The sequence below is a fragment of the Gastrolobium bilobum genome, unplaced genomic scaffold (genome assembly GCF_033153095.1).
Source record: "Gastrolobium bilobum isolate Gb01-03AN ecotype WA unplaced genomic scaffold, APGP_CSIRO_Gbil_v1 utg6878, whole genome shotgun sequence".
Lineage (NCBI taxonomy): Eukaryota > Viridiplantae > Streptophyta > Magnoliopsida > Fabales > Fabaceae > Gastrolobium > Gastrolobium bilobum.
This window is the reverse complement of record NW_026897879.1, coordinates 109,667-179,976: the sequence shown is the minus strand read 5'-3', so window position 1 is coordinate 179,976 and position 70,310 is coordinate 109,667. Positions and strand designations below refer to the sequence as shown.

Below are 70,310 nucleotides of genomic sequence, written 5' to 3'. Positions count from 1 at the left end.
TGCTGCAAAGTTTTTATCATCCACGTCAGCAGTGGTTGGGTCCATAAGACTGAGTTCATTGGACCATTGTAATAAGTTGGGCTTTGGTTGTAACTTGGACTGCATATCTGGTGTTAAAAATAATAATGATAATGATAATGTTGAAGACGATGGAACGGATAAATGAGGCAAGTGAGCAAGGTTGTGAAGTGTCAACCACAGTATCTTCAATTAGAATAATGCTACTTATAAATACTTTACAGATATTACTTCACACTATCTTGATTAACTAACAATCTATTTATACTTATACTAAATTTGTGCCAATTTGATTGTCAATTTTTTTATTGACTCAATTACATTATTTGTGTATATTAAATTAATAAAAAATGACACATTTATTTTAAATATGAAATCATCATTCAATATATTAATTTATTTTCAGATATTTTTTTAGTATATAAAACATTTTATTTATTTAATAATTTTTTAATTAATTTAATCTACTCAAATTGCTTTAGACTTTTTAGAGTAAATCTAATTAAAAATTTCTCCTTTTGAGCTGTTCCACGTGTGTCTCTAGGTAAGCCACACTATAATTGCATTTATTTGACCTAATAAGTCAGTCTATTTTGTTGTTGTTGCATTTATGAATAGTTATGGGAAACAAACAGCCGAAAGAAAGTCCACTGTCCATAGAAGGAAGCTTTCTGTAACGACGATATGCTTAGCTGTGGATCTATCTCTGGGATGAGCGAAGCATCATGGGGCATGCTCGTCTCAATAATCAGAGAATTTCTTAGATATAAAATTTTATGCACATCATAACAACATAACACCCCACATATCATATCAATATAATGATTATTGTTATTTGATCATATAAAGAAAAAATTTGACTTTTTAACCTACAGAAAACTATCTTCGTAAAATGACGCATGAAGAATTAGAAATGTACCTAGTAAGCTTACTTTTTGTCCGTAACTATTCTTGTAAATATCAATTAATACTAAATAGCGCTGCCGTTTAATTTAACTTGTATAGTTAAGAAATGCTATCACATCAAGTATATATCAAAGAAATTCTCCTCTCATAAACTTTCCTTCTTGATTGTTCATTCGTGTCGCCATCATCGTCATCAACATCCTTAGATTCCGAGGTGTACAAACAACACAGTTTAAACCGTGCCCACTATACTTCAATGGGTATGGTTGAATTTACGTAGCAATTCAAATCCAAGAATTTAAACAAACGAAAGTGGGAAAACTTCCCTTCGAGGCTTCGTCTATATATGCTTTAATCACCAAAAAACTCTTCAGCCTTCGCTCCCACTCCCAGATTTTATTTTATTTTTCCTCACTCTATTCTAAATATTTATTTATTATTTAATAATGCCACTACTAATTTTCCAAATTAATTAAGATGACTATGCATAATTACACACAACCCTTTTTCAATTCATCCTTGAATTCAATGTTCAAAATCAATAATTAACAAAATAGCAAATAATTTGATTAATATGAAACAAAGTATATTCAAATAGTATCTTACGAAAAGCAAAATCGCGTTTTATGCATCGTCGTCGAGTGCTAAAGTGGTTATCTCGTAATTTCCTCAAAATAAAGGGGTAGCTTTGCTAATTCTTCTTTTTTCATTTGTCACCCCTCCTTCCCTTTATCCTTACAAAAACCCCTTCGCGCTCCACGTTAAATGGAGTTCAGTTCTGCACAGTGTGCAAATAAACAAAGACCACAGTTATGTGGCCGCCGACGAACACTCGGCGGAGCTCCGGCGAAGCCTCCGATTGGATCTCCGAGGTAATCAATGGCGGTTCTCTACGCCACGTTGACCTTCACTCCGGAACCAACGGCTGGACCTCACCGCCCGGAGACGTCTTCTCTCTTCGCTCCAACGACTACTTCACAAAACGACAAAAATCCCCCGCCGGCGAGTACCTGCTATCGCCGGCCGGCATGGACTGGCTCAAGTCCAGTGCCAAGCTGGATAACGTGCTTGCACGCGCCGACAACCGCGTGTCGCACGCGCTCCGCAAAGCGCAAGCCGAAGGTCGTTCTCTGAAGAGCTTCGTGTTCGCCGTGAACCTCCAGATTCCTGGCGGGAAGGAGCACCACAGCGCGGTGTTCTATTTCGCGACGGAGGAACCGGTCCAGGCCGGTTCGCTGCTTTACCGGTTCGTGAACGGCGACGACGGGTTCAGGAACCAGCGGTTCAAGTTGGTGAACCGGATCGTGAAGGGACCGTGGATCGTAAAGAAAGCGGTGGGGAATCACAGCGCGTGCTTGTTGGGGAAGGCGTTGACGTGCAATTACCATAGAGGACCCAACTATTTGGAGATTGACGTTGATATTGGGAGCAGTGCCATCGCCAATGCGATTCTTCACCTTGCGTTGGGGTACGTGACCACCGTCACCATCGATATGGGGTTCCTTGTGGAGGCGCAAACGGATGACGAGTTGCCTGAACGCTTGATCGGTGCCGTTAGGGTTTGCCAGATGGAGATGTCTTCCACCACCGTCGTCGACTCGTTACACGCGCCGCCTATGGCGCGTGGCCATGGATTGGCCAAGGTGAATCACCACAAATCTGCGGAGTCGTAAAAAAAAAAAATCAATTTTTTTGTTTTTTTGGAAAAAATTTCAGCAAATAATCGTTTTCCTTGAATTATAATTACTCATTTGTCAAATATAATTGGAAAATCATTCTTGTTTACTAAAATTTTACACCGAATCTTAATGTTTAATTATTAGTTATTAATGTGTATGATTTAATTAATAAATTAGTAATGTATCCAAATTTAAATTTGTTAATTAATTTATAAAATTATTTATCAATACTCGAACCTTTATTCTTCAATAAAGAACGGTGTAAAATTGTTTTTTTTTCAAAAAAAAAAGTGTGAAATCTTGGTGAACAAATAAGACAAGTGAAAGTAATTATATCTTTATTTCACTTGATCTCCAAAAAGTAAAAAATAAAGTTATTTAAGCATCTTTTTACGTTAAGGCATTGGTAAAATTTGAAAAAGATTGGAGTAGTCAACTTTACCAGTAAACTAGCATTTTACTGTTTATGGCCTAATGGGATTGTGATTAAAGGAGTTTATAGCATTATTTATGAGCCGAAGAAGGGAAGGGAACATGGTAGGTGAAGTTTGGGATGGGGAGAGAGTAGATGAAGTGCGTCTCCGTGGTGCTTGGAATCACAGTTGTTGAGGACAAGAAGCATAAAACGCAAGGCATGCGAATGTGATGCAAGTTGGACATTCCTTTCTTTAAATGACAGGGGATTCTTTTGTTGTTGATAATAATAATAATAATAATGGATTATAAAGTTTGTTAACCAAAATATTTTTCCCTTTTTTTATTTTGAGATTAAGCAAATTTGGTTTCTGACGAATCAATAATAATGCAAATGTACAACACAGATGTAGTGGTTTGATTCTTCCAGCGTGGGATTTAGGGTATAATCGTGGACAAAATAAAGGTTGTTCATTTTTTATTAAAACCATTATTATTTAGTATTAGATTTTTAGGGAGCGTTTGGTTGAAGAGAAATTTTTTGAATACTATGGAAATGTAATTACTAGAGAAATGGTTGGAAAGTGAGTTTAGTAGAAAAATGTAAAAAAAATTGTTTGGTTGGAAAAAAAATTACCGAAAAAATTTAGCAACCCGAGGGTATTTTGGTTTGGGTTAACTTTCACTTTTTGCCATTTGCCCATCTAACTAAGGAAAACCACGTCCAAGGAAGCTTTCTAAACAGTGACAATTGCTCCATTTCCATGGCCAAATCTGAATAGCTATGCAACATGAATAGATGGAAAAATTTTAAGAAACTCTCTACCAAACAAGAAAATCAACAATTGCCAACTTGATTTGGATGAAAAATTTTTAAGAAACACCCGACCAAACAGCACCTTAGAAGTTAACTGAACGTACTTCTTTCCTTGCGTAAGACTTCAATCATGTCATGACCATTGTTGTTGACCATGAACTTTGAGGGATATCGATGGTGACATTACGAGGACAATGCGACTTACGAGCAACGTTGTTAAACTCGACCTGCGCATCGATCCGGTGGGGATACTGAGTTACTGGGTCACTGGTTGGACTGGTGGATCACTGGTCGAACCGGTTGACCCGGATATATATAGATATATAAAAATATATATAAATATGAACATATAAATTCAATTATATTCTTCATATTTAAAATGAATTAAACAAGGTTCACTAAATAAGTTCAAAAATATGAAGCATAAATAAATAAAAATGCATACTATTACTATATCAATTTAAATTGCAACTCAAAATTCTCATAAACATATCTCTCAATGACATTGAACTCATATTTTTCAAATTCAACTACACTAAAATGACATATGTCACATTCTCTAATTTATTATTCCACAAATTGCTTCAGTATTGGAAACTAAGAGGTCATTGTAGAAGAGTATATTAACAAATAAAATTACAAAAAGTTTTTAAAATGAGTTTTGCATTTTTTTATAAGATGAAACAATTTTTTTTTAAATGCATGACCCGACCTGGTCAATTGGTCACCGGGTTTGGCCGATTTTGTTCGAATTTTGACTGGATTTGACTAGGTCGATGCATGACCGATCCAATGCTTGACCCAAACTGATCTGATGACCGGTTCACTGGGTCCCGGGTCGACCCGGCCGAGATTTACAAGAGTGCTTACGAGTTTATTACTTAGTCCTTTTCTTCTTTTTAAAAATAAATCTATGCGGAGCTAGATGCCAAATTGGGCAAGCTAGCTTTTAGTCACTAAATAATGCTGCTTGGTATATGTGTAATTTCTTTTTGGGCAACGTTTGACAGAGGAGAAAAAAATTTTTACTAGGAAAATATAATTACTGAGGAAATGATAGAAAAATAAATTTGATAGAAAAATTTAAAAAAAATTGTTTGGTTGACCGAAATATTACTGAAAAAATTTATTTAAATTTGCAAAGTCTATGTTTTGTTGAATGTAAATAATAATGAAAAAATAGGTTAAATTGACGAAAATACTCCCGTTATAAAATTTGCATGTGGAAGTGAAGTCACTCACTATGAGGGTCAATTTGGTTCATAACTTTTTCTCCATTTTTCACTTTCCCATCTATTCCAAAATATCATATCTCAAATAGTTTTTTAGAATAGTAAAAATCAACACAAAAAGAGTTTCCTATGCTTCCTAATCTCCTAGTATTTTTTTATTTTTTTTTGCAAACTTGTACCAAACGTGATATTTCTCAATACCCATTTTCACTTCCCCATCAAACTCAAAATAAAACATATACCAAACACATCCTTGGTGTGTAGCACAGACTGCAGGAGGAGATAAAGCTCAAGATCAACAATGATGAGTTGCCATTTTTTATTCTGGAATCAATTCTTTTTTGAGAAATAGTTTTTTTATGTTGTAGAAAAAATTTTCTCTCATGTAGTAGATACAAAATTATAAGTGGGACTCACAAATAATAGGAGAAAGAAAAAATAGAGATGAGATCTACCTCTCTTTTGTGTGTGTAAAAAATTAACTTCTCTTATGTAACATGAAATAAATATAACTTTTTTTTTAAGTGCGGGGGCTATGCCCGGAATCAAATAGCCCAATTCCAACCAGGATCAGGTTGGTTGACCTCAAATATTCCGATGGGAATTTTAATAATCAAAATAAATGATAATATATATGATGTGGGTCAACTGGAAGAATAATCCAATTCATGTTTATTAAGCTTCATAATTTTTTTTTTCACATTCATTCGGTTTCATAAATTCATGGAAGGCGCACCTTGGCACATGGGAGGACTGGAATTGGCGGTCGACCCTTCTTAAATTTTGATTTTTTTTATTAATGTAAAAAAGTAATTTTTAAATAATAATAGATTATTGACGATAGTTATTCGCTCTTTCATAAACATATGTAATATGTAGCCCATTCTATTAATCTTAATAGCATTTGTAACTTTACTATATTTTTTTGCCCCCATTATAAAAATCCTTGGATCTGCCACTGTCTCCGCAGACATTTTAGCTTGATGCGAACTTGTCAACTTGTCAAAATGGATTAGTCATATGAGTGAGGATTTTGTTACTTATGTTGATAATGGATTAGTCATATGAATCTCGAAGATTTTGGAGTATAATCTTAGCTCGTTCCTTTGGCTTAATATTCTATCCCAACATTGAAAGTTGAGAATGTAGAGATGTCATTGTTACTGTAAATAGTATAGAAATCTCACATTGTGTATATGTCGTTGTATTTCTTATTTGGTTTAATATATAAACGAAATCTCCTTCGTGTAGTTGACACAAGGATTACAATGAATACCTCTTGTCTCTTATATTTAACATGGTATCTAGAACCTAACAAGAGGAATCCTAATACGCATTTTTTCGGTGGACCACTGTCCGCTGCGTAATATATATATTTTTTCCGGAAACCGTCATATCTGTCAGTTTTCGTCTTCCCTATTTTTTTCTGACCATGTCTCAGCACTGCCGCTGTCCAGAACGATTGTTGACCGCCGCCCGCCACCGTTGACCGCCGCCCGCCACCGTTTCCAGCGACTTTTCTGGCGAAACTCCCATCGATCTGACCGCCACAACAAGGCGGTCCTGTCTGTCCAGCACCCATCTCCAACAACTCAGCGACGCGCCCACACGCGCGGGAGGAAGCTACTGCCGTCCGCTCCATTGCAGCAGCGCGTGAAGCTCTGGCTGGACCTCTGACCACCACGGTTCAACTCGTCTTCTCCTTGCGCACCTAGATTTGTCCTCACTTTGTTGTTCCGACTTCGTTTCGGCTTCCGACAGTGTCTCTTTCTCTTGCTGGTCACTATTCACACGTGTTTCTTTGCTTTTGGTTGCTGTTCATTTTTGTTTCAGGTGATCTATGGCTGATAAGTCACCCACGATGCATCCAAGGGTACTCAAAAGGCTGACACGCCTGTTTTTTCTAATTATGTTAATGTTCCGTTGCACGTCGACAAGTTGGATGGCTCCAATTACGATTCTTGGGCTTCTGATCTCCGACTTTGGCTTGATGGACATGATTATACTGACCATCTCATTACTAAGGCTGAGTCCATCTCAGTCGATGTACGTCCTCATTGGAATAAGGTTGATGCTCAGTTATGTAGCATCATCAAGTCTACCATCACTCGTCGTTGAAGCAAATTTTTCGTGCTCACGTCACTTGTGAATCTGTTTGGTGTCAGGCCAAGTCACTTTATACCAATAACACTCAGCGACTCTATGGTGTTTGTCAAAATTTGATTACTACTATTGCTGCTCAACAACTTGATGTCTCCATGTCTGTTTACTTGGGAAAAGTTCAGGGCCTCCTTCATGATTTCAATGAACTATTGCCGCCTGCTGCAGATCCTGCTAAAGAACTTGAGCAATGCAGAATGTTCTTCATGCTCATGTCTCTTTACGGTTTGCCCCTGGAATACTCTGTCAACCGGGATCAGATCTTGGGCTCTACTACTGTTCCATCGCTGGACTCTGTTTGGTCTACGTTGCTTCACATTCCACCTAAGACTGCTATGGAGCCTGCAGTATCTGCTCCCTCTTCAATTGACTCATCTGCCCTTGTCTCCAAGGGTTATGCACGTGGACGCAAACCCTCTACGAGACGCTTTCTCTGCACTCATTGCAACAAGTCGGGCCATACTATTGATCGTTGTTGGGATCTTCACGGTCGCCCTCCTCGCTCCGCTCATTTTGCTCAGACTATTGTTCCTGCCTCGTACTCTGCTTTGATTGCTGGATCACAGCCACCTCCGTCTGTTCTCACTGACTTCTTGCAATGGTATGAAGGGAAGCATCCTCCTGGTACCACTGCCTCTGGTGCACACACGGGTAATTCCTGGTGTTTTTCACTCGCCCTATCTTGGTCCATGGATTCTCGATTCTGGTGCATCTGACCATATTTCTGGTAATAAGTCTTTATTTACCTCTCTCTATACGTCTGGTCCCCTGCCCAGCATCACTATGGCTAATGGGTCAGTGGTTCAGTCCCAAGGGATTTGCATTGTTCTCCTTTTTCCTTCTATTCCCATTGAGAATGTGCTTTATGTTCCTCATTCTCCTTTCAACCTTATTTCCATTAGTCATTTGACTCAATCCCTTGACTGTATTATTTCTTTCACTAAAGAGTCTGTCATTTTGCAGGATCGGAGCTCGAGGAGGACACTTGGCGTCGGATCTGAGTCCAATGGCCTTTATCAGCTTTCCACTTTTGTTCCAGTGTGCTCTGTTGTGGATTCTCCGCTTACTATCCACGCTCAGTTGGGTCATCCAAATCTTGCTAAGCTCCAAAAGATGGTCCTACGTTTCTCAAATTTATCTAGTTTGTCTTGTGAGTCGTGTCAGTTAGGGAAGCACACTCGTAGTTCGTTTCCCGATCGTGTCAGTCGTCGGTCTTCGTCTCTTTTTGCTTAAGTTCATTCAGATATTTGGGGTCCTAGTCGTACCGTTTCCTCTATGGGGTACATATATTTTGTAACTTTCATTGATGATTATTCTCGATGTACTTGGTTATTTTTAATGAAAAATCGGTCTGAATTGTTTTCTATTTTTAACAAGTTCTTTAATGAAATCCTTACTCAATTTGGTGTTTCGATTCACATTTTTTGAAGTGATAATGCTCGTGAATATTTGTCTCATCAGTTTCAAACCTTTTTTGCATCTCACGGCATCCTTCACCAGACATCATGTTCACACACTCCTCAACAAAATGGGGTTGCTGAACGCAAGAACCGTCACCTAATTGAGACTACTCGGACACTTTTGTTACATGGTCATATCTCATTCCAGTATTGGGGCGATGCTGTCCTCACAGCTTGTTATCTCATTAATCGGATGTCTTCCTCCGTACTTAATAACTAGGTACCACATTCTGTGTTGTTTCCCCATCAACCTTTGTACCCACTCACTCCTCACATCTTTGGTTCTACTTGTTTTGTCCACAATCTCAGTCCTGATCTTGACAAGTTATCTGCTAAGTCACATAAGTGTATTTTCCTGGGTTACCCTCGCTCACAAAAGGGTTATCGTTGTTATTCTCCCAGTCTTCGTCGTTACTTTGTCTCGACGGATGTTACATTCTTTGAGTCTATCCCATTCTTTGACTCTTCATCCTTTCCCAGTGATTCTGTGGCTCCTCAGCTACCTTTACCCCATATTTCAGTTCAATATATACCTTCACCATCTCCTTCTTTAGATGTCCCTGTCCCTGTTACCGCCCATGTTCCCCCGTCCAGGTCTACCATCGTCGGCACCGTCCACCTGTTCCCCAGGACCTGCCCCCCCAAGACCCTGCCCCTATTGTTACTAAGGCTCCTATGGACTCACTTCTTTCATCATCTCCTCCGACAGCTGCGATCCTTCCGTCTGACATTGATGTACCCATTGCACTCCGAAAAGGTACTCGTGATTCTCGTCCCCCTCCCAGGTATTTAATAAATTTTAGTTATCATCGTCTTTCACCATCCCATTTTGCTTGTCTCTCTTCTCTTTCTTCTGTATATGTTCCTAAGACTACAGGTGAGGCGTTATCACATTCTGGATGGCGATAGGCCATGATTGATGAGATGAGTGCACTTCAGAGCAGTGGTAACTGGGATCTGGTTCCCCTTCCCTCTGGGAAGTCTGTTGTTGGCTGTCGATGGATATACACGGTTAAAGTTGGTCCTGATGGTCAGGTAGACCGTCTCAAGGCCCGCTTGGTGGCTAAATGTTATACTCAGATATTTGGCCTTGACTATAGTGACACATTTTCTCCCGTGGCAAAATAACTTCTGTTCGCCTCTTTATTATTATGGCAGCCATTCATCACTGGCCTATGTATCAGCTGGACATCAAGAATGCTTTGCTCCATGGTGATCTGCGGGAAGAGGTTTATATGGAGCAACCTCCTGGGTTTGTTGCTCAGGGGGAGTCTAACCTAGTTTGTCGTCTCCGAAAATCCTTGTATGGTCTCAAGCAGTCTCCCCGGGCTTGGTTTGGAAGGTTTAGCACTGTTGTACAACAATTTGGCATGACTCGAAGTGAAGTTGATCACTCAGTCTTTTATAGACACTCTGATTCAGGTTCTATTTATTTGGTAGTATATGTTGATGATATCGTCATTACAGGTAATGATACTCATGGCATAACTCAGATAAAATAACATTTGTGCCATCATTTTCAAACAAAGGACCTTGGAAGACTCCGATATTTCTTAGGGATAGAAGTGGCTCAATCCAAAGATGACATTGTACTATCACAGAGAAAATATGCTATGGATATTCTTGAGGAGACAACACTGTTGAATGCTAAGCCCGTCGATACTCCTATGGTTCCAAATGTCAAGCTTTTGCCAAATCAGGGGGAGCTATTTTTTGATCCAGAATGGTATAGAAGATTGGTTGGGAAACTGAACTATCTCACAGTTACTCGACCAGACATTTCCTTTGCAGTCAGTGTAGTAAGTCAGTTCTTGAATTCTCCCTGTGAAGATCACTGGAATGCAGTAATCCGTGTCCTCAAGTACATCAAAAATGCTCCTGGCAAAGGTCTTCTCTATGAAAACAAGGGTCATACCAGAGTTGTAGGATACTCATATGCTGATTGGGCAGGTTCTCCTATTGATAGAAGATCTACCTCTGAGTATTATGTATTTGTTGGAGATAACTTGATTTCCTGGAGAAGTAAGAAACAAAGTGTAGTTGCTAGATCAAGTGCTGAAGCAGAATATCGCTCCATGGCCACAGCTACATGTGAACTCATCTGGTTAAAACAACTACTGAAAGAACTCTAGTTTGGAGACACTGGCCCAGTATCTCTCATTTGTGATAATCAAGCTGCTTTGCATATTGCTTCAAATCCAGTGTTTCATGAAAGGACTAAGCACATTGAGATAGATTGTCATTTTCTTAGAGAAAAGGTTCTCTCAGGAGATATAGTCACTCGTTTTGTCAACTCCAATGATCAATTAGCTGATGTATTCACTAAGTCTTTGAGAGGACCTAGGATAGACCAGATATGTAACAAGCTTGGTGCATATGATCTATATGCTCCAGCTTGAGGGGGAGTGTTACTGTAAATAGTATAGAAGTCTCACATTGTGTATATGTCGTTGTATTTCTTATTTGGTTTAATATATAAATGAAATCTCATTTGAGTAGTTGACACAAGGATTACAATGAATACCTCTTGTCTCTTGATAATTAACATTCATAATATTGATGTGTTACTGATGTAGATTCAAACATCTGAATTGTGTAAAGCTTACTTTTTCAAAAATATTTTGTTGTAAAGTGACTTGGCTGCGTATAGTTTTGTAAGATGATCCTATATCTCCTTGTCTATTTTATTTTTCTCAATACCTAATAATATGTCATACGAAAGGGACATATACAAATTAGAAATGAATAATTCATCATTCTTTTTTTCATTTCTCGTCATCTATGATTTTCACCGGCCAGGTACTGATGATCTCTAAGCAATTATCTTTGATCAATAATGCCATCATTTTCAATTTTCACAATATCCACCTTTGTTGCCATGGTTCTATCACGAACTGTTTTTGCTGCAAAATAGCTCCCATTGTTTCACTTGGTCTTGGGCTCCTTCAACCAGTATTTGATCAAATTATATAGTGCACTACGAAAGTTTCTAGGAAAGACGGGTCATTAATGGTCCCGCTTAAAATCCACGTCACATTAGACCTTTTATTGTCTATGTAACAAAACTTTTCTAGACATGTACTTGATTATCTAAAATACTTCTCCATAAGAAGGCATTGTAGTGCACAATAACTATATGTAGTAATATAACCTCTGTATAATATCTACAATACCTCAGCATAGATTAATAATAAGATTTTCTCTAATGTGATATGTTAGTTGAAACTGCAATCGTAAAGCATACTTTAGAAACTCTCACTGTCAGGTAATTGAATCCTATAAGACAAAACAATAAATGAAATGCAGAACTTTAACGTGAAAAAGCCTCAAACAAATCAATAGGAAAAAACCACTAGATAAGAATAGCATAGCTTTATTATGAGAAACACCAAAATTACAACCTCTCTCTCTCTTTTTGGTATAACTTGGAGCTATCTCCATTCAACCCCCTCCGATCATCTTGTCCTCGGAGTACGGCCTGAAGACTACCCCTCATTGGAACAGCGGGTGCATTGAGCATCGCTATCGGAGGAAGGATGAGAGTAATCCCCCATTCGAGGAGAGAGGCACGTCTTCTGGACCTCAAAAATTTTCCAAAAATTTATTTAAGATAGAATTTGAAGAAAGAAAGAACAACTTTATTCCTCTCTTGAATTAAAAGAATTTCTCACAAAACTCACTTAAAAAGATATATCGAAGAAGGGAGAAGTTTTGGTGTACAAAGAAGGATGGAGGGGCTTTTATTTATGGCCCATCACCCTTTCCTTTTCCAGTGTTCCATTGATGTGGAACTTGGAGTTCTAACATATTCGTGTCTGCCCACTACGGCTTGACAACCCACGTCTTGGTCTCTTCTTGACTATCACACTACTCACAATTAGCAAATGTGAAATTCTAGCTTTGGATCACCTTTTAGACTGTCAACTTCCACTAAGCTTCTATAAAAGAGCAATTACGATGATTTGAAAACATTTATTTACTCTTTTAAGCGTAGAGCTTGCATTGCAATCCAGAGCATAAGTGTAAACTCGCGGGAAAATTTTTTAGTGATTATGTCCTCGTGTGCTTCTTCTATCGAGAGATTGACACTTGTATAATTTTTTTTTTTACTCTCTACTCTCTTCTTCTCCTGATTAGTTGTCACATTTCTTTTGATTTGGATCAATTAAAATTTGATGTCTCTGGAGCACCAAAACTCTTCTCCAACTCGCGAGATGTACACGCACCCCTATTTTAACTATCGAATAATTGGTTGGAGGTTTTGATTTAATTTTTTTGTTCGGGCGGGTTTAAGATTAAGATTTTAAATCTCTCTAAAAGATAATAGGATTGAAACTCTCTTCTCTTTAGCTTCAATGCCCCAGTTCATCTTTTATCAGACATCTCTGCCACCTTAAGTAGATAAAAATATCCATTCTCATTGGCCGAACATTTGCCGTTCAACCCAAACGCAAAACCAAATCACTTCATAAATAAAACGATCTTTAATGGATTAAATAATTTAAACTAATCAAACTCAAATTTTATTCAATTCGACCAATTTTCTTTTGTATGAATTATCCCTAATATATATTTAAAGAACAAACTATTAGATATAGACCCTATATATATCGCCACAAAGAGGCAGAAACTAATGTTTTAAATCATCTCTTCCATTCCACGGTCTTCAATTTTTCTCTTTCTTCCACATTATCCAAAACGACAAGCCAACTGGTCGTTCTGGTCAAGGGCGATAGCGTCGTAGTAGTCGTCGAGTCTGACAAGGCCGACATGGAAGTTGAGACCTTCTACGACGTCGTCCAGGAATGCGGCGTTCGATCTCCCATCGCCTTCCTTGAGGACGAGATTGCTGACTCATCTTCTTCATCCTCACCTGCACCCGAAACCTAACCCGAACCCGCATTTGAATCTCAACCGGAGAAGGTTGTCGATAATGTGGGTTCTGAAACTTCCCCGTGAAGTTATTGTTATGTATCTAGAAATTGGATGACGATAGTAAAAGCGCGAGAGACTAGAGTGATTGCAATTCTTCTATTTAATAAGAGATATGAAAAAAGTTTTTCATTGGAATTTTAGGACCATTAGGACTTTCTGTTAGGAATTAGGATTCTGTTTGAAATTGTTAATCGTCAGCTTTATTTTTTTTAATCTGATTCGTAAATAGGATTGGATTGTATGATTCAAAAAATTAATCAAGTATATCATCATGTAAATGATGTATTAAATACCAAGGAGGTTATACTTAAAAATATAGTGTTTAATATAAAAATAATAATAATATAAAATAAATATTTTTTAATTAATCTCAAATTGATTTGTCTTTTATTAAAAATACAAATGTATAATAATAAATAAAGATAATTTATTCTAAGTACTTTTTTTGTTTCATGCCTATTATGCCTACCAATTTTTAATATCGTTAGAACATATAGGAGAGAAAAATAATAAAAGTTAATTGAGATTCTCATCTAACAGTATAGGAAAGTGATAGACAAGACAAACATGTAAACAAAATAAGTAAAATGATATATCCTAAATAAATAAATAATATGGTAAGAATATTTAAAAATTGGACAGAAAATAAATTTAAACATGACAAAATTAATTTAAAATTTTAAATCAATCTCAAATGAATTTGATATTTATCTAAATATCAATCTATAATAACAAATGAAATGAGATAATAAGAATAATTAGGATTTAAAAATTGAATAAAAAGTGGATTTGAATATAAAAAAGTTAGTTATCAAACATTGTTTTTACCGTGTCCCTGCTCTTTTCATATGACGATTTAAAAAAACACGCTCGCGAAGTCTCCAAAATGTTTTTTTACGGGAAAAAAAAAATATTAGTGCATAAATTCCCACCGCACAATAGTATATTCTCACAAAAAAAATACTAAATAAGTATTGAAAGGGTTATATTTATATTTATTTTTTTTATAAATTACACTATATATTAAAAGTAATACATTATGTACTGAAATATACTATCCTTAGTTTATACTGTAATTTGTAAAATTTTGTAAATATAACTTTCTCTATTAAATTACTTTAACCCATTAGGCATTCAATTTGTAGGACATTTCAATTATATGTTTCTTATTTAATTTAATTTTTAACCTATGTGAAATTTAATTACTTATAGAGTAAATACCCTTTTTCGTCCCTGGAAATTTTTGCGAAGCACAATTTAGTCCCTCGGTTTAAAAAAGTCACATTTCAGTGTCTGATTTTTGAAAAAAAGGGACACGTTTATCTTTCTGTTAAGTGGAAAGTGACGGCCCTGTTGACAGACGCCACCTGGAACGTTAAGTGGCTGAGTCACTAACGCCCTGCCCACGTGGAGAGAAAACGACGTCGTTTAGATAGGCCCCTTGTGTCTAGTTGGATGTTTGGACATGTGACTGTTGCATGAAAGGGTGAGTGACCCAATATAGTCCCTGTCAAATTAGAAACCCTAAATCAGCCTAAGAATAAAACAACCCCCAAAACATAATTTGTTGAAGATTGAAAATAGTGTCAAGTAGAAGGTGTTTACTGGCTATTTTTTGGTGCGTAGAAGAAGATGAGTATGTCATCTGGCTTGGGGGGATGAAGTGGGACTACGTGTTTTGGGTGTCAGATGTTGGTGAGCAAGAACTGAGTATGAATGAAGTGGGACTACGTTCTTGTCACTAACTGATTCTTACTTTCTTGAACAACCTGACGGAATGGAGGTCGAAGGTGCAAGATGTTGGTGAGCAAGAACTGAGTATGAATGTGCAGGAAAGAATGCTGTGATGATTGCAAGTGTTGTAACAATGAAATGTTATGTACGAAATGTAGTTTTTCTTCAATGAAATTGAATGACTTGTTGAGAAGATGCAATGTAGTTCTGTTATTTGGGCTATAAAATGTGTTTATGTGTATAATGCTAACTTCATGCTTCAATACAGTAAATGTCAAATTTGTTGGTGCAAATGGGAATTTGAGAACTGGATATTGGAACGTAATGATTTAAACTAGACCCCAACTTAGTCCCTGGAATAATGTATCTAGGGCCAAATAGGTCCTTGAAAAATGTTATCGGGGCACGTTTTGGTCCATGACAGTTAAAAATTGGACATGACCTGTTTAGACTAAATTGGACACAAGCTGCAACTTAAAAGCTGCATTTTAAAACCTGTATTTTAATCCATGACACATTGGATTGCAGCATAAGCCAGATTGCAGCAAATGGCAGTACAGAATTGAATTCAAGAAAGGAACTTGCAGTAAAAAATGCAGCAAAAGAAACTTGTAGTCAATGAAGATATGAGACAGTACAGAGACATAATGCAGCAAAAATTGGACATGAACATATTGCATTGAATTGTATCCAAACAGCAACGACCAAAACCCAAACATCAACCACCTGCATTGTAGGCAGAATGAAAAAGACTGATACACAAATTCAAAAATAACCATACAGATACATATCGCAGCAAAGAGAAAAAACTGATATAAAAAAGAAACTTGTAGTCATTTATAATGGAACTTGTAGTCAGTTACAATTCAAAACTCTTCCATCATAATTAAAGGCCTGCCAGAAGTTATGGTCCACATAAACCATTGTAAACCATCCTTCAAACTATTCCCCTGTTGTTTTTTTTTTGCTTCAAAATACTCCCAGACAGAGACATATTGTGATTCAAAAAAAAAGCATACACTTCAGTTAAATGTCTTAAATACAAAAAAAGTGGGGGTACCAAAAATTACAGTCATGAACATTGTTGCCTATACAACAAAAAAGTGAACCCCTATACAAAAAAACTGTATCCAGATTTCATTCAAGCTGGTCTTGGTGGTCTAAACCCAGGTGTGGCCATGAATGCCATAAGCCTGCTCCTTGTGCCACTGCTTGTTGCATTGACAGTTTCAGTTGACAATTGTTCTGCTGGTGGTGTGGCTGTAGGTGGTGGGCTATTGCCCCTAATGGCTTCATCAGGTGCCTGGGACTGCCTTGAAGGTCCTCCTTGACTCAGAGGGATCTCCTCTTGATGTGGAGCTGCTATGTTGACATTAACTGCATGTGAAGGTGCTGCTGCTATCCTCCCTCTCTTGCTTGTAGGTGGTCCCTTACAGGTCTTGGCATAATGACCAGATTGCCCACATTTACCACAAACTGCAGCACGTGCCCTCTTTAATTTTTTTGTTTTGCTCACTTGCTCCTCAGGTTCATCCTTCTTCCTATGCTTTTTGGGACGGCCAATAGGCCTTTTCAGTGGTGGAGGAATGAGTTTAGGCTCAGATGAAGCAGACCAATATTGTTCCGAATTTACAGGGTTCAAGGTATGTGCATAAGTGGCATGCAAAGCATCCACTGTCAGCCATTGATGGACATAAAGCTCTGCTGGTTCATTCTTGTGGCATATTGCAGCAATTGCATGCTCACATGGCATTCCTGTGAGCTGCCAGACATTACATGCACAAGTCTTGTAGGTAAGATTGACACCAACCCTTTCACCCTTTGCAGTCACTTCATATAAGTCTTGCTCCAAGTTCCCTGTCCAAGTTGGTGTCCAGGAGTTGCTTAACACCTTCAATTGATCCAGCTTTTTCTGTTGAGCTGGGGCAATTTTACCCCTAACAGTACCCAGAATTCGTTGATGGGCAGCCATTCTCCTCATGATATAGCATCTCAGTTCTTCACATAGGCTGACAATGGGCTTGGACCTGTATGCAACAATTTTTGCATTCCACATCTCAGCCATGTTTTTGGTTATATTGTCACACTTGGGCCAGTGACTAAAATATGCCTTAACCCAGCATGAGGGGTGAATCTTGTTGAGGTATGCCCAAGCATCTTCATTCAACTCCTTCAATTTATCCATTGTTCTTTGGAATTGGGGCACAGTTGTGCATCGTGCAGCCTCCCATACTATTCCTCTAATGGCTTTGTCCTTCCATTGCTTAATAAAATTCTTCCACACGTGCTGCACACAGAACCTATGATGGGCACCAGGCATGACCTCCTGTAATGCTGGTATCAAACCCTGCATCCATATATCAAGCAACAACAAAAATGATCACACATGGCTAGTTATGAACAGCTTTTAAAAAAGGAAAAAACCTTTGAAAAAAACATACCTTTTGCTGATCATTTATGAAGTTCCATCCATGCACTACACAACTGCCAATGTCTTCTTGTAGCAAGGTCAGAAACCACTTCCAATTTTCTTTGGTCTCACTGTCAACAACTGCAAAAGCAATGACATAAAAGCTCTTGTTTGCATCCTTTCCCACTGCACTCAATAGCTGTCCCCCATAGTAACCTTTCAAGAAACATCCATCCAGTCCAATCAAAGGTCTACAACCAGCTTTGAATCCTTTCTTGCAGGCATCAAGGCAGACATACAGTTTGTTAAAAATTGGTGAGCTGTTAGGGACTGGTTGTGGAATTACTTGCATCTGGCAAGTGGAGCCAGGGTTGCTCTTCAAAAGCTCAGCTAGGTAGTCCCTTAGCTTGCCATACTGTTCCTTCTCACTTCCTTCTATGTTTTGTTTGGCCTTGTGTAGTGCCTTCCCTAATTTCTTCAGATGAACATGGACCTTGTACTCTTCCTTTAAATGCTCATAAGCCTCAGCTCTTGTCATATTGGGCTGTGTGACCAGCCTTTTCTCCAACTTTGCAGCAACCCAATCCCTGGTGGCCCTTTTATTTTTGAAAATTCTGCAGCAGGTATGGTTGTCATTGAATGTCTTGACTTGGAAACAATTGAATTTGTTGCTCCAAGAACAATATATCATCCACTCACAGTCAGCATTTGAGCACTTGGCTCTTGATCTTACCTTGTCATTCTTAAGCCATACAAACTGCCTCCCAAGACTTATATTGTAGTCTTTGACACCCTGTTTAAAGTGCTCCAAACTGGCAAACTCCATTCCAAGCTCGAGCTGTACTAAACCAAAGGGTTGATCCTCATTAAACTTAGGAAACACTTCCCTTTCAACCTCCTCATCCCCACTTGAAGGTGGAGTCTTCAATTCTTCAGAATTGTAACCATAGCCTTGATCTTCAAATGACATATTCTGCTCATCCTCAGAATTGTTAACTGTCTTTTTTTCCTTCTTTCCTTTCACCTTCTTTTTCAATGCAATAATTGGTTCATCATCTGTATCGTCTTCAACACCCGGTGGCGGAGGCTTATAAGGCTCGTCTTCTACACTGTTATATGAATCACTTGACAATCCATTGCCCTCCCCCTCTTCATATTCATCATCATGAGTCATATGGGAGTCAGACAAACTGTCAACTGAATCACCTAATACCCCCTCCTCATCAGCACTTTCAGGAGGAGTTGGATCTGCAGCCCCACCCAAAATCTCAGGAATTGCAATGCAACCATCAAAATATATGTCTATTTTGTTCCCATTACTTAAGGCAGCCTTGACCATTTGCAAAATATCAAAATCCTTTTCAAGAAGATGCAACCCAACCTCTAAATCACTCTCACCAGGCTTCAACCACCACATCCGCCTACATTTGTGGTAACCATACCCCTTGAACAGAGCTTCAAGGTCACGAAGGTTTACATAGTCTCCATCCATTTCTGGTAAATCATCCACTCTCTCATTCACATAATTCAGCTTCCCTTCATCATTCCTAACCAACACACCCCCATGATGATATCTCATGACTATATACTGATCCATCTGCATATAAAACAGAACATAATCATTTTTTACACTACCATCATATTAATTTACAATATCATACAAGTAATCACTACTTAACAATATGGCTTTGGGGCTTTTTTAATGGCTGCATAAAACTAATTCCACGACACTGTCATAAATAAATTTGGGGCTTTTTTGGTAATCACTACACACACCAACTTAAAATAACAAATGGGGGACCACATGCAACAAGTTCCAAAAAGATTCAACCAAAGGGGACCACATTAAAAAAAACCCTAACTTTGTCATTCCTTAACCACACATGGGGGACCACATTAAGCAAAAACACCATTTTAAATACGAAAGAGGGACCGCAGATAATAAACAAAGAAACGAATTTCACGTACCTTGCACGACAGTAACCAGAGTCACAACCGTTTAACGATCTCTTCAACCTAAACCACACTACTTCCACAAGCTTCCAACTGCAGAAGCCACGTACAGCAACAAACCACCGTGGGTCACCAACCTTCACCGCAACTGAAGCTCACGAGCTGAGGAAATGGGGGAGGAAATGCCGGGTATGGACGACTTGTGTGACTGTGTCAACTGAGTCAACAACAGGTGTAGGTCAACTCACATGCCATTCCTCAAACGACGTCGTTCCCTTTCTGAAATATCTGATACAACCTTCCAATGTAAAACGACGTCGTTCCTTTCTCTCCACGTGGGCAGGGCGTTAGTGACTCAGCCACTTAACGTTCCAGGTGGCGTTCGTCAACAGGGCCGTCACTTTCCACTTAACAGAAGGATAAACGTGTCCCTTTTTTTTCAAAAATCAGACATTGAAATGTGACTTTTTTAAACCGAGGGACTAAATTGTGCTTCGCAAAAATTTCCAGGGACTAAAAAGGTATTCACTCTAACTTATAAATTGAACTTCCACCTCAAGGGAACTTTTCCGAATTTGGGGCAATGTACAACCCAATTAGAAGCACTGACTAATTAAGTAATGTGGTAAGAGTTGGAACTTGGAAGCACTGAAATGAAGAGGAACTAATCTCAATGCAAAAATAAATTTAAAAAAAGGGCATCTGAAGTCCTGTTTCTTTTTTGGAATGGAACTATATTTATATAGGATAGTTTCAATATATGTTATGCTACACCAATACAAAAGAAACACAGATCATACAACAACAAAGAATTGAGAAATCAGCAGATCAACACAATAAAATCGTCTGCATGAAGATGTTCATTTTTTACATAGTATAATTTTTTTTTAAAGTGGCATTTATTTTCCATTATGCTTAGAGAACCTTGGTTCTCATGCATTAGTTGCTGAACAAGAAAGTCGAATTTCACCCTCATCACCTGTTTTGACTCCAACACTAGTGAGCTTCAAGAAAGACTGGCCCCAATTTTCAAAGAAAAGGTCTTGATCATTTGCTAAGTCCTCCACTAGTTTCCTTGTTCTATCATCAATTAACAAAACAGAATCAGACTGGAACAACCCCTTGTTGTTTAGAAGATTTCTGTAGTACTGGTTGTCAAAGACCATAGATGTTTCAGGATCATTGTTTACTGTTACAAATGGGCTTGCACTTATGGGACACTTTTTCATTAGCTCATCAGCATAGCTACTGTCAAGGGTTTTGTCAATGAGTGTAACCTTTCCCTTGGAATCTTCTTGGAACCTACCCCTGAATGAGCTACAATGAGCTGTTCCTATTGTGTGTGCTCCTGCAAAGCCAAATCATCTTCTCATTTTGAATATCCAAAATTTTAGATAGAAAAATGGTCACTAAAATATAGTACAATTTTTTTTTATAATGAAAGAGACTATTTTCTGAATTCAAACTCGTGATTTATAAGTCACTTAAAAATAATTTTACCACTACTTGAGCTGCGTCATCTTTTACCAATTACAAAGTAGCAATTCTAATAAATGTAGTGAGTAGATTGTCATCTACACAGCATCAATAATTCAATTCTTTGTACCTAACAGAATGTCATGTCTTGCTTTGTGGGATTTTATCTCAAATATAATGAAACTCAAGGTCATTTACCCTTTTAAGAATAAAGGCAGCGGAAGAGACTGAAAATCAAAGGAATGATACTTTTTAAAGAGAAGCATGCCAATTATTATGATCATTCCCTTGGAAGAATATGCACCTGAAAGGATGACAAGATCAGCTAAAGACAATCCTTTAGTGGAGAAGCGGTTAATCATATCATCCATGGGAAAACTAGTGTCCACAATGTTGGGTCTGACATTTGAAGCAAGTGAAACCATCCCATCTCTCCTACCTGTGGAAATTGGAATCATAGGACCACCAACCTGTTCTCAAGTGCCCCTCAATAAGTAACCATAACAAAAGCGATATCAATATACTATTGAAGAATATGAATCTAAAGAATTAATTCAACCCAAAAGTTAAGCTGGTGGATGAGGCTATATTAATGGTTTTTATATATCTCTAACAGTTTTATATATCTCTAACACGCCCCCTTACATGAGAGCTCACTGGGCTTGAAGGATGGACAATACACATGCTCACCTACCTGTGCTAAGAAATTCCACAAGAGAAAATAGAGAGTGGTGAAAATCGAACCCGTAACACAAGTCTCTTGTTGAGATATTCAAGTGTGATGAGTCCCATATTGGTTGGTAATGGGCTAAGTGAAGAGTATATAAGTGGAAGGACCTATAAACCCAATGCCTTAAGGTTTTGGGTAGAGATGTGGTGTCGGACCCACTTGGTGTACTTGGAGTACTTGGAGTAACATTGGTATCAGAGCTGATACCATGTAAAGAACCAATTTAACCCAAAAGCTTAAGTTGATGCGCTTAAGCTTTTGAGTTGAATTGGTTCTTTACAGTAAGCAATGCAAGGAGAATAACTTACAATTTCAACAGCATCTCTAGCAGCCAAAGCAATTATGTCTGCACAAGAAACTGTTCCAGGACAAAAGGTTTCAAGGACTCTTTTTGCTGATTCTATAACTGAAAATCCTCCAACAGACCTATTTGCTGGATCACTTTGCTCTGTATTATTCCCTTGTAGCATCAAAGATGCATCACATCCCTGCAGATCATGAAATAACTGATCGTTACATCAAGGAAAATATGGGTGGCCAAAGCAAGTCATAATTGAATCTCAGCTTCAAACCCATTTGAATTTTCAATCACACAAAGGCAAGAACAAGCACATTCCTCGGAAGATTCTTTCCCAAACAACCAAGAACATCATCTTAGTGTACAAAAACCAGTGTAGGACTAATACTAACCTCCACAAAGCAATCATGAAAAACCAAACGAAGGAGCTTTCCAGGAATTGAAGGATCAGAAGAAGAGGATGAACTGACTGTGTTTCTTACAATAAGCTCTGCTGTTGGGCATGAAGCTGCATAGAAGTCGAAAACGAGGCTAGCTGAAACAGATGCACCAAAAAAGAAGATGAAAAGAGAAGACACCGCCACTGGAAAAAGAAAAAACACTGCTCTTTTCTCCATAGAACCAATTTTTTAGTCCTTTTTGGAGTACAAGCGCAGTGTTTGCAGTGTGCCATGTCTCTCACTTGATAATGAGAGATAACACAATAAAGATACAGCTAAGGTGATCAGAAGATTGACCCAATTCAAAGCTACATTTATGAGGTTGGATGAGGTATTGAATAAATATTAAGAGGTTATGGTCATGCATTTTCCCTCACGCCTATCATTGGTTTGAGCATTTAAGTCTTAAGATGCTTCCTGGTAACTCTAGATAGTAAATACTTTTCAGTAATAGAAATAGTTATCTCAAGTTTTCAACCATGTCTTTCTGACAAGCATACATTTACACCAGGTGTAGATAAAAATCTCTCTGCGGAGGAAAGGTGCTGGAATTATCAGTGAACGGAACCTGTACTTGCACATAAACAGTGAACTGTTTGTGTAATGGTAATAGATTTGTTTCCCTCAGAGGGATAAAGTCTATCAATATAACAGTGATCTTATTATGTAGCAGAGATATGAACCTGAACTCAATAAAAGAGTCACCACAAGTGGATGATATCAGGTGAGAATTGAGAATTAGGAGAAGTGTAGGACACGTTGGTTTTGTGTGATAGTATTTCTGCAAAGGAACAATATGAGAATGAGTATGCAAAAGATGTCTTTTCAATGACAAAACAGAGGTATTTTTAAAGGGAAAAGTGTGTCATTTCAAATGACGAGAGAAAGAGATAAATTATGAGGGAGAGAAAGTGAATAAAAAAAATAAAAAATGTAAATTCTACTTTTTCGTGAGAATAAAATAACACAAGTTGCGTGAACAAACACTTTTCCCATTTCTAAACGAAGAAGATTCTCCAACTATGAAAAAGAGGGAGCCGTAACCGTTGGGCTCTTATGGACCTCACTAAAAGCCTCACCTGATGCATAGGTATGTGCGCATGAAAAATAAGGGTGTAATTGTGTCACTTTAGAAATGAAGGGATATACATTCTCCAAAAAGAAGAGAGAGAATGAGATGTAGGGATATATGGTTTAGTCAGGCACATGAGAGTTGAGTATACGACGGTAAAAATATATCTTCGATTCTTTTCGGTATTATTTTTAGAATAAGTTTAGAATCTCAACATTGGACAAAATTACCTCTCGTAAAGAGAAATTTCTTCGGTAGTACGGTAGTACCGAACTTGGTACTTCCTTTTATTAAAAAAGATTTTTTTTATTTTAACTCATTTTTTTGTATAATTCCTTTTAAGTTCCAAAACCCTTTTTCATTTTAGTATGGATGTACATACATCTATTGCAGCAAAGATTTTCTTTTCGTAAAAGATACATATGATTTATAAAAAAAAAAATATAAGGATATAAACTTTTTTATGAATATGAGAAGCCGGCCTAGTAGAATGGGCATGTGTGACCGGACTAGAGCACAATAAGTTGCTTGACAAATAGAGTATAAGTTAAGTAAATTATATGTATATTTTCAAACTCTAAAGTAAAAAACTAAAGAGTATAAGTTGCAATTTACTTAATATATAAATAACATCATTAAAGTACTCACAAATTTACTTTAAAAAATAATAATAATTAGCACTTCATAATATAAAAAAACAAATATGAAGTTTTGCATGAATAATTCACTATTGTTAGGTGACCAGTGTCCAGATTGTTTTGTTTGTGTGGCCAGAGATGGCACAAGAGTCCTCCAAGTAACACCCACCTAATGATGACAAGTTGACTTCTCCCTTTTTAAGTTCCCTTGCCTACGTTTCTCAAAGCTTCCATTTCATGGTTTGCTTCATCAGGTGGCATCTATTTCTTATGTACACTACTCCACATACAATAAAATATCTCTATTTTCACCACCCTTTTCATTTCCATTTTCGAACCAAACCACAACACAGTACTAGTCATGGCTTTAGTCAACCCACCATTTCTCTCCCTCACCCCATCTTCTTATGCTTTTCCATCCAAGCACAAGTCTCCACTAGTGCTACTTTCAACTCTCTCTTCACAACCATTGTCATTTTCATGCAGGAGGAACCAGCATCACAGGTGTGGCGCCCTCAAAGCTGCACCTTTGCTTGATTACAAAGATGGGGAGGATCACAAGGTTCTTGTTGGTACTTCCATTGAGGATGAACAGAAAGATGAGAAGGTAGTTGCAGATTATGATTGGACACAAGAATGGTACCCTTTGTACCTGACTCAAGATGTGCCAGATGATGCACCCCTTGGTCTCCGAGTGTTTGACAAGCAGCTGGTGTTATTCAGAGATGGCAATGGCGAGTTTCGCTGTTATGAAGATCGGTGCCCTCATAGGTAAGTGGTTTTTTGAAGATGACCTTGTTCTTGGTTTCTGCCTCTTGTAGTTTCCAAGCTCCAATATTTTAATTGCAGTTACAAGAGGAATCTATAATTTAATTGAGCTAAAGTCACGTGCAGTTTGATTGAATGAAAGTAAAGTTGATTCTGTGCTCAATTTTTCTTAATTGGTGAAGTTTTATAGCTTAATTGCATGAATTAGTGCTCCTTTTAGGAGAGAAGAGACGGTGAATGTTGGGAATTTGCTTGGCAAGAATAAGGACTACACTGTTATTGTTGTTGTTATTGCAGACATAAGGACTTTACTGTTCTTTTCTTATCGTCCATGTCAATACAATTCATAATAAGAAGCTATTAAGAATTATAATAAATAGGAATTTTAGTCAAATCCCAAAATGAAGTGGGATGTGTTTGGCGCATTGCTTATGTGGAATTAAGGTCAGCCTGAGCCTGTTCAGGCTTAAAAACAGGTTAGAATTGATAGTTAGGAAGTGGATGTTACTCCTAATATTTGAGAAGTGTCACTTTTATCAACTTCTGTTGTTAATTTCTGCGAGGGAAGTGGCCTTGCATTTTTATTTTTATTTTAATATATCCACCAGTTCATGGATTACCCGACTAATTGACAAAATGATTGATTTAGATGCCAAATAAGATAAAAACTGTTATTAGATAAACTTAAATGTACGGTTTTTAGATTAATGGGTCTCTAGAAGTTTTATGTTTAGGAATTAATGTTGGTTAAGTGTTATGGGGGTTTGGTTTTGATATTTGTTAAATGGCTGTAAGTTTTCTACGGTTTATGTTTTATTGCGTTTAATAGCTTTTAATAGGTGTTTAAGTTATTTTTTAGCAAGCTACCATATAAGGAGATGTAATCGTCATAGAAAGTACAGAGCAAGAAAAGAGAGTTTGATAATAAAGAAAAACTTTCGTAGATTATTCGTTTGGTTGTCTCTTGCATCTGTGTGTTGATACCTTAACAAATTGGTATCAGAGCTATGGAAAGGGGGAGTGATATGGCACTACCTAAGTTGACGAAGGAGAACTACGAGAATTGGTGCATCCAGATGAAGGCTCTTCTCGGATCCCAGGACGCTTGGGAGAATGTTCAAGCAGGTTTTGTAGAACCACAGGACACTGGAGGCTATTCGGCGGCTCAAACTAAAACGTTGAAAGAGACGCGTGCAAAGGACAAGCTGGCGTTATTCATGCTCTTCCGAGCTGTGGACGAATCCGGGTTCGAGAAGATAGCAAATTGTGAGACCTCAAAGGCAGCCTGGGACACCTTGGCAAATGTCTATAGAGGAGCTGACCGGGTTAAACAAGTCCGGCTTCAAACCCTTCGTGCCGAGTTGGAGGGAATAAAGATGAAGGACACGGAAGGAGTATCCGGGTTCGTTGCCCGGGTTCAGGGAGTTGTGAACCAGTTGAAACGGAATGGAGAAGTTATACCTGACACCAGAGTGGTGGAGAAAATCCTGAGATCTTTGACAGACCAGTTCGAAAACGTGGTTTGTGCGATAGAGGAGTCCAAGGATCTGTCTACACTCACTATTGATGAGTTGGCGGGTTCTCTTGAAGCGCATGAACAAAGAAAGAAGAAGAAGGAGGAGACTCTTGAACAAGCGCTTCAGACCAAAGCAACAATTAAAGATGAGAAAGTTCTCTATTCTCAAAACTTTCGAGGTAGAGGACGTGGCCGCGGTGGACGAGGTACTAGCCGTGGTGGTAGGGGCCGAGGCCGAAGTCAAGAAGGTTGTAATGATGAGGTAGGACAATCAAGTCAACAGAACTGGCGTGGAAGAGGACGGGGTCGTCGAGGAGGTCGGTCACATTATTCAAACATTGAATGCTACAAGTGTGGCAAGTATGGTCACTATTCAAAAGATTGTAACTCGGACAAATGTTACAATTGTGGCAAGGTTGGACATTTTGCAAGAAAATGCAGAGAAGAGAAAAGGGTGGAGGAGACATCTAACCTAGCCACAGAAGGCGAGATGAAGGATGGTGTCTTGTTAATGACACACAGTGAAGGAAGGTCAGACGATGACATGGAGTGGTATCTTGACACGGGTGCGAGCAACCACATGTGCGGACATAAGCACTTATTCAAGGAGATGAGAAAGGTGGAAACCGGACATGTTTCATTCGGGGATGCCTCGAAGGTTGAGGTAAAAGGCCGAGGTACGATCTGTTTTTTACAAAAGGACGGGTTAATTGGCTCAATTCGAGATGTGTACTATGTACCCGACCTAAAAAGCAATATTTTAAGCATGGGTCAATTGATGGAGAAAGGTTACTCGGTTATTATGAAAGACCGGGTATTGTATTTGAAAGATGAGCGAGGTCGGGTGATAGTCCGAGTTCAAATGGGTAAGAATCGTATGTATAAACTGAATTTGAAATGTGTACAGGTTGAATGTTTACAAGCCGAGGTAGAAGATAAGGCGTCACTGTGGCATCTCCGGTTTGGTCACCTACATTATGGTGGTCTAACCGAGTTGGCAAAGAAAAAGATGGTGGACGGGTTACCTGACATAAACTTTGAAGGAAAATTTTGTGAGAGTTGTGTACTTGGCAAGCATGCCAGGACTACGTTTCAGAAGATGGCAAGGTTTCGGGCTAAGCAACCTCTGGAATTAATACATACCGACTTGTGTGGACCCATCAATCCGGGTTCTTTTAGCGGTAAGAAGTATTTTCTCTCTTTTATTGATGATTTCTCACGGAAAACTTGGGTCTATTTTCTGAAGGAGAAGTCTGAGGTGTTTGATGTGTTCAAAAAGTTCAAGGTGATGATTGAGAAGGCAACAGGAAGCTATATCAAATCGGTGCGTTCTGACCGAGGTGGGGAATATACCTCGACAGAATTTCTGACATTTTGTGAGGAACAGGGGATAAGGAGGTTTCTAACAGCACCATACTCACCACAACAGAACGGTGTGGCTGAAAGGAAGAACCGAACTATTCTTGACATGGTTCGGTCAATGCTCAAAAACAAGAAGATGCCGAAGGAGTTTTGGGCGGAAGCTGTGCAGTGTGCTGTGTATGTGCAGAACCGATGTCCACATTCGAGTTTAGATGACAAAACACCACAAGAAGCTTGGAGCGGTCAAAAGCCATCAGTGGAACATCTTAGAGTATTTGGTAGTGTGGCCTATGCACACGTACCAGACCAGCTCAGAACTAAGCTCGAGGACAAAAGCAGGAAATATGTTTTTGTGGGATATGATGGAAAAACAAAGGGGTATAAGCTGTTTGACCCCGTCAACGAGAAGGTTGTAGTGAGCCGAGATGTAAGGTTTAATGAAGCAAATGAGTGGGACTGGAGCAATTCATCCGAGGTGAATTTTGAAGGCAGAATCTCAACACAAATTATCAACCCGGCAAGCCCTGAAGTTTCTGATGATGAAGACGAGGTACGACAACCCAGGATGCGGAGCATACAGGACATATATGAGTCAACAAGTGAGGTACATTTTGTTTGTCTTCTTGCAGACTCTGAAAACATAAGTTTTGAAGAAGCCATCCGAGATAAGAAATGGCAAGATGCCATGGATGAGGAGATAGAAGCCATTGACCGAAATAACACATGGGAGTTAGCCGAGCTACCAAACGGAAGTCGGCCCATTGGAGTGAAGTGGGTGTTCAAGAAGAAGATGAATGCTAAAGGGGAGATAGAACGAAATAAAGCTCGGCTAGTTGCAAAAGGTTGTAAGCAGAAGGCTGGAATTGACTATGACGAGGTGTTTGCCCCTGTTACAAGGATGGAGACAATTCGGCTACTCATCTCACAGGCTGCTCAATACAGGTGGCCAATACATCAAATGGATGTAAAGTCGGCATTTCTGAATGGTGTTCTTGAAGAAGAAGTCTATGTGGAACAACCGCCGGGCTACATGAAGGCAGGAGAAGAGAAGAAGGTGCTGAGATTGAAGAAAGCACTTTACGGGTTGAAGCAAGCACCACGGGCATGGAATGCTCGTATTGACAAATATTTCAAGGAGAATGGACTTGAACAATGTCCATATGAACACGCTGTTTATGTTAAGAAAAATAGAGGAGACTTGTTAATTGTAGCTCTTTATGTTGACGATCTCATTTTTATGGGAAACAATGCCAAGATGATACAAGAGTTCAAGAGCACAATGACAAGAGAATTCGAAATGACAGATCTTGGTCTGATGAAATATTTTCTTGGTCTGGAAGTCAGACAAGACAACTCGGGTATCTTTGTCTCTCAAGAGGCATATGCAAAGGAGATTCTCAAAAGATTTAAGATGGCAGATTGCAAGCCGGTTTCAACTCCTATGGAACCCGGTTCAAAACTCTCAAAGTATGATGGTGGAGATCTAGTTGATGCAAGCAAATACAGAAGCTTGGTGGGAAGCCTACGCTATCTCACATCCACGAGGCCGGATATCTCGTTGAGTGTCGGCATAGTAAGTCGGTTCGTGGAGGAGCCAAGATACACACATTGGAAGGCGGTAAAGAGAATTTTGAGGTATGTTCAAGGTACAATTTCACACGGGTTACACTACCCGAGTTCAGCAAAACACAAGTTGATTGGATACTCTGACAGTGATTGGTGTGGAGACGTAGATGATCGAAAGAGCACGGCTGGTTATGTGTTTTTCATGGGCAACACGGCATTCACTTGGATTTCGAAGAAGCAACCCATTGTAACCTTGTCTACCTGTGAAGCTGAATATGTAGCAGCATCTTGGTGTGTTTGTCATGCAGTATGGCTTAGGAATTTACTAAGCAAGTTGGAGGAAAAACAAGTCGGCCCAACCGAGATTCGAGTTGATAACAAGTCGGCTATAGAGTTAGCCAAGAACCCGGTGAATCATGAGAGAAGCAAGCATATTGACGTCCGATTTCACTTCATCCGGGATCAAGTAAAGGAAGGAAATGTGGAGTTAACACACGTGACCAGTCAAGAGCAAGTCGGGGACATTTTCACAAAGCCACTGCCGACGTTGCTGCTCAACAATTGCAAGAAGATGCTTGGGATGAAAGATGGAAGAAGCATTTAAGTTTATGGAGGAGTGTTATTAGATAAACTTAAATGTACGGTTTTTAGATTAATGGGTCTCTAGAAGTTTTATGTTTAGGAATTAATGTTGGTTAAGTGTTATGGGGGTTTGGTTTTGATATTTGTTAAATGGCTGTAAGTTTTCTACGGTTTATGTTTTATTGCGTTTAATAGCTTTTAATAGGTGTTTAAGTTATTTTTTAGCAAGCTACCATATAAGGAGATGTAATCGTCATAGAAAGTACAGAGCAAGAAAAGAGAGTTTGATAATAAAGAAAAACTTTCGTAGATTATTCGTTTGGTTGTCTCTTGCATCTGTGTGTTGATACCTTAACAAAAACACCCTGCAATTTTGCTATTTGTTAAATACTGATTCCATATTTGTCATGATGCTGGACCTTATCTTTTGTTTGATTCAGGTTAGCAAAATTATCAGAAGGCCAGTTGATTGATGGAAGGCTTGAGTGCCTATACCATGGATGGCAATTCGAAGGCGAGGGCAAATGTGTGAAGATACCTCAGGTTGGTTACAGAATGTCCTTGGCTAAATCAATGCATATATAATTGCTTCTTAGATTAATGCAAGACTATGTTAATCATTATTTTTCTGTTTCCTAAAGCTTCCAACTGATGCCAAAATTCCTAGATCAGCCTGTGTTAAAACATATGAGGTGAGGGACTCCCAAGGAGTTGTTTGGGTATGGATGTCTCCAAAGACAACTCCAAATGTTAATAAACTACCTTGGTTTGAGAACTTTGCAAGGCCAGGGTTCCAAGATGTTTCAACAATTCATGAACTCCCATATGATCACTCTATTCTTCTGGAAAACCTGATGGATCCTGCTCATCTCCCAATCTCACATGATAGAACAGATTGGAGTGCAAGAAGGGAGGATGCACAGCCACTTTGTTTTGAGGTGACTGAACGAACTGATAGAGGTTTTGCTGGTTTGTGGGGCAGAGAGAAAGATGACTCTATGCCTAACTTCTTACGGTTTGAAGCTCCTTGTGTTCTCCAAAACAACAGAGAAATTATTGATAATAATGGTGAAAAAAACCACTTCTCTGGTCTGTTCCTTTGTAGGCCAACTGGGCAAGGGAAATCCATGTTGATAGTGAGGTTTGGAGGAACAAAAAGTTATCCACTAGCAAAGCTGTTCCCTGAATGGTATCTCCATCAAAATGCAAGCAAAGTTTTTGAGCAAGACATGGGGTTCTTAGCATCCCAAAATGAAACTTTGATGAAAGAGAAGGTCCCCACAAAGGAACTATACCTTAATTTAAGGTCATCAGACACATGGGTTGCTGAATACAGGAAGTGGATGGACAAAGTGGGGCATGGGATGCCTTATCATTTTGGTCACAGCACAATTTCCTTGCCCAAAGAGCCTGCTGTGGTTGAGCATGCACCTGCTGGACTCATTGCAGGAATCTCAGCTGCTTCACCTGCTAAGGGAGGCATTGGAGCAATGCATGCCCCTAATTTAGCCAATAGATATTTTAGGCATGTAGTACATTGTAAAGGATGTAGAACTGCAGTTAAAGGTTTCCAAGTTTGGAAAAATGCACTTTCAGCTGTGGCTGTTGCAATGGCTGCATTGGCAATTTTGGCATCTGGGAGACATTGGAAAGCACTTTTGTTGGTATCTGCTTCACTGTGCTCGGTTGGAGTTTATGCATGCTCAATGGCCATAGCAATGAATACATCAAACTTTATTAGGACTCATAGGAGATTGTGAACTGTGAGATGTGAAAAATAGTTATATACATACGAATACTTTGTTTGTCTAATGATAATAGTTACTGACATCTTATCATCATATGTCATGATAAAGGATTAGAACACACACCCCCACTAAGTCACTAGGTGAGGGGTGTGTTCTAATCCTTCCTCATCTATCAAAATAAAAAATAAAAAAATAACACATATTTCCTAACACATTTATTCACACTCTTCACCGTTAGGTTAACTTTATTAGTGACTTTTTTTTGTACTAATATAGACAAACAAGGAAAAGAGGAGTAACTCTTCTTATTAATATGATGGGGAGAGCATGGTATGTCAAATAAACCATGAAATGTTTTTAGAGAGATAAAATAATGCAATTAAAATACAAAATTATTTGATCATATGTAAGTTTGTGGTAAAAAAAATGCAAGTTTTTGTATTTCTTACTTCAATGTTTGAAAACCTCTCATCAATCAAATAAAAAAAGGATGAATTTTGAACTTGGTAATAATTATCTCAAAATAAGATTCTTTCATAGATTTAAAATCTTGGTTTTTTTGGCAAATGATTGTAAGAACTTTGAAATAATTTTTTTTACAAAATTAAAAGAAAAAGAGTAAAGAAATGGCTACGAAGGACATATATTTTAAAATTATCCGATATATATTGTTTTAATACTTTTTAGATATTTGAAAACATTTCTCTCCAATATTATTTAATTAACTTTAACTTTTATATCAATCAAAGTAAAATTTTAATATAATTAGATATATTAATATTTTTATAGCCATTAATTATTTTTTATTTAAATTTAATATTTTTATATTAATATTGTGTTATATAATTTTTAAAAGGAAAAAATATTTTTATTTCTGCAAAAAAAAAGAAAAAGAAAAATTCTCCTACCTCTACTCACGAAATAAAAACATTAAATTATTTTAAAAATTTACGCCAGTGTTGTGGACGTGCAAATAAACTTTAAAAAAAATGTTTACCCAAAAAAAAAAATCCTTTTGTTTTGGCTCCTATAAATTCAAATGATCAAATGCATGCGTTTGGTGTTGTAGTTTGAAGTTTGAACATTCGAGTCCACAACTCAGCACTGCAGTGTGAAGCGAGAAGAAAGTGAAAATGGGGCATCAATACCATCAAGCAACGGACGGGCTTCTGAACCTTTTCACAAAAGCCAATCACGATCTTTCTATGGTTCATCACCGTCTCGAAAAGGAATTTCAACATGTTTACCCTGACAATGTAAGCATAGCATAGCAAAAAAAACCCCATTACAGTTTTCACCTTTTTCCATGTACCTTAATCTATGTTTCTTTGATTTTCTAGCAAAACCAATAATGGGCACTAGCGTAAGCCTCCCAAGTTTGTACCTTTATGCTTAAAACTGAATTGGGTTTCTGCAGGCAAACCCTATGAAGCTGGTTTCTAGGATAAAAAAGATACAGGATGATATATCAACCTTGAAGGGGCAGTGCCATGAGCTTCTGGCTGCCAAGCAGGTACTTTTATGCATTCTGCTGGTTTTTTTTTTTTTTTTTTTTTCTGTAGAATTGGAATGCTACAAGGTGTATTTTATAAATAGTAATGTATATGTGTGCATGTAAGATAGGAATAAGACCCATGTTTTGAAGTTAATGTTGCTTGTTCACTTGTGTAGGATTTGATTGATAAGGCTCAGAGAAATCTTGTTGAGAACAGACATTTAGTGCAGCGTATGCAAGCATCCATGGGCATGCCCCTCACTGGTGAAGATGATGCTGCATTCACTAACTTTAAACAGGTAATTATATGTGTGTGAGTGTGTGTGTTTTATTGATTTTATTGTTGTTACTTTTTTTTTTAAACAAAGAGTTAGTCCTTCAATGTTTTTAAACAGATGAAATGATGAAATTTCCTATAGTTGGATGTATGTTCTTTCCTGGTCCCTTTGCTCAGTCATGAGTTACTGAGAAGTGCATAATTGTTCATGTGGCCTCTCAACAGGAGTTTTAGTGTGTTTTGGTTGAGCGTTTGCAAACTTGATTTTGGTTAAAAGTGAGTTTGAAGCAAAGTGATTTATGTTTAGAAACTTAAAAGTAAGTCTGGTAAAAGTTAGTATGAAATTATCAACCCAATGCCAAAGTTTTATTATTTTATTTTTTTTACCTTTAGTCAAACTTGCGTCTAGGAGTAAAATCAATTTTGGTTTGAGACAACCAAACATACTTACCTCAAACCTACATTTGAGGCGCTTCATCGCAAATCCAAATATAGGCTTAGTTGTTCAAAATATTAAGGTTTTGATTTTGTGGGAAAATAAAAAATTATCATTCAAAAGCCAAAATGTAGTCTCTTCCATTTTGGACAAAGCATAGGCGAGCATGACGGTAATTTATGCATCTATATTTTGCTTCTCAAGGTTGCCTATTTTCCAAGTGGTGTTTCAAGTGTTTTCACCGTTTGCCAGCAAGCAACCAATATAAATGAAACATGGGGCTTTGCCTACTAGTATTTACCCAAGCAAGGATGTCCTTGGGTAGCTTTAATGTTGCTTTGCCTACATAGCTAAGGGTCTTCTTGGCTGAGTTGGCGGAAAACGGGAAGGTAGAAAATAGAGGATGAAGTAAAATGATTTCAAAAAGTTGAGAAGAATACTGTATGTTTTCCATCTTATCATATTTCTGTTATACCAATCAGGTGTAAAGTGTTTTTCATCCCAAATTTTGTACCTCCACTTTTCACTTACCAAATAAAACCTAAGTATAGTTGCAATGATTTTTACACAATTTTAACTGATTATGCAGATAATTGAAGAATGGACAGTACAATTAAGATCCAAAACAGGTAAGGAGTTTCAAGGATTTTCTGTTTTGACAATTTTCCACGCATTAAGTTTGACAAACTTATTTTATATTGATATGTACATCATTATTCTTGGAGTACCAAAATTTAATGGTTGTCAAAACACAGGTTTGGATTGAATGTGTTATATATGTATTTTATGCAAAATTATTGAGAAAGATGACAAGCAATTGTGGTATAGATCGATATTACTATCTTAGAATTGGGGGTTTGTTATTCATGACTCTAGTTAGTAGTTAGTCTATTTACATCCTTTCTAATCTCCTTTATCAATTGTTTTTCTTCATTGATTTGAATTTCCCAATAGATGCATTAGTTAGTTAGTTGGTCTGGATGAGCACCTAGGGCTTGATGTGTGGTAAAGAGAGGGGAATGAAATTGGTATAGACTTCTTCTGTGAAGAGTACAAAAACTAAAAAGGGGGATGAGTAGGGCACGGGGCTTTGGGTTGAGTGAATTGTTGAGTCTCCCTCTCAATAGTACCAAGGTTTGTGAGACAGTTGTTCTTGAGCCTAGGAAGGAACAGTTTGACCTTGCTGATGTTCTCCAAGTGGAGCAAGTAGAGAAAGGGTAATAGATCAAAGAAGAAACTGGAGTATTATTCTCAATGAATCAGAATGAACACATTGGCACAATTGTGAAGAACCAATTCTCCTAAAATCTTAAGCTGATAGGTGAAGGTTCATGATTGGCTTTGTATCTAACATGCTCCCTCTTGCAAGAATTCTTTGGGAAGCATAAACAATGCACAAGCCCATCATACCTTGTGCTAAAATTTAACTTTTTATTTATAAAAATGGAGATGGCAAGGATCAAAAACCTGACTTTGATACTATGTCATAAATCAATTTTTCGAAAAGCTTAAACTGTTAGGTGAAGGCTCATGTTTGATTTTACATCTAACAATAATGAAAAATAACTAAGCTATTTCTTCCATTGAGTGTAGGGATAGTGGGTCCTCAGTTCACTATTATTCCTTTTTTGATTTATACAACGGAGCTACTGGTCTATTTATATTTTGAACATGAGTGACACGGCTTTATCGCCTACAGTTCCTATCTGTACAATCCATGCTATTTTGTGTTGTTAAAGATGGATATTACTGTTGACACCTCAGTCCAACCAGCTCATCTTGTTGCAAGTTTTTTAATGCCTTAACTGCATAAATCACATGCTCAGGATGGTGCACCTCTCATCTGTTTCCCTAGCATGGCTGTTCCATTTGTATCAATCACCTTGTCCTCAGTGTTGATGTTAGGAAAGGCTGTAATTGCCTCTGTCCAGCATTCCAAAGTGACTTCCTCTTGTGGCATACCTTGCCATTCCATGAAACTTGCTTAACTAGTTTCCATCCTCCTGTATCTAGTACCTTTGGTCAATTATAGCATGTGGGGTCATGTGTGTAGAGAGGGGCTCTTCTGGTGGGGATGTCGCTATTGCAAACTCTGGTCCTTGAAAATCCTTTAGCAAGGAAGCATTGAATACCCCATGAATCGAGTCTCCTAGAAATTCTACGGTGATTGCTGCTTTGTACGAGTGCTATTCAGCAAAACCAAGTCTCCCCTTATTTTCATTTGAGACTGTGCCTTCTGTCTATTTTGTCTCTATTGCTTCTGTAATTCTGCCCTTGTATGTAAGATGGATTCCACCTCTGCCATTACTGATGTGCCTGGAATATAGCCAGGCAACGGCTGTGAGTCCTTGGATGTCTTCTCTTGCCTAATTAGGTTTCATGTCAATGGAGGATTGGTAGGTGATATTGTAGCAGAATTTTGCCCACACCAAGTAGTGGTACCAATATACCATTGATGGGGCTGGTGGAATGTGAAAGCTCTTAATTACTGTTCAAGGCAATGATTAACCACCTTCATCTGGCAATCACTTTGGGAGTGATAGGCTGAGCTACAAATTGACCTGCCAGTGGAAGTGCCTAAGTTCCTATGTTCCTATCTGTACAATCCATGCTACTTATGGTTGTGTTATTAAGACAGTTATAACAGTTGCCACCATACTTCTGCCAGCTCATCTTGCTGCAACTTTTTTAACTCCTTAACTGCAGAATTTGGGTGCCCAGAATGGGGCGCCTCTCATTCTTTATCAGTGTTATCTTAGATAATAACCATGCATGGCACAGCTTTAATTCAGGAATGCAGTAAATAAATGTCTCTGTGAATATGTGTTGATGCAGGGGATGAAACACATGATTCTGACTCTGGAGATCTCAACAAACTGCTCTTCTCAGCTATAGTTCAAAGCAATTGAACTGCTTCCAAAAGATCGTGGATGTCGCAGTTTTATGTCAAGCTTCGAGGGTTATCACAAATGATCTATACTATAGACATGTATTGTACTCTGCTTCCTATTGGTTATTCTTGTATTAAGATGTAGATGTTCTGATTCGTTCTCTAAACAGGTTTGGTTCTATTGTCGGAGAGGCTACCAGAAAACAAAATTTATTTTACTTAAAATGTAAAGAAATGGAATTGTGTACACAGAAACAATGATAGTTGCAAAAAGCAATGTGGTGCTTGCATAACCTTATGAGCTAGACACATGTACATGCAGAACATCCATAATCTGCGTAACAAGTTGAAAAAGTATTTCAGGGAAACTGATTCTAATTTCTAATCACATTGCATGACTAAAACAACCTTCAGAACTATCCATCAGTGCCAATTGGATTAGGCTTGCCTAAGCGTTTGCATGTTGAAAGAAAATAGCAATCCTGTATCAAAAGTTTCAACTGTGTTCCATGTTGCATTTTGTAAAGTCTTTGACACAAGTACATATAAAATAAATGTCAGCGTTATTAAAACACAAGCAGCTGAACTGAACAATATTGTTCGCTGTACAAGTAATCTACTGTTCAAGCCATTGCTGCATATTTCTTCAGTTGGCCATCAACTCTTCCCCACCCGAAACATAGACACATGTAAATTGAGGTAGGTGTTGCTTCAATATCTCACAACTTAAAAAGCCGTTAATTATATTTTGTTACTTTGAAGTAGGAGGTTCTTCCAACCACTTTGCACGAAAGCCTGTTCCTTGACAATCAGAGCAGCAAATTGAACCCTGAAAAATAACAAATTTGTGGCACAGTAAGTCTCTTCTAAACTGATACTGAGGATGTAAACAGTGAAGTGTATTAGGGAGGACAACAGTATTGGTGGATTCAGATTAATATTTCATCATAAAGGTACCTTTCCATTGCAAATAATACAGCTAGTGTTTTTGGATGGAACTTCACAGAGCATGTTGTCACCAATAATGAAGAAACCACTACCCCCACACCATTTGCATTCAGTATGCCCTTTTGAGTTGCAAGATGAACAGACAATTGGTCTTGGTTGCTGCAAGCATAATGAACAGTGGAGAAATCAATGATGGGGCTATCAGAATGTAATTATATTACTACAAAATGTTTATATGGTTTTGTTTTTACTTGGATGGACAATGAGAAAACATCTTATAATACAAAATATAGCACTTAAGCATCTAGGTTTTTAAGGGTCTAAAACCATCTAATAATGAGAATAACAAGTAACTAATATAAAATTGAGTGAGAAAGAGATGGACCTTGGAGATTAACCAGGCTTGTTCCATGCGCTTAACAAAATCAGAGGAAGAGTCCACCATAGAAGCCCGGACCTGGATGCTAGAAATCCTATTGCATGGCCTTGCATTACAGGGCACAATAATAAATTTAATACCAATTGGTGATATGAACCTATTACTGTGCATTGTTTTTGATATGAGCGCAGACCCACTACTACTACAATACACACAGCTCATCGTTTTCTTCTTCTTGTTGGAGAGATGTAGAAGATTACAAGGAGTGTTTCAATTTTCACTTAGATATTGAAATACCGGGTCATGGTTTTTGGTTTCATGTGGCGCAAAGGCAACTAAAAACCCATTGGTTAACGAGAGAGGTGAGAGAAAGATATACTCAACACCATAGACAAGTTATTATAATGTTTGTAGTTTGGACCCACCCAAAAATATCATTCATGCCTTGCCAATTTGCCCTATTCTTAATCTTGTGGAAAATGAGAACCCATTAAACGTTTAGATGTAATAACTAATAAGGTTAATATATAAAATCATTTTTAATATAATTATTTATAGGTTTAATAATATTAAAGAATTACATAAAATTTGCTGGAAAAAATAGAAACACATGTGGGCAATGATTAATTTACTCATCTCAATAATAAGTCTTACACCTAATTTAAGCACTTGATTTCACTTGCATCTAATGAGTTTAATTTATTTATTTTTTTATAATAATTTTTACATATAAGTGTAATTAACGATTAAAATTGAATATTTGTTCTACCCAATATAATATGGGAAAATTATTCTCTACTCACTGGAAATAAAGTTATCTCCAGTGAGTCCAAAACGATGTCGTTTTATGGTTGTAAGATTAAAAGATTATAATGATAAAGACTAATATAACTCTGCAATAAATTAGAATTAAAAAAATATCTTAATTTTTGTCATAAAATGACATTGTTTTTGACTCAACAGAGATAATTCATCTCTATTGACCGGAAAAATCCTTTTCATGTATAATAGTTAGGGAAATACAACAATAATGTTGTAGGATAAAGTAAAAAATTCCGGCAGACACAATAATGAAGACAGAGAAAATGAAATGAGGAGTGAGAAAAATAAACTGGTGGACCCCACCAGTTTATTGTGTCAGTAGGAAACGTTATTTTTGTCCTGTTATGCATAAAGCCCTAATATTTATGGAAAATATTTTTCTCATTTGGTTGGAGATAGTTATCTCATGTTATACACTCATTGAATTTTGTGCCAACTTTTTTCATTTTTTTTTAAAGTGTGGACCACATATATTTATCTTACACACATAAAAGAACTATCTCAAGCAACATAAGATTGGTAACTCTCAATATTTATGGAATAAAGAAAGAAACTTGAATGCGTAGAGTAGCCATTGGTTTCTTTCAGACTGTGCCCAACTGCAATTGGGTTTGGTTTTAGAAAAATTATTGGGTTTGGGTCAGAGACCAAGTGTGGCTCAATCTACGTTAGAAGATAGCTCTTTTTTGGTCACTTAGCTACGCCGATACTTTTGTGTAAAATTATTGGGCTGAATGGGCCTTATGATTTTATCTGGACTCAAAAGGTTCAACCTTCTCCGTTCCCATAACCAATCAATACAGTAGACATAGGAGCTAGAAAGGTCTTCTCTTACCAAATCCTTTGGGCCAAGGCCCAAGAAGCGGCTGAGCAATACAATCACCTTGTGGGTGAATTGGATTCATAAGCATATTCCCTTTCACTATTAGATTCGGAAGGAATATAAAATGAAGAATAGATTAAAAAGTAGTAAAATAACCATTTTTTTTATAAAGTATTAGTAGTTTTAGGTGATAGATTAGTGAAAATAAATGAATAAGAATAAACATTTTTGTTGGTGAAATAAGAATAAATATTTAAATGGTTTCATATTTTTACTTTTGTAGCAGAAAAATTTCTCTACCATATTTATATAAAAGTGAGTAAGTCCTATTGTAAAGAGAGGAGAGAAATTTTTGTAGTGGAATACATTCACTTCTATGTAAGTATGACAGAGAAGTTTTTTCTGCAGTAACAACATAATTTTTTTGATATTTGAAATAGGATTTTTAAATTGAAATGAATAATTTAAATTAGAAAAGAAAATTTTAAAACAAAATTATGTGAATAAATACATTATTAACATTGGAATTTATTATTCTTAAGTTACATAAGAAAGAATTTATCTTCTACACATACAAATTTAAAATGTGTTCTATCTACTATATTTTTTTTTCTCTTCCCATGAAAAAAAACTCTACCTACATAAATGAATCTGTGGGAGACTGCATGAGAAAACTATTACTAGGACAAAAGTAGAAGTGTGATATTGCTCCTCTTCACAATCTCATGCGATGGATTAATCGTCCAGGGCGGCTAGTGCTAAAAATTAAGAAGCCCGCAAATTGAGAATATCCTTGGGTTTGTTGATATTCTTTTATTGTAAACGTAAATGCATGATATTCACATTTTTGGGTGGTGAGTGGCAATGTGCGAACTTGGAATATTTTGGTGGACTCTTCCAAATTGCAATGCCAATAGAATGAGGTTCTATTGGCCGGCAATTGGATCATGGGTAATGACTCCTTCCTTGCATTATGCATAGTGCTATTGCATACGAATCACATGGCCATTGTCATGGACAAACTTCTAGTACTTAATCTAATATTCATCTATAGAAAGAGCATTACAAGCACGTGTTTGGATGGTCGGAATATAGAAAAAGATGACCAGGCATATTGTTGTGAATAATAAGATAATCAAATCCTTTTAGTAAATCATTTTCTTTTCGTTCATATTTAGAATTGTGACTTTGTAAACTCAATTTGACAAACGAGTATGCTTGTGAATGTTTTTAACATTTTTTTGTTGGGTTTAATGTTTCTACTGTGAATGTGGATAAGTTATCTATATTTTCTCTTAAAACGATGTTGTTTTGGGTTGAATAATTAAAACGACTATTATAACCTTGAAATAAATTATAATTATAAAAATATCTCGATTTTCGCTTCAAAACAATATCGTATTGGGCTCAATGTAGATAACTATCTACATTGATTATAGAAAAAACGAACCCTTTTTGTTTTACTAAAATTGTTTTTAACAAATGTTAGACTTACGATAATAATAAGGTCAGGGTATTTAGTTTTTTTTTTATTAAATTATAGTCAGGTAATATTCGAATACCTTGCACATATTTTAATTAATTCATTTCTCTAATAAAAAAATATATTATATTTATGTTGAAATTAGGGAATCAATAAGAACTTTTGTTTTTGGGGTAATTTGGCCTCAAATAATTATTTTAGGTAGAAATAAAACTTGCAATTGTATTTCTATCTATTCATCGCACGCTGATTCACCAATAAATTAACCCTCTGAATTTTTTCTTGACGTAATTATGTAAAGGAAAGAGAGATAAATAACTTTATAATATACCAAGTAGGGGTGTTGATCAACCGATCTAAACCGATTCAAATGCGGTGACCGAACCGAAAAACCGATAACTGAATAAATCGAAAATCAAAAAACTGAAAACTGAATAAAAATCGCAAATTTTAATTGGATTGGATCGGTTTTTGGATTGGTAGATGAAAACCGATCGAATATATTAATTTTTCTCTATCTACTTGAGTTTTTCCTTAATCATAGCCCAAAAATTTCTAAATCCAAGACCCATTAACCCATCACTTAAACTAAAAAAAAAATCTAGTCATATCTTATAAACAAAATTTCATCTATCTCATACTCAAAAAAAAAAAACTATATTATCTGATGCTTTTGTATTTAAAAAAAATATATTATAAAGCCAATTACATAAAAGATATTATTTGCACAATAATCATGAAATAAATTTTAAGATTTTCAAAAAATCGAAAATCGATCCAATCCAAACTGAAAAAAATTTAATTGGATCGGATCAGATTTGAAAAAAAATCCAAACCGAATGGATGATTACATAATCAAATCGAATGGATTGAATCGAATAATTTTTACTTCCAAAACCAATCCAACCAAGACCGCGAAACATTTACTTGTATTGGACTTTCCTCAATGCGAAAGGACCTTTAGAAGAAAAAAAAATTCAACTATTTTACTTTCATTCAAGAATGTAGAAACGTGTATCACTTTGAACTCTAGTCAAACAAATTTCATCAAACCTCGTACCGCGTGGAAGAAAGAAAGTGTCCAAGTTTTTTTTTTTTTTTTTATTTACAAAAAAAAAAAAAAAAAACCTTGAAAGCTTAGAGTTGATGTATATTGAACTTTCACTTGCCATATTATTTTGGGGTTGACTTAGCATCTGACGTGGCAATGACCTACTGGTTGACTTGATCCAAGTAGGACGGTGATAGGGCTTGGAAACCCTTGGCCGGTGTCACACGGTGAATTCTAAGGGGAAGCAAGCAAAACCCAATCCAGTTAAAGCAACAACATAACATAACATAACACAAGACAACACTACCGTAACCTTAAACAATAAACAACCTCTTTTTTCTCCTAAGCAACAACATAAATGTATTAATATTAATAATAGATACAGAGAGAAAAACTAAGAGAGAGAGAGAGAGAGTCATGCATAACCCCACGAGTGTTAGCCAAGAACCCAGTTCAGTAGTCCTCGATTTTTCATCCCAATTCGGTCGCTTTGTGTTGGATTCGTCGTATCTGAACTTGGGCTCTGACTCATGCTCTTCGGTTCTCTCCAATTTCTCGTCTTTCAACAACGGTGCACGTTGTGGAGGTAGAAAGCGCAGTGCTTCATTGAGTTTGGGGGTTGGAGGTGGGGGTTTCCGATTCAGGAACATTCTTAATGACTTCAACAGGTTCGTTAGATTCCACTGCGAAAAAATCCCAATTGGGTTTGCTTCGTTGCGCGTTGGTAATGGAAACAGTGATAATGGTAATGGGGTCAGAGAAGATGGGTGTGCTGTTCTCGAAGACGAGAGGTTGCCATTGAATGGTTCTGAGGCTGAGAACCCTAAAAAGGTTCTGATTTTGATGAGTGACACTGGCGGTGGCCATCGAGCTTCCGCAGAAGCCATCAAAGCTGCTTTCTATGAAGAATTTGGCGATGATTACCAAGTTCGTTTTTCCTCTTTTTTTTTTTTTAATTTAATCTAATGAGCATAATAAAAGAATATACTTTTTTTTGACTTAGTCTCTATTGTCCCTAAAAAGGACCAACTTGATACTTTTAGTTTTGTAAATTTGATGATTGATTAGTCAGGACTAAACTGCTAGTGAATGATAATTTTAGGACTGATTTGCCTATTTACTTGTTTAAGGTGATGGAAAGTTATAGCAAGTCCAATGAATGGGTGTGTGAAATATATGCCCTTTTCTTTTGGGTTGTGTTGTTCTCAGTATGGAGTTCATGGTGCAGGTGTTTGTTACTGATCTGTGGGCTGATCACACGCCTTGGCCGTTCAATCAACTTCCCAGGAGCTATAGCTTTTTGGTGAAACATGGGCCATTGTGGAAGATGACGTACTATGGAACTGCCCCGCGTGTAGTGCATCAGTCTAATTTTGCTGCCACTTCAACATTCATAGCTCGGTGAGGATTTGGTTGCCTTCACATAACAATTTCTACTCTTTTATCTTGTCAAACTACTTTGATCAATGAGATGAGAAAAAACAAATGCATTCATACATGCCATTGCAATTAACTGATAGGTTTGTGAAATGATGCATAAGTGAAAGTCCAGGCATGTACTGGTCTAGCATTTTCCCTGTCTTTCAAGTTGAAACTTTCCTTTTGGTCATTAAAGAATAAATAAGTTATATCAGAATAGTTTCGTTGTTTTATGTACTGGATTTCTAGTTGTGGGAATAAATTGTTTGCTTTTGGATAACTTGATTCATTACAATAAAGAAGATATCATAGTGATTCGGAAACATTTCAGCGTGGTTCTGGTTTGATATTTGTGTGTTACAAATATCAAGTGATATTCGGGAACAATTGCCCTCTCATTGCAGTTTGCAATGTTTATGGTGCGTTGTGTTAATATTACACCGAAGTTATTGACATTTGCTGTTGTCCATGCAGAAATCTTTAGTTATAGAATCTATTTTCTTGTTCATATTTAGCTCTTCTCAAATACGGTATAATATCACTTGTTAGTTGAAAGATCCCATCTTTTTTATTTTTTAAACAGTGAGGTTGCAAAAGGACTAATGAAATATCAGCCAGATATAATAATCAGTGTGCATCCCCTGATGCAACATGTTCCACTTCGTATTTTGAGGTCAAAGGGTCTTTTAAAGAAGATTGTTTTTACCACAGTTGTCACAGATTTAAGCACATGTCATCCAACATGGTTAGTTGTGCTTTTTTGCTATTATCTTTTCAGAAATCATATCAATAGTCTGGTTTTGACATCTTATTTCTTGTATTTTTTAGGTTTCATAAGCTTGTAACTAGATGCTATTGTCCAACAACTGATGTTGCAAAAAGGGCACTGAAAGCTGGACTCCAGCAATCCCAAATAAAGATTTATGGTCTACCTGTCCGACCTTCCTTTGTTAAGCGTGTTCGGCCAAAGGTATGTCATATTCTTGTAGCTATGACTTGAATTGGATGGCTTGTTTTCTTACAATTCTCTAATTGGAATACAGTATTCAGTGAAATAACCTTCACTGGATTGTTTGATACAGTGAGATAGGATGATAGAAATTATCCAGTCTCAATTAGGAGTCTGGTAATTTAAGTTGTTAGGTTTTTGAATTTATTGGCAGTAAATTATAGCCATTTCAATGACACCTTACCAATGCTGAATTGTGCAAAGGTTTTTTCTTGTCAATTACAATTGCTGGCATTATTTAGCACATTATTTAGCACTTACTTCAGACTAAGTGATGCATACGCAGGCATGTATTTCACTTACTTTGAAGGTATAAATTTGGATCTGAACTGTAGTATCACTATTATTCCTTTCAATCTAACCATACTGATCAACACACTATGTGACTATATATGTTTGATTGGTGTCGAGTTTCAATGAATTATTCGAGTGTAAATGTTTTAAATTGGATTATTATACTTATCTTTTTTGTTCTTATCTATATCCCTATACCGTTCTTTGTGTTAGAAATAACACAACTACTCTACTTTATATACAGATCCTACATAAGTCCGCTTGAAAATAAAAAAGTAAGGGAGCTAGTTGTAATTTATCATACAAGAAGGGTGCTAATGTAATAACTAATAACTAATAAGCACTAACCTCAAGGGAGGTTAGTGTAATTAAACCCTTAAAATTTAACTCACAAGAAAAGCTACATAATTATTACTTGATTTGCTATTTGATTTTCTTAATTACCTCAGTTAATATTCACTTTGTCGGGCTTCTCTTATTTATGCAATAGGATGAACTAAGGAGAGAATTAGGGATGGATGAGGATCTTCCTGCTGTATTATTGATGGGTGGAGGTGAAGGTATGGGCCCCATTGAGGCTACTGCTCGGGCACTTGGAGATTTATTAAACGATGAGAATCTTGGGGCTCCAATAGGTCAAGTCCTTGTGATCTGTGGTCGCAATAAGAAGCTTGCTGACAAACTAAATTCTATTAATTGGAAGATTCCAGTGCAGGTATTGATACCCTTAAAATCTTTCCAGATCCTTGTTCATGCTTTCTGAACTCCATATAAATTATAATATGTATGTTTTGTGGGTGCCATTGCACTCCCTCGCTTCCTGTCTGTGTTTGCTCCTATATATGCTTAAATTTTAAGTCTACGAGTAGTCCATGGTGACTGATTTGTTCTAGTGTCTGCATGTTCTTTTACTTGATGAACTAGGTATCTAGCCATAGGACCAGATTCCTAGTATGTTATCACATGTTCGAACTTTTGAGGTATACTTGAGAGGAAAAAAATTTCATGGTGCAATTGAATATTAGAAGAAATTGTCCCAATTAAGAGAGAAAGAATTCAAGTTAGAAAATGGAACAAATTAGTGAACCCCCATAATTAAAGATGTGATGATGAAAGTTTAATTATAATTTGTGAGCGCAGAAATTATTTCTAATTTGATTGATTGTGGAAAGAAATTTTCTGTGTAGGATTCCATCAAATTTGGGTGAGGGAAATCAAACCAAATTATTTGGGGCAGAGGTTTCTGCAATGGATTTGTCTATTATCTAATATGTCAGACTCACTCAAGTTTAGCACACTGATTAAATTAATTTAAAATATTAGTTTTTCTTTCCATATGAGTTAAGGAAGAAGAGGTCAGAAACTTCCATATTAAATTTCTTGTTTCGGGTGGGTAACGTATCAATAAGTAGATGAACATAGCAATTAGTATCGCATGTATGTCCATGGAAGCCCTGAATTATTTTATTTTTCCCCATATTTAGGTCAAGGGATTTGTTACCAAAATGGAGGAATGCATGGGAGCTTGTGATTGCATCATTACTAAGGTTTGATCTCTTGGTCATTACTTATATTTTCCTACCTCATTATGACAGCAATTGATGGTTTTTCCCCTTTGTAGGCAGGCCCAGGGACGATTGCTGAGGCCATGATCCGAGGCCTCCCTATTATTTTGAATGATTACATTGCAGGACAGGTATTGTAGTTCTGGCTATAATTCCTTAACCTTGTGATTAATTTTTCTTTTCTTTTTTTAAAAAAATCCATGTGACTAAATAATGTCATGGGATAAAAGTATATTTGAGGCTGAGTTCTGAAACTTTAGTGGAAAATTTGAGCTATTAGAAATTAGTAGAATGACCCCACAAAGTAGTAGCTAAGTTGAAATAAATAAAGAGATGGATGTAATCATTCTCAAAGTAGGACTGCAGTGATATAAGTGCTTGTTTAAATTGTTCTATCATGCATACTTTTAGTAGCTATGCTATTGTGAAATCTAGTTATAGTTAGTTTTGAATGTGGTGACTGGGAGGCTACAATCACATTGAAATATTTGTCACTGAGTCTCACCTTCTCATATACATGATAAAAAAATGGTGAACTCACAGAAGTTCCTTTCATTTCATTTTAGGAAGCTGGCAATGTCCCTTATGTAGTTGAAAATGGATGTGGGAAATTCTCTAAATCACCTAAGGAGATAGCAAAAATTGTTGCGGATTGGTTTGGTCCAAGGGCTGATGAACTGAAAGGAATGTCACAAAATGCATTGAGGCTAGCAAGGCCAGATGCTGTGTTCAAGATTGTTCATGACCTTCATGAGCTTGTAAGACAAAGAAGCTTCTTACCAGAGTATTCTTGTACAGCTTAACTGACAGTGAGGCTATTTTTTTGTACGCGTCTTATGAGGAATTGTATAAGGCAGCGAAGATGTATCACTAGCAAAATATGTGTATGTTTTTCCACAATTTTCATATAATTATTCGGATTCTCTTTTGAAATTAATATAGTTTTGGCTGTTTCATGCTTAGGACACTTTGTTCTCTTATAATTTCTGTTCATGTTAGAAAAACATATATTTACAAGTCTGGCAAGGTTTGAATATGAAACTTTCATTAATAGAAAACTGCGGTATTACTCACTGACACAAAAAGGAAAGCTTTATTGTTTGCAAAATTTTATTTTATTTTATTTTATTCTATTAATTGATATCACAAAATGTTTAGTTTTGTCCTTTTTGTTGTAAAATTAAAGAATAACTAGAATACAGTAAAAATAAGAGAAAAAATTAGGACAATGAAAGTAATATTTGTATTGAATTGTATTATGCGTTTGTTTTACAAGCTTTGTACATCAGAGAATTTTATTCTCCTGATTATACAAAATGAGATGTTACACCTTTTATATTCTTTACACATTTTGGTGGGCTATAGACATTCAGGTTATACTAATAAATTTTACTTTATTCTATTAATGGATATTATAAAAAATTTAGTATCATCAAACAGCTAATAACACGATAAATTGTTTGTGATTTAATTATGTTATAATACTGTTTGTTGTATTTGTATTTTAACTCAATATGCACGAAATATAATTTATAATTCAGTAGCATGAAACACAATCTTTAAAGTCCAATAAAAAAAATCTAATAGATAAGGGATATGAATGCTGAACCAAATTCTCAAGCATCGACATTTCAAAAATCTTGACGTATCGTGTTCGACACTTCTCGATATTTACCGACATTCCGACATTCCCCGACCCTTCAATACTCATTGCAAAGACTCAAAAAAAGTTTTGAAGGTTGCGTTGCGTTGTGTTTTGAGTTTCAACTATTAGATTCGTTGGATTTCGATTACTATTTTATTGAGTTTAATATAAATATTTGAGATATCTTGTGTTTTTTTGTAAAATAGATGGGTATTATAAGTTTAGCTTTATTTTTTTTTAAATTGTTGAATATTAAATATAATATATCTACATAAATTAAAAATATTATTTAATATCAAAACGTGTCCTAACATATTCAAATTTAATATTTTTTAAAATTAACGTGTTCAAGTGTCGTATCGTATTATATCTCGTGTCCCGTATTGACGTCGTTGCAACATAAGAACCAAACACTGAAATCTGCGCACTCGTATTTTGAGTAAATGGATAAATGTTCTCCCTCGCTCCAGCGCCAATGTTGAGTACTTTTGTGCATACTATTTTTTTTTTTCTGATGTATCATACTTCTATAAAACAAATAAAATGATCGCTTCAAATTTGATTTCCAGGCAGATTTTTGGACTCGGATTTTGTGTTTGTGTTCCGGTATTTTTTTTATTTTTTTATTGTGTAGAATGATCCAAATGTTCATTTGTTTTTGGATGTCAGCCACCAAACTATCCAAGATCGTACCTCAGCAATAATTTCAGACTCCAAATTCCACCGAGTCATGTGTTTGTCGGTTACGGTGATTAAATGCATCATAAAATTTCGTCAAAGATAAAATAGAAACCCACAGAGGGAAAAGACAAAATATTGGAAATAGGATATATTAACGTACGTTAATGAATGAAAAATGAAATTTTTTTTACTTATGTTATGAACGGAATGGAGAAAAGTTATAAGTATGGTGGAGGGTTAAACCCGTTATTATTCCTATGTTCTAGATGGTTCTTTTTTAGTCCTTCTTCCCTTCATTTCTCTCACTTTTTCTTGTCCTTTTCTTTTATTTATTTATTTATATATGCATATATATATATATATATTTTATTTTTATTTATTTATATATGCATATATATATATATATATATATATATTTATTTTTTATTTTTTTATTTTTTTCAACTGTTTTGTATCTTTTATGTGAGTTTATCTACCACCGATCCTAATTAATTTGAGATAAAAATAATGTTAATCTTGATGATGTTATGTATTGGGCAAGATCCGAGAGCTAAATTCTCCTGTACGTGATAAAACGGTGTGTAAACAGGTCAGGAAATTTGCCAGTGGTCTACCAATAAGGGAGTGTTTGGTACAGAAGAAATTTTTATTTGTTCGAGAATCTCGATTTAAAAAGATATGATTTTTATATTCAGTTTATGATAATATCTGAAAATTTAAAATTTTAAAAATTTCAGTTTCCCAAAAATTCGTAAAAAATCCGTATACCAAACGGACCCTAAGAGATTTCTTTAAAAATTACGTCATAGGTCTATTTAAAATGGCCTGACTTCTATGCCCCCGAAAATAGCTTGTATTTCTTTAATAAAATAATACAAATATATATAACTAATTTTTGTAAATATATAAATACAATTTTTTTAAATATACTAAATATAAGTTTAAATTAATTTGTTAAAATATAATAAATGTAAATTTAAAACATTTGTAAATATAAATTTAACTTTTGAATATTAATATAAATTAAGTGTCAATTATATAAAATATATTTAATATGAGAATGAAATTGAAGTTTAATTTTTTAAGTATGATAAATAATTTAAATATATATATATATATATGTATATATAAATTTATATATTTGTATATGCATTTGTACGTGCACACAGTGTTATGAAACTCGCCTGACCCGGTCAGGTCGACCTGTAACCTGGCGAATCGGTCATCGGACTGACTATGCATCGAACCCAGTCAAAATCGGCTAAACTCAGTTAAAACCGATGACCCGATTAGGATATGCATTTTTATTAATCATCAACATCAACATCAACATCAACAACACCTTTATCCCAAATTAATTGGGGTCGGTGGTAGATGAACCCACATGAAAGATACAAAACGGTTGAAAAAAAGTAAAAAAGTAAAAAAAAAAATAAAAAAAAATAAATAAATAAATAAATAAATAAATAAAATACACAAATAAAATAATAAAATAAAATAAAATGAAATAAAAATATATGTATATATAAATAAAGAAAAGTAAAAAAGAAAGGGACAAGAAGAAGTGGGGGAAATGAAGGGAAAAAGGACTAAAAAAGGACCATCTGGAACATAGGAATAACAGCGGGTCTAACCCTCCACCATACTTATAGCTTTTCTCCATTCCTTTCTAAGACATACTGTCCGCCAATCTATATCCCACTCCATTAAATCTTGTTTTACTACTTTCCCCCAAGTAAGCTTCGGCCTACCTCTGCCTCTTTTTGTGTTTAGCTCTTGGTATATATAAAATATGCATTTTTATTAATAAAAAAAAAATTATTTCATATTGTCAGAAAAAAATGTGAAACTCATTTTCAATTTTTTTATTATTTTATTTGCTAGTAGTACTCTTCTATAATAATATCAAATTTCAGCTTCTAATACTGAAGCAATTTGCGGAACAATAAATTAAGAGAATGTGACATATGTCATTTCAATGTAGATGAATTTGATAAATACATAACATTTGACCTTTTGAATGTCATTGAGAGGTATGCTTATAGAGATTCTGAGTTGCAATTTAAATTGACATAGTAATAGCATGCATTATCATTTATTTGTGTTTTATGAATTGTAAAAGTGTGATGAAGTAATTTTTGAGTTTATAAAGTGAACAATATTTAACTCATTTTAAGTATGGAGAATATAATTAAATTTATATGTTTATATTTATATAAATTTTATATATATTTATATATATCCAGGTCAATCGATCCGACCAGTGACCCACCGGTCCGACTAGTAACCCAGTGATCCAGTACTCCGACCAGGTTGATTGCCGGATCGAATTTTATAACACTACGTGCACGTGTATACATTTTTAATTTACTTTAAATTAAATCAAAATTAAATTTTATAATAAAAATCAATATAATTCAATTCAATTGATTATTTTTATTTCCAACAATATAATTAAATTATTAATATTTAAAGTTATGATTTGAACTATTGTACAAAATAATCATAACCTATAATTTACGGAGTATAATATATTATTTTTGAAGGCTTGACAAGTCTAAGCCTTGTATTTTAATAAAATAAATCAGGTCATATTTGTATCAGACTTATTTGACTCGACTCATTTATAGCCCTAAAGAAAGAAATGACAAATTGTTTTCTCAATGATTAGGAAACAATTTTATCTTTTATGTGTAGAGCCATTTTTTTTCCTCTTCTTTTTATATGATTCCACATGAATCTCACATATTCTTATGATTAAAACTAATTTTATGTTGCATAAGATAGTGTACCTCATCTTGTGAAACAAAATTAAGGTGGATCCCATCTTGATTTTTTTCTTTTTTCTTTTTTAGTGGGTCCCACATTAATTTTTTTTCACAACATGAAGTATACTATCTTATGCAACATATGGTTTTACCCTATTTTTATATGGGGCAGGTTATATTTATAAATTTTTTTGTTTACAAACTATACTATATAGGACCGGTCCTACATTAATCACATCGTGTACGACCGGTCCTACATTAGTATAATTGCAAAAAAAATTTGTAAGAATCTGTCCCTTTATATATATATATATATATATATATATATATATATATATATATATAAAAGAGACAAAATTATCTTATTAATTCATCAATTTTATGCAAAAACTAAACGGTAGTGTTTACATGCATGGGACATGAATCTTTTCAAGATTCTGGACATGAGACAGTGACACAAATACATATCTTTAGCCTCCTTGGCTTCCACGTTAGCTAAGAACTAAAACTTGCACAAAATGCAACGGCACCTGTCATGTCACTCGGTTTAATGAGGCTAAAGCTAACGCCTAAGACAAGTAACTGCAAACTTGAACACTTAATTTTGATTTACATTTTGAGACCGAAAGTTGTAGTTTCTCCTAAGATCCCCTATAACAGAATCCACCCTTTTACCTCTTCTACCCTGAAAGATAACAAAAACCATGTTACTTGTTCAGTAATCATCCAAAGCAGATATACTAGAATTGCCAGCATAAGCATACATATTGTTAATCATAGCTTATATATACGCATAGAATAAGGGACTTAGGATAAGGTACTGTAATGGGTTGGAGGTACCAAGCTGGGTTGGGGCTTATTGGAGCTTTTGTGTTAGTATGGGTCAGCTCTGCAGAAATAACTCAGGTTTGTACTCATATTTTTCCTGCTATTTTGTTTCTCTGTGGCTTTGTTTTGAAAATGTTTTTCTTATTTTATGGTTTTTAAGAAAAGGATAGGAAAACAAACTCTGAACTTTTTAACTTATTGGAACTGCAAGTGTGTCAGTTCAGAAACATGTTATCTTATTCATCTTAATTATGAAATTGACACGCAATACAAGGTTGGATTTTGCTTACTTTTGGACTTCAATGTGAGATAAATATTAGTGGAAGACTATCCACTATTGAGAGTAATTATATAATGCTCAATAATTATTTAAGTTTTTTTCCCCAAAATGACACCTATTCAGCAAAGGGCCTTAGTGGTTTATGGCCACCTTGCAGTTCATAAGATTATCCACTTCAATGGACACCTTTTGGTCATTGCTATTTTGTTGCCAGCAATACGAAGCTATAGGATATACACTCTCTTTTTTTTTTTTTTTTTTTGCAGAAATGTGGGTTGTTGTGGCTTTGTATTTGTAACAAATGCGTTACCACTAGAGCTGCCAAAATGGGCCGAGCCCCCCAAACGGGGCGGGACGGGCTGAGTTTTCTAAACCCGTTGCCCGCCAAGCCCGCCCAGCCAAGCCCGCTAGCCCACCCGAGCTGATTTTTTTTTTTTTTTAATTTTTAGTGTAAAATGTGACCGGCTTGGCGGGCAGAGATATCTAACCCACCTTCAATGGCGGGGCGGGGCGGGCCAGCCCGCTTTTTGGCGGGCTTTTGGCGGGCAGGGGCGGGCAGCCCGCTTTGCCACCTCTAGTTACCACTATTAGCCTCAATCCTTGAATAGCTTAACCGTTAAGACCAATTTATTGCTTTTAAAATCTTTTATGATATCAGTTTTCAGTACTTGGCTCATTTTAATATCAATATTCAATCCGACACGTTTCTTTCCAAAAACTTAGTGTTCCTATTTATGTGGGTTCAGTTAAAATATCCTAAGCAACCAGCTAAGTGTGTATTTTGTGGGGTTGTTAGGCCTTGTGCATTGACCAAAATATGTCCCAAAAAAAAAAGTTTTTAGGAAAAGGAATGAAACCTAGGAATTCTTCATGTATTCTACTTGAATTCATCAAAATGGAAGAAAGGAAAAAAAAGAAAAAGAAGAGAAACTTATAAGACACAGGTGCTTTGGCAATAGGATAAAAATAGACAACAAGAGGTAGTGTAGCTTCTGTTTGTATGCCTTTCTAATTGTTTTTCTATTCGTTGAAACATGTTATTGCTTCACTATTAACATCTGAATAGTTTTTTGGTTTGGTTATGCAGCAAGATTTTTATACTAAGCTTATGATACTTTACTGCAGAGGATTTTTACTGAGTATAAACAACCTTTTGCACTCACTTACCTTGGAGTATCTATGATGATAGTCTATCTACCCATTTCAGTTTTCAAACAGTGGATCTGTAGCTTACTGAAAACTTCATGTAGAAACTTCCATAAGGACTACACATCAGTTAGCATTTCCTCTGGACTTAGTGTGCCTTTTAGAAACGATGAAATTCACCAACAACTAGAAACCAATCTAAAAAACAGTTTGATTACTGACAAGGAAATTAGTGAAAGAGAAGAAGGGATGCCTCTGGTCAAGAAAGAGGAGGATGAAACTCACTTGCTTGAACAAACTTATGATTATATTTCATGGAAAATTGCTAAGTGTGGCTTGTACCTCACTCCAATATGGTTTGCATCAGAGGTAACAGGACTTCATTTAAATCTCATTCTTTAAATTTGAAGTTTTTTCTTTTTCTTTTCTTTCATTTTAACCTTTTGTGGAGAACTAAGAATACAAGTGGATGCAGCAGGACCAACGTTGTAGAACTATCCATATAACTTAATTCATAACAATGTTGCCAGACACAAAGTAATTTTGTATCACAAAAATTAATGATTCAATATTATGAACTTTGGAAATATGGGGACAAAAATAATTGAGATACTCTAATTCTTTTGGAATAATTTCAACTAATCTCCTATGCATGGTAGTTTTTACGTCTTAGAATTAAATTTCTCATTTTCTCCTGAAAGGATGGACCTATAGAGTAGTTTGGTCTTGGATTAACTTTGTGGAAAAGAAGGAATCAATATAAATCAGTATATACGTAACTATATTTTAGTATTTTGTATTTTTTGAAAAAAGGACTTCCCAGTTTCTGTTTTGAGTTTTCAAGATGTGCCACTTATTATGTTCCTTATCTTGTGCCTATAATGTTGCAAACTTGCAATTGTTTGGTATCTTGCAGTATTTGTCAAACATGGCGCTTGCAAATACTAGTGTTGTGAGTACAACAGTTTTGAGTTCCACGTCAAGTCTCTTTACCCTTTTCTTTGGAGCTCTTCTTGGCAAAGACACAGTAAATATAATCAAAGTAGTCGCTGTTTTAATCAGCATGGCTGGTGTTGCCATGACAACTGTTGGGAAAACTTGGGCAGCAGATGAGCAGATCAGCACCTCTGAGTAAGTTGAATGTTGCTTGTTATATAGTGCACAAGCTCTTTCCTCTTAATGCTTTATCCCTACAATCATTCAGTCCACCTTATTGAAGTGTGCAAACAGTTAATTTCCATAAGGAAAAAAACTTGTCAGTTTCTGTGAGAGATTTTAGCTTTTAATTTTATTAAGAAGCATAGAGTACTCCTAGTACAATACTGCAATTGTTTGATCTGCAATATATATTTATTTTATTTTATTTTTTTGAGGGCGACGGTTGCTCCTTGTGATCAAAATATCACAGGTTCGAATCGAAGAATGCAAAAATATAGGGGTAAGACTTCGTACAATTGACCCTCATCTCTATCCTTACAATTTGGGGAGCCTTCAAATCCTATCCTCCCCAACTGTATGAGCTACATCCAGGAGGTGTTCTTATGCAGTCTTTTTTACACACTCATCCATAGATCATAGATTTCAAGTGTGTTTCATCAGTCTCCATCTTTGTCCCTCTTAGCTAATAGGTTAGAAGATTCCAGTTCCTGGCAGGCATAGAAATAATAGGAAATAAATAAATTAATATTTATGATGCCTTAAAAGATTTTTGACATTTTGGGTTAGTGGTTCTACCCAACCCAACTAGTTTGGAATAAAGGTATTGTTGATGACGGGCTAGTGGTTCTACATGGACATATTATATATGTTTTCCCATATATTCTCTTGCCATCATTCTTTCAAGTTCTGAAATCGAAAAGTGTTTTTATTACAAAGGACTCAAAAGCATTTTATCGCTGGGGACATTTTTGGTCTACTCTCAGCAATATGTTATGGCTTATTCACAGGTATGCATATTTAACTGCCAATCAATTTTAATGTCAGATTACCTCTACTATATGTTTAATTTAAATCACAGGCAACTTTGTGTGGAACTCTGACTCTGAATATCATTGTTAATCATTAGTCAATTAATTGCAGTGCTTCTCAAGAATTCTGCTGGATCAGGTGAAAAGGTTGACATGCAAAAGCTTTTTGGCTGTATTGGTCTCTACAGTCTTCTTGGCTTTTGGTGGCTAGGTATGGATTTTTCCTTTGGGGGTTTTGCATGAAAAGGAATTAGGAATTCCATCAACCTTGGACCTTGGTTACTATGATATTTTCTAAGTAAACTAATTTGTAAAATTAATTTAGCAATTAAAAGGATGAAATTATTGTAAAGAACCAATTCAACCCAAAAACTTAAGCTGGTGGATGAAGTTATATTAATAGCTTTATATATCTCTAGAGGTAGGATCCTTTGACACCCGGTGTCAAATTTGAAATTTGACACCCGATGTCAAATTTGAAATTTGACACTTCATCTGAGAGCCGTTACATCAACATCATCAACATCAACAACACCTTTATCCCAAATTAATTGGGGTCGGTGGTAGATGAACCCACATGAAAGATACAAAACGGTTGAAAAAAAGTTAAAAAAAAATAAAAAAAAATAAAAAAAAGTAAAAAAGTAAAAAAACCAAAAATAAATAAATAAAAATAAACAAATAAAATAAAAATATAAATAAGATAAAATAAAATAACAATATATGTATATATAAATAAATAAAAGTAAAAAAGAAAGGGACAAGAAGAAGTGGGAGAAATGAAGGAGAAAAGGACTAAAAATGGACCATCTGGAACATAGGAATAACAGCGGGTCTAACCCTCCACCATACTTATAGTTTTTCGCCATTCTGTTCTAAGACATACTGTCCGCCAATCTATATCTCACTCCATTAAATCTTGTTTTACTACTTTCCCCCAAGTAAGCTTCGGCCTACCTCTGCCTCTTTTTGTGTTCTGCTCTTGGTAACAAACTTCTGTTCTTACAGGAGCATCCATGGGTCTTCTCATCACGTGCCCAAACCACCTCAATCTATGTTCTCTCATCTTCTCGGCTACCGGTACTACTCTGACCTTTCGTCTAATATCTTCATTTCTTATCTTATCCATCCTTGTGTAACCACACATCCACCTTAACATCCTCATCTCTGCTACTCCCATCTTATGCTCATGTTGCCTATGTGCTGGCCAGCATTCTGCTCCATATAGCATTGCCGGTCTTACTGCCGTTTTATAGAATTTTCCTTTTAACTTCAGGGGGATTTTGCGGTCACACAAAAATGCAGATGCACTGCGCCATTTCATCCACCCTGCTCTGATTCTGTGATTTACATTCTCATCAATCTCTCCACCGTTTTGTAAAATGGAGCCCAAGTATTTAAAAGCATCTTTTTTGGGTACCTCTTGACCATTTAGATGCACAGGTTCTTGGTCCTCATCTCGTACCAGAGAAAACTCACACTTCAGATACTCAGTCTTGCTTCGACTTAATGTGAATCCTCTGGATTCCAATGTGCTTCTCCACAATTCAAGTTTCCTATTAACACCCTTCTTGCTCTCATCAATAAGCACAATATCGTCTGCAAAAAGCATACACCATGGCACTTCCTCTTGAATATCTTTTGTTAGTTCATCCATAACTAAGGCAAAGAGGTAAGGACTTAGAGCCGACCCTTGGTGTACACCTACCGTGATAGGAAAATAACTTGATGATCTGTTACAAGCTTTTACACATGTAGTAGCCCCGTCATACATATCCTTGATTGCCTTTACATACTTTAATGGAACCTTTTTCTTCTCCAGGACCCACCATAAAACTTTCCTTGGAACCCTATCGTATGCTTTCTCAAGGTCTATGAACACCATATGCAAGTCCTTTTTCTTTTCTCGGTATCTTTCCATTAGTTGTCGCATCAAGAAAATTGCTTCCATGGTACATCTTCCTGGCATAAATCCAAATTGATTTACAGAAACCTTGGTATCTCTCCTCAAGCGATGTTCAATAACCCTCTCCCACAACTTCATAGTATGGCTCATTAGCTTAATGCCTCTATAGTTTGAACAATTCTGTATATCTCCCTTGTTTTTGTAGATAGGCACAATCATACTTTTCCTCCATACATCAGGCATCTTATTCGTCTGGAGAATCTTATTAAAAAGATTGGTCAACCATTTTATTGCCACATCCCCCAGGCATCTCCACACTTCAATAGGGACACCATCAGGCTCTAAGGCTTTATTAGTCTTCATCCTCTTTAAAGTCTCCTTAACTTCATGTGTATTAATTCTGCGTACAAATCTTCTATTCATATCATCACACGCGTCCTCTAAGTCCACCTCGCTTGTATCTCCATCCCCATTATACAGCTTGTTGAAGTATTTCAACCATCTTTCATTTACATCTTCATCTCTCACCAGAAGTTTTTGATTTTCATCCTTGATGCATCTAACTTGGGTGAGGTCTTTACTTTTCTTATCCCTTATCTGAGAGCCGTTAGATTAAAAAATATCAACGACTCTGATTTGTAAGCATGTGACAGCATTGATATTTTTTGATCTGACGGCTCTCAGATGAGTTGTCAAATTTCAAATTTGACACTGGTGTCAAAGGATCCTACCTCATATCTCTAACATGCCCCTTTACGCAAGACCTCACTGAGCTTGAAGGGTGGACAATGAATAGGTCCACTTACTTGGGCTAAGAAATTCCACCAGACTTAATTAATTATTAATTAAATGAGAGGCGGTGAGGATCGAACCCGTGACACCGAGGCTCTGATACCATGTTAAATATCTGACACGGATTACAAAATATAAATTATAGTTGCAAGTTGCAACTTACAACAAATTAATGGTGGATATAGGGATTTGAAGGAACCCCCAGCCATGCCCTCAGGAAGGCTTGTTTAGTTCTTTCTCTTTCACTTCTGCCATTGTTCCTTTCCCCTTTTGGTTTGTTGTTTTATACATCAAACACATTAGTGTAATGCATTTTCATGACACTATTTTTGCTACTTGTCAGTTAATTTGAATACTGGATAACTTTGTCATTGCAAATTACTATATAGTTAAGAATTTCATGCCTCATTTATTTGTAAAACTTTCTAACTCATGCTGTTGCAAGTTTCATGCAGCATGGCCGTTACATGCTGTTGGAATTGAACCTGTTTTCAAATTTCCAAGTTCAAGATCCACTGGGGAGATTGTTATTGCAAATAGCATTTGGTCAAGCGTGATTTCAGATTACTTGTGGTAAGTTGAACAGCATTTGGTGTGTATGAGACTTGGTGTTAAATATATACTTTTGTCACATAGTATAATTAACAGTTATTGCACAATATTCTATTTGATTTAAACTTAACTCCAATGAATATTGTGACAGGGTCCTTTCTATAGTTTGGACCTCACCTTTGGTTGCTACATTGGGCATGTCCATGACAATTCCTGTTGCCATGATAGCTGACATGGTTATACATGGTCGCAAGTACTCTGCAATCTACATTCTTGGATGCATTCAGGTTTGACATTTTTTGCATTCCATTGAAATTGGTTTGCACCATTATCTGAGGACTATGGTTTAAATATTCATTCTTTGGTTCTATTGGAAACAGGTTTTTGCAGGATTTACTCTAGCAAGCCTTTCGGATAAGTTTTCTAGAAGTGATGCAGAGTTAACTACGTCATGTTCTGAGAAGTAGGAGTTTTGTAAATTAAACGAGGAGGAAACTAAATATAGCCATGAAACCAAACTATGTGAAATGGTGAGGGAAAAGCATAACTGTTGAACTAAAGCGTTAAGATGTTGCTCCTAATGTCACACTGAGTAGCGGTAGGATATGACAGAATTCATTTTGGTTGAAGAATTGTTTGACCATTTTTCAAATTATGCTTTGGTCAACTATGATTCACATTGCACCAAAGAAAAAAACAAATTAGGATAGACACCATTTGGTTAAACCTTTTTGACTAATTAAAATCTAAATAATAGTTTTAAAATCAATAAAATAATGATAAAATTTAGGTTAAAATATATTTTTGCTTTCTTTACGGAACACTCATTTTTATATTTTACAATAATTCTATTTTATATCAATTTCTTAATGATTATACTCTTAAAATAAGACAAATATTAAGGGAATTTTTTTTCCTTCTATAAATATTCATTCCTTTTTTTATTTATTTATTAAAGTGACACTTTTTGTACATGGTTTTTCCTTGTCAAAATTTTGGTCGGATTTCAGCTATTGAGTCACCATGTCCTCACATATTTCTTTGATTATCAACCTTCGCCTAAGATCCATTTGCTGTAGCTATTTTATTGAGCTTAAATTTATATCTTTATCCTATCTTACACCGGGACACGGGATTCGATACGATACTTCAATATGTTAATTCTAAAAAATATTAAATTTTGACACTTTTAGACACGTTTTGATACTATAAATGTTAATTTATGTAGTGTATATTATATTTAATATTCAATAATTTAATAAAAAAATAAAGCTACACTTATAATATCCATCAATTTTACAAAGAAACATAAGATATCTCAAATATTATTAAACTCAATTAAATGGTAATCATAATTCAATGAATTTAATAATTGAAATTCAAAATGCAACACGTGACCTTTGAAAAAAAAATTGAGTCTTTGGAACGAGTATCAGAAAGTGTCAGATACGACATACCAAAATTTTTGAAGTGTCCGGTCCTTTATACTTTTTATCTCACTGTTTTAGTGTTAGATTTTGTCATCATGTGATATGGGTTGGCTTAGAGAGAAAGACTGCAAGAGGTAAATGATTTTCTTCTTCTCAAATATACCACAGAATCAGTGAAAGAACCCATAAATAAATAAATGACAAATGTATTGGTGATTTCTGATAATCAATCAGCTATCCATGTTGGAGTGATCAGTCTAGTTTACCACGATTAAACCAAGCATATCAATCTCGGTAAAAAAATTAACATATTGTTTTTTAATAAATATTTACGGAAATGTAATCATTTTAAATATAAATACAAACCTATAACATTTAAATACGCCCTATAGGGGACGTGACCTCATAGAGAGAGACACACCTCACAGGGGGGAAATATCTAATATACTACTGTCGCACCATTTATTTGGTGCTACCAGCCAATAGAAATTCATGAATGACTGTGATATTTGTACATATAGGAGAAGTAATGTTTTTTTATCCAAATGTCAGTTGTTCAATGAAAGAGTTACCTACTACAGTTGTATGGAAGATGTTCTCCCCACAACCTACTACAGTTGTATGGAAGATGTTCTCCCCACAGGGGGCGTGACTCACCAGGTGCTGAGACATGACACAAAAAGTCTATAGTTTGACCGTAAAACTTTGAAAGTCCATAACTTTTGACTCGGCTATCTGAATTAGGTAATTTTTTTTATTTCACGTAACTTTTCGAGATTTACGCAATGAGGTCTCATTGAAGGGGATTTGATGAAATTTTTTCAAAATTTTGAATATTTTATCGTAAAACTTCGGTAGGCCATAACTTTGGCCACGGGTGTCTGAATCGAGTTTTTTTTTTTTATTTCGCATAACTTTTTGAGACGAACGTGTTGATAAGTCTGGAGGGGACTTGGTCAAAATTCTTTTTGAAAAAATGCTTCCTTGTGCTCTGTTTTGCATATTTATATCTATGAGTGTGAACGATGTTATTTAAGTTGAAGTTTCGTCTCCGTTAAATATAATTTCAATTTGCAACAATGGTACCATAATCATAAGTATCTTTATTAGAAATGTTTCTAATCATGACAGTGGTTTTCTCTTTATTAATCTAGGTTTAAACGTTCTTATAGTATCATTGTTGTAAATTGAAACTTTTATGGTTAGAGACAAAATATGACAGATGAGGTGTTATTGCATAAATCTCGAAAAGTTGTGTGGAATAATTTTTTTTTTTACCTAATTCGGATACCGAGTCACAAGTTATGGACTTCCAAAATTTTACAGTCAAACTGATGATTTTTTGTGTCATGTGTCAGCACCTAGTGAGTTACTCCCCTTGTGGAATGTGTCTCTCTCATAAAACACGCCATCTGTGGGACATGTCTCTCTTCATCCGGTCACGCCCTATGTGGAGCATGTTCGAGTGCTATAAATTTGTATTTACGTTTAAAATAACTATGTTTTTGTAAATATTTATTAAAAAAACAATATTTGAATTTTTGTTTCCCTATTAATCTCGGTTGGCATTTGGTTCTTGTCTCTTTAGATTCGTTTGTTCGTTGTTTGTAGCTGATGTGCTGAACAATGCTCTTAGTTTCAATCACCAGTTCTAAAACATTAGTATGCATGAGGGCTAACATTCAGTTTTTAATATAATTTTACTAATAAGATTTAGAAAAAAGGTGTGTTTTTTTTAAAGGACACAATTTGTGTTCTTTTAATAATTTTTCATTATGTCTTATCATTAAAATATAGTTATATGTTATCCAAAAAAAAAAAATATAGTTATAATACGAAAAATTATTATTTTTCTCTCCTCAATCACACCAGCTGATGTGGAAAATGAAAATAAAATAAAATAATTTTTGGTATTATAATTATATTTTACTTTTTAAAAGATACAAGTTATATTCTTTAAAAAGACAAATATTAAACCGTAAGATTTATCTGTAAATTTTTTACTTCCACACCAAACTTATCCTAGCTTAATGGTAGACTCAGAAAATTTTTTAAAGGGGGGAAATTATATTATATATTTTTTCTTTGAAGTTATAATTATTTATGTGACAATTTTTTTTTACTTATAATTAAAGGTTTCTGTAAATTCTGAAAAAGTGTGAGTATAAAATATATAACAAAAAATTAAAAATAATACTTACTTTTAAAGGTTTTTATAAATTTAAAGTGGGACGAATACCCCTCTCCTAATGCATTAACTCATACATCAGATAATATCTCCCTTGTTTAAATTATCCTGGGTATACGTAAAAGAAAAGAAAAGAAAAACCGTTGATATTCTTTATGTTCAATTTTTCTTTTTACGTAAAATATTAAAATTAAATATAACGTAAACGGCTAGATTTAGACCAACTGATTAATTTAGGTTCATAACAGTGTTAATCACTACTAATCTCATTCCATGTAAAGACCACCATGCACTTAACTTTATTTATACAAATCAGATATTCAAATTCAGTCTCATTAGTTTTGATTCCTCACAAAAAATTTAAATTGATAATATTTTTTTTCAAAAGAAAAAAGACTCTCAAAAACTTTGAGGATCATTTAAAAATTCAATAAATCATTCTTAATAAATTTATAAAAGTAACTCAAAGATACTTTTATTTCATTTTTCTCTTGCAAAAAATGTTAAAAAAATCGCTTGGACGGGATATGAAATTCATAGTGGTTGTGGAAGTTCAAAGTGACAATAGAATATATATACAAAAAAAAAAAAAAAAGTGACAATAGAATAAATAAAAGAAGGCTGGTGGGGAAGCACTTTTTACATTATTTATTTGAGGAGAGATATTCTAATTACCAAAATTTTCCACTACCAACTTACTACATATCTAATCATCATTAGATTAACATTTTATCTCTCTTCAAAAAAATTTTAACATTCTCTCTCTTTGATCCAATAGTGATGTGATGGGTAGTAAGTTAGTAGTAAGAGTTTTTAGTAGTTAGAATATTCTTACTCTATTTATATTGTTTTTCTTTTTAACATATTTTTCCGCGTATCACTGGATTTTACATAAAAATTTTTATTTAAAGATTTTGGGAAAATGTTTATTATTTCAAAGAAGAATTTGTGTCAATTTAAATAAAATGATATATTTTGGTATATATTTGTTGGGGTTTCAACTTCTCATTTCTTAGGACAATTCAGAAAAAAGGTGGTGGAACCTATCTTATAAAAAAAGAAAAACAAATGGTGCAAAAATCGAAATAAGAGTGTCTGATGAGGGTAATTTGCAGCAACATAAAAAATATTGTTTATCATATTTGTTAATTTTTTACATTAGATCTCCTTTTTTAAATTTTTTTTTTTCTCTTCTTGTAATTTTGTGAGAAAAAAAAATGTAAAATAACAAAAAATATAGAGTTTATCATTTCTTTTATCATAAGAGATAAAAAAATATGTTGTGATCCAAAAATTACGATATTTTTATGGTTGAAGAAATTAGTAAAGGGAATTTTCATAAAATTCGTATAAACATAAATAAATAGAGCCGTTTCATTGTAAACAACGCAAATAATAGTGTTCTGTAAGATAAAGGAAGAGAGAGAAAGAGAAAATCATAACCATTTAAAGGTGAAATAATACATATAAAGAAATAAATAATTAAAACGACGTAGTTTTAGGGTGGCCGAAGATAAATTTGTCTCAAGCAGCTTGAGAAATATTTTTCCCTATATATATATATATATATATATATATATATATATATATATATTATCATTTTATAAAATATATTTCGCCTACAATTTAACTTCAAGCTTAATTAATTATTAACTTCATAATTTTTTTTTTATCAAAAGTCAAATATAATTTTTTGATACTGTTATCTAATCTTATGAGTTATAAGTAGGTGTCTAAATGGACCGAGTGGCTTGTTATGAGCCTAAGACTTGACTTGCTTTAAGTTTGACTTGTTTAATAAATAGAAAAGGCTCTTGCTTTAAAAAAAGCTTATTTAACAAATAATTTCAAGCCTAAGTTAACGAGACTAGGCTTGAAAACCCGTGAACTTGTTTGATATATTATTATAATAAATAATATATTTCTATGCCAGTGAATCATTAACCCTACTTTTTTAAGGTTGTCTACTGAGAATAATCATAGTTTCATAAATAAGCTCTCTCTGACTATTAGTCTCTCCTTTCCTCAGTCACTCACCTTTCGTAGCTTTACCCCAATCTTCTATTTAGCGCAACTCTGGTCATTTGGACGTATGTGAGTTTAGAAAAAATACATTTTATAATTATAAATGAGTCAAGCCAAGCGCAAGCCAAATCTTTAATTATTCATAAACAAATCAAACCAAGCCTAGAATTTAGTTCATATCATGTTAATGGGCCAAACCAAGCTTGAAATATTTTTTATAGGCTTGACTTGTTTAAGCTAAAGTTTGGTTCGACTCAGCTCATTTACACCCTTAGGGCTTGTTTGGTGTGACGTATAAGGCCTGATAGTATAAGCTTATACTATACGTTATGACATTTTCAGTTGTTTGGTGTGACCATTAGAGGTGTTAACGGACCGAGCCGAGCAGAGCTTTGGTCTTAAAAGGTTAAGCCTGTGTTTAAATGTGTCAGCCTAACCAAGTTTGTTACTTGTTATAAATATAATTATCGGCATATGACCTGACTTATTTACAAAAATTAAAAGCCTAGTTTAGCCTGGTAGTCTGTTTAGAAAAAATAAGAAAACAAAAATTTATCCAAACAGAATATACAATCAACAACACTAGTAATTCTATAAATATTCATAAATTCAATATATATCCAAACAGTATAATATAGAATAAAATCATTCAAAAAGTTTGTTTAACCAATAAATTGGGGTGAAATGAATTGAGGAGAAAGATAAGGCTATTACAAGTAATATAAAAAATATAAAATAAAATAAAATAAAAAATAATATACTACTCTAGCCTGCCTGAGAGACTCTAAGGCCGAGCTTTTGAATTGGAGCATGAAGCCTTTTTATTAAACGAGCTTTTATACAAGTTCAAGCATGTTGCCAACAACCAATTTTAGACATTTAAACTCAGGCTTTCACGAGCCGAGCCAAAGGCCTCTGGTTCATTTAGCACCCCTAGTGATCATCGTATAGTATAAACTTATACAGTAGAATCCCTTAATACATCAAAATAATGTATAACTTAATCCGACCTAAGGGGGAGAGATTAGGCGTGATAAGGGATTAGTGTACTAACATTGTTGACCAGTGCAATTTTCAAAAATTAATATATTATTTTAATATTAATATATTAAAATAAAAATTAATTTTTCAATATATTACATTTTAAATATTGAATCTTTTTATTTTTATAAAAACTAATTTATTTTTTGGACACACTAATCAATAGATTTTATAAAAATTAATATCATATGACATTTTTTGAAGAATTATATAAATTCTTTATTAAAAGATATTTTTATTAAAAATATCTTTTTATCCTATATAGTACTATATATATAGTGCATTACCAAATACTACATTATATTATCTTATAGATAATACAATATATTATTTTATACAATATCATATCAAATATTGGATAGTATTAAAATTCAGTCAGATCTATACAATCAGACCTTATACTATCAGGTCTTATACTATCAGTCATTATCCTATACCATGTACGAAATTTTTATACTACACTTTATCTAATAAATTTAAGGCTTTAATTTTTCTAAAGTGAATGTAGATAAGTTATCTACATTCACTCTTAAAACGATGTCGTTTTGGGTTGAAAAATTAAAAAATTATAATGAAAAAGACTATTATAACCCTGAAATAAATTATAATTACAAAAATACCTTGATTTCTGTCTCAAAATAACGTCGTTTTAGACTCAATATAAATAAATTATCTACATTGACCGTAGAAAAAACGAACCCTGAATTTAACTAAATTGATAATTATTTACAATTTCAAACTTATTTATCAAAATTAAACTCTGATTTTACTTTACAATTTGTAGTTGTAGTTTTATACATAAACGGTGAGTTTAGTTACTTGTGTTCACCTTGCGAGTTCTGCAATCTGAAGGAGAAGAACCCTAGAATGGACAAAGGGAAGGGAGTGATGGGATCCTTCGGAAGAAGATGGGGCGTTGATTTCACTGACAATTCAACTTCTCGCGATATTCCCGATCCTCCCGGTTTCTCCCGCGCTTCTCTCGATCAGGTTTCACAAACCATCTCTCTCTTTCTTTTTTTCTTTTTTCAATTTTTCCCCTTGCTTTCTTTTTCCAATTAATAAAAATTAAATTCTTGTAGGACGATTCGACGCTTAGTCGCCAGAAGAAGGATGCTGAATCCAACTGGAAATCTCAGGTTTACTTCTTCTTTTTTTATTAATTTTTTTTTTTTTTAAATTATGGTAATTGATTGATTGTTAAGGATATGATTTGTGTAATTATTGCTGGTTTTAATTATATAATTTTTGTAAACAGAAAGCTTGGGAAGTAGCACAAGCCCCTTTTAAGAACTTGCTAATGATGGGGTTCATGATGTGGATGGCTGGTAGTACAGTCCACTTGTTTAGTATTGGTATTACCTTCTCAGCTCTTTGGCAGCCCATAAGTGCTTTACAAAGCGTCGGAAAGAGTATGGTTTTCTCTGCTATTCTCTCTCCATGATCCCCTTTTGAATGATTATATCATCTCATTTGAGCCAGGATATATAAATTGATGCCCATTATAGTCCATAGAACTTGATGTTTAAAGCTAGTTGATTATGATATGAATGGAAATAGTATACGTTTGTTGAATTGAATGATTGATCTTAGATATCACACGTCCCTTCTCTGGTGGTTTGTCATAAGAAATTTATCCGATATGTAAGTGCTTGTTTGGATTAGCTTATTTTGTGTTCAAAACAGCTTTGAATTAGAACCTTTTGGTAAATAATGATTTTTTATTTTTTCTCCCAATAAAAGGTGGCCGTGCTCTACTGTTTAAGGCACTGAAGAAGTGTTTTTGAGCATTTATTGGAACTCATTTTCTTCCAGAATGGATGATACTTTTAATTTTTTGTTCTCTTTCGATCGACATTGATAAGATATTTTAGCGCATTTGCTTTTTATTGCGTTTTTTGTTTTTGTTTTTTTTCCAGTTTTTTTACCTCCTAAGTATTGTTGCCCTGAACCCCACAAAACATCTGCTGGAGAACTTAAGTTTGTTATGGGATCGTTAATGCATTCTAATGATTTTTTTTATTTTTTTTGCAGTTTTTGAGCCTTACAAAGACAGTAAAGTGGAGCTTCTTGGGCCTAAGTTGTTATTCCTTGCCCTTAATTTGGGCGGCTTGGCACTAGGTGTTTGGAAGGTAATATATGCAGTCATGTTGTGCCTTGAGGTTCTCATAATCTTTTTTGTAATTTATAATTTCAAGTTAAATGTTTGTACATGCCGGCATTGTTGTCAAACTCGCAAGTTATCTCTTATGGGTTTATGATCCTATGACTAAAAAGCTAGTTAAATTGCTCGTGGAATCTTTTTTTTTCTTTCAAAAAAATCATGATTTCGAGTGAACTTGAATTTGGTAAACTTTCAATTCTCCTACCGAGTTTACAAGCCTAGATGTATACATTGTTTTGGCCTCAAAATGTACAGTTTTGGTTGATTTTGATGCATGCTTGGGTTGAATTGCTTATGTTTTGCAATATATATATATATATATATATAGGCTTTAATGTTTTTAGAGTGAATGTAGATAACTTATCTACGTTTGCTCCCAAAATGACGTCGTTTTGGGTTAAAAAATTAAAAAATTATAATGAAAAAGACTATTATAACCCTGAAATAAATTATAATTACAAAAATACTTTGATTTCCGCCTCAAAACGACGTCGTTTTAGGCTCAATTATCTACATTGACTGTAGAAAAAGCGAACCCATATATATATATATATATATATATATATATGTATACTATGGAGCATCGACACTTCAAAACCCGACACTCCAACACGCGTTATAGAAATTCAAAAAAAGGTTCAAAGTTTGCGTTGCGTTGAGTTTTTAGTTCCAACTATTAGATTCGTTGGATTATGAACGATTTATTGAGTTTAATATAAATATTTATGATATCTTATGTTTTTTTGCAAAATTGATGAATATTATAAGTTTAGTTTCATTTTTTTGTTAAATTATTGAATATTAAATATAATATATACTACATAAATTAAAAATATTATTTAATATCAAAACGTGTCCTAACGTGTCGAAATTTAACATTTTTTAAAATTAACGTGTCAGAGTATCGTGTCGTATCGTGTCACGTGTCCCGTGTCCCGTGTCCCGTGTCCCGTGTCGATATCGGTGCTACATAGTATATATATATATATATGAAGCTAATATAACAGTTGGGTCAAGTATTGAATTATGTTTTTACTTTGTCACTTATGTTTGCTTTGTTATGGAGTTGGAATGTTCAATATTAATTATTAATGCTATTAAATTATGTTTGGGTACTAGAATATGTTTTTAAAATAATACTTTTGAAGAACGAATTGAGTTTATCTAGACTCTTGAGTTTGACAACCTTGCTGCCACTTTTAATAATTCAGATTTGATTGTTCTGTTCTGTTCTGCAGCTCAATGCATTGGGGCTTCTTCCTACGCACACATCAGACTGGGTCTCATCCTTACCACCTGCTCAGGTTGGATTCGTGTTTTTAATAAATTAATTACTTGTTATTTTCAATCTCGGTTTTGTAATATTTACGCCCTCTTGAAACAGTAGTTAAAAAGTTACGCACGTTATCTTGCTGGCTCCATGGTATTATGACAAAAACCTGGAGCATTTTGTTGGACCTCTTCTTGACAGTTTTGGAAATTGATGAATTCAACACTTTGCTGTTTTACTCTACTGAGTTGCAGCTACATGGTTTATAAGTCTGAATTTAATTTGATAAAGAATTGTCATCTTGACATTATCTCATCTTGTAAAGTTATGGTGGAAGATCTATTTAAATTATATGCCAAATAATGAAATCAACATTATGAAGATGTTTTTAATGATGAATTACAAATCTCAATGGTTTACTTTTGACAGCCTGAATTTCAAGTGGTAATTCTATTCTTTTAATGCACATTTATTGTAAAGCCATAGTACCTTTTTCTTAGTTTATTTTCATGTTCTTCTCATGAAGTCAATAATTTATCAGTTTTATTTTTTTGCTGCTGTTTACAACCATTATTGCTACGGTTCTTAATTTTTTTTAACTGTAAATATATTAATATTGTTAGGAACTCCTATGTTAGAACACATGGGAATTATATGTAAGGGGCAGAAGAGAGATTTGGGTTGTTGTAACAACCTTGCCTACACTGCAAGGAGAGTGGGAAGGAAAGGGCAAGGGTTAGAAGCAAATATAAAAGGCAGAAAAAGGTAGGGGAGAGGATATCCTGTTGTTGAGTGAGTTTTGGGGTCTTTGGGCTGGGAGAT

At 35.2% G+C, this 70,310-nt stretch overlaps 8 protein-coding genes across 11 annotated transcripts in view; 6 read left to right on the top strand and 2 right to left on the bottom strand.

The window, feature by feature from the left end:
• The first annotated feature begins 1,719 nt into the window (after positions 1 to 1,719).
• Positions 1,720 to 2,597, top strand: LOC133311075 (protein ENHANCED DISEASE RESISTANCE 2-like). The gene has a single exon (XM_061512087.1). The coding sequence runs from the start codon at positions 1,737 to 1,739 to the stop codon at positions 2,595 to 2,597; it is 861 nt and encodes a 286-aa protein (XP_061368071.1). The 5' UTR covers positions 1,720 to 1,736.
• An 18,053-nt stretch (positions 2,598 to 20,650) lies between these two features.
• LOC133311074 (peroxidase 18-like) lies at positions 20,651 to 22,839 on the bottom strand. Its single transcript, XM_061512086.1, has 4 exons — positions 22,615 to 22,839; positions 22,233 to 22,412; positions 21,499 to 21,664; positions 20,651 to 21,066 (listed from the first exon to the last, which is right to left on the bottom strand). The coding sequence occupies exons 1-4, from the start codon at positions 22,837 to 22,839 to the stop codon at positions 20,651 to 20,653; spliced, it is 987 nt and encodes a 328-aa protein (XP_061368070.1).
• A 1,756-nt stretch (positions 22,840 to 24,595) lies between these two features.
• On the top strand, positions 24,596 to 32,045 carry LOC133311084 (protein TIC 55, chloroplastic-like). The gene is made up of 3 exons (XM_061512098.1): positions 24,596 to 25,143; positions 30,607 to 30,709; positions 30,808 to 32,045. The coding sequence occupies exons 1-3, from the start codon at positions 24,734 to 24,736 to the stop codon at positions 31,924 to 31,926; spliced, it is 1,632 nt and encodes a 543-aa protein (XP_061368082.1). The 5' UTR covers positions 24,596 to 24,733; the 3' UTR covers positions 31,927 to 32,045.
• Positions 32,046 to 32,995: 950 nt separating this feature from the next.
• LOC133311090 (uncharacterized) lies at positions 32,996 to 37,264 on the top strand. 2 transcript variants are annotated; one of them, XR_009751523.1, is made up of 6 exons: positions 32,996 to 33,170; positions 33,332 to 33,427; positions 33,586 to 33,708; positions 34,712 to 34,751; positions 36,958 to 37,111; positions 37,183 to 37,264. XR_009751523.1 is itself a non-coding variant. In XM_061512108.1 (5 exons), the coding sequence occupies exons 1-5, from the start codon at positions 33,048 to 33,050 to the stop codon at positions 37,029 to 37,031; spliced, it is 456 nt and encodes a 151-aa protein (XP_061368092.1). In that variant the 5' UTR covers positions 32,996 to 33,047; the 3' UTR covers positions 37,032 to 37,259. The 2 variants fall into 2 exon arrangements, 1 of the variants encoding a protein (XP_061368092.1); XM_061512108.1 differs by having other exon boundaries at positions 36,958 to 37,259.
• A 258-nt stretch (positions 37,265 to 37,522) lies between these two features.
• LOC133311094 (uncharacterized) lies at positions 37,523 to 38,679 on the bottom strand. Its single transcript, XM_061512112.1, has 3 exons — positions 38,346 to 38,679; positions 37,970 to 38,119; positions 37,523 to 37,841 (listed from the first exon to the last, which is right to left on the bottom strand). Exons 1-3 carry the CDS (start codon positions 38,559 to 38,561, stop codon positions 37,764 to 37,766), a joined length of 444 nt encoding a protein of 147 aa, XP_061368096.1. The 5' UTR covers positions 38,562 to 38,679; the 3' UTR covers positions 37,523 to 37,763.
• A 4,173-nt stretch (positions 38,680 to 42,852) lies between these two features.
• Positions 42,853 to 47,799, top strand: LOC133311082 (probable monogalactosyldiacylglycerol synthase, chloroplastic). Of its 3 annotated transcripts, none has more exons than XM_061512094.1 (8): positions 42,853 to 43,445; positions 43,747 to 43,919; positions 44,521 to 44,714; positions 44,753 to 44,907; positions 45,731 to 45,955; positions 46,725 to 46,787; positions 46,862 to 46,936; positions 47,372 to 47,799. In XM_061512094.1, exons 1-8 carry the CDS (start codon positions 42,936 to 42,938, stop codon positions 47,606 to 47,608), a joined length of 1,632 nt encoding a protein of 543 aa, XP_061368078.1. In that variant the 5' UTR covers positions 42,853 to 42,935; the 3' UTR covers positions 47,609 to 47,799. The 3 variants fall into 3 exon arrangements, with proteins under 3 accessions (XP_061368078.1, XP_061368079.1, XP_061368080.1); XM_061512095.1 differs by having other exon boundaries at positions 44,521 to 44,682; positions 44,766 to 44,907; positions 47,372 to 47,797; XM_061512096.1 differs by lacking the exon at positions 44,521 to 44,714 and having other exon boundaries at positions 44,766 to 44,907.
• Positions 47,800 to 52,724: 4,925 nt separating this feature from the next.
• Positions 52,725 to 59,837, top strand: LOC133311073 (uncharacterized vacuolar membrane protein YML018C-like). The gene is made up of 8 exons (XM_061512085.1): positions 52,725 to 52,805; positions 54,133 to 54,522; positions 55,070 to 55,284; positions 56,029 to 56,099; positions 56,233 to 56,331; positions 59,274 to 59,391; positions 59,522 to 59,657; positions 59,751 to 59,837. Exons 1-8 carry the CDS (start codon positions 52,725 to 52,727, stop codon positions 59,835 to 59,837), a joined length of 1,197 nt encoding a protein of 398 aa, XP_061368069.1.
• Positions 59,838 to 66,861: 7,024 nt separating this feature from the next.
• LOC133311087 (uncharacterized) overlaps positions 66,862 to 70,310 on the top strand; it is a 5,613-nt gene continuing 2,164 nt past the window's right edge. The window contains exons 1-5 of the mRNA XM_061512105.1: positions 66,862 to 67,044; positions 67,137 to 67,193; positions 67,313 to 67,466; positions 68,089 to 68,186; positions 69,457 to 69,522. Coding sequence (XP_061368089.1) covers positions 66,922 to 67,044; positions 67,137 to 67,193; positions 67,313 to 67,466; positions 68,089 to 68,186; positions 69,457 to 69,522 — 498 coding nt within the window. The 5' untranslated portion in view covers positions 66,862 to 66,921. The remainder of the gene's footprint in view (positions 67,045 to 67,136; positions 67,194 to 67,312; positions 67,467 to 68,088; positions 68,187 to 69,456; positions 69,523 to 70,310) is intronic.

Bases quoted from the DNA above. Each gene is read 5' to 3' on its own strand.
- LOC133311075 (XM_061512087.1), top strand. From the start codon at position 1,737: ATGTGGCCGCCGACGAACACTCGGCGGAGCTCCGGCGAAGCCTCCGAT.
- LOC133311074 (XM_061512086.1), bottom strand. From the start codon at position 22,839: ATGGAGAAAAGAGCAGTGTTTTTTCTTTTTCCAGTGGCGGTGTCTTCT. The intron at 22,413-22,614 runs GTTAGTATTAGT...CATGATCTGCAG, and splicing joins TTCATGATTGCTTTGTGGAG to GGATGTGATGCATCTTTGAT. The intron at 21,665-22,232 runs GTAAGTTATTCT...ACTTGAGAACAG, and splicing joins CTAGAGATGCTGTTGAAATT to GTTGGTGGTCCTATGATTCC.
- LOC133311084 (XM_061512098.1), top strand. From the start codon at position 24,734: ATGGCTTTAGTCAACCCACCATTTCTCTCCCTCACCCCATCTTCTTAT. The intron at 25,144-30,606 runs GTAAGTGGTTTT...TGTTTGATTCAG, and splicing joins GAAGATCGGTGCCCTCATAG to GTTAGCAAAATTATCAGAAG. The intron at 30,710-30,807 runs GTTGGTTACAGA...TGTTTCCTAAAG, and splicing joins AATGTGTGAAGATACCTCAG to CTTCCAACTGATGCCAAAAT.
- LOC133311090 (XM_061512108.1), top strand. From the start codon at position 33,048: ATGGGGCATCAATACCATCAAGCAACGGACGGGCTTCTGAACCTTTTC. The intron at 33,171-33,331 runs GTAAGCATAGCA...GGGTTTCTGCAG, and splicing joins AACATGTTTACCCTGACAAT to GCAAACCCTATGAAGCTGGT. The intron at 34,752-36,957 runs GTAAGGAGTTTC...GTGTTGATGCAG, and splicing joins ACAATTAAGATCCAAAACAG to GGGATGAAACACATGATTCT.
- LOC133311094 (XM_061512112.1), bottom strand. From the start codon at position 38,561: ATGAGCTGTGTGTATTGTAGTAGTAGTGGGTCTGCGCTCATATCAAAA. The intron at 38,120-38,345 runs GTCCATCTCTTT...TTATGCTTGCAG, and splicing joins AAGCCTGGTTAATCTCCAAG to CAACCAAGACCAATTGTCTG. The intron at 37,842-37,969 runs GTACCTTTATGA...GTTATTTTTCAG, and splicing joins GTATTATTTGCAATGGAAAG to GGTTCAATTTGCTGCTCTGA.
- LOC133311082 (XM_061512094.1), top strand. From the start codon at position 42,936: ATGCATAACCCCACGAGTGTTAGCCAAGAACCCAGTTCAGTAGTCCTC. The intron at 43,446-43,746 runs GTTCGTTTTTCC...TTCATGGTGCAG, and splicing joins AATTTGGCGATGATTACCAA to GTGTTTGTTACTGATCTGTG. The intron at 43,920-44,520 runs GTGAGGATTTGG...TTTTTTAAACAG, and splicing joins ACTTCAACATTCATAGCTCG to TGAGGTTGCAAAAGGACTAA.
- LOC133311073 (XM_061512085.1), top strand. From the start codon at position 52,725: ATGGGTTGGAGGTACCAAGCTGGGTTGGGGCTTATTGGAGCTTTTGTG. The intron at 52,806-54,132 runs GTTTGTACTCAT...ACTTTACTGCAG, and splicing joins GCTCTGCAGAAATAACTCAG to AGGATTTTTACTGAGTATAA. The intron at 54,523-55,069 runs GTAACAGGACTT...GGTATCTTGCAG, and splicing joins CAATATGGTTTGCATCAGAG to TATTTGTCAAACATGGCGCT.